Source organism: Hyalella azteca, unplaced genomic scaffold (genome assembly GCF_000764305.2).
Source record: "Hyalella azteca isolate HAZT.00-mixed unplaced genomic scaffold, Hazt_2.0.2 contig16679, whole genome shotgun sequence".
Taxonomy (NCBI): domain Eukaryota; kingdom Metazoa; phylum Arthropoda; class Malacostraca; order Amphipoda; family Hyalellidae; genus Hyalella; species Hyalella azteca.
Genome location: NW_025946489.1, coordinates 388,766 through 456,550, shown reverse-complemented (window position 1 = coordinate 456,550; position 67,785 = coordinate 388,766). Strand labels below are relative to the sequence as shown.

The 67,785-nt window shown below is 38.4% G+C and overlaps 2 protein-coding genes across 2 annotated transcripts; one reads left to right on the top strand and one right to left on the bottom strand.

Moving 5' to 3' along the window:
- Positions 1–9,080: 9,080 nt before the first annotated feature.
- LOC108667531 (protein dispatched homolog 1) lies at positions 9,081–25,348 on the bottom strand. Its single transcript, XM_018154566.2, has 10 exons — positions 25,313–25,348; positions 19,397–19,509; positions 18,964–19,087; positions 17,994–18,230; positions 16,523–17,494; positions 16,074–16,230; positions 14,857–15,090; positions 13,468–13,690; positions 11,980–13,219; positions 9,081–11,686 (listed from the first exon to the last, which is right to left on the bottom strand). Exons 2-10 carry the CDS (start codon positions 19,402–19,404, stop codon positions 10,151–10,153), a joined length of 4,731 nt encoding a protein of 1,576 aa, XP_018010055.1. The 5' UTR covers positions 19,405–19,509; positions 25,313–25,348; the 3' UTR covers positions 9,081–10,150.
- Positions 25,349–25,607: 259 nt separating this feature from the next.
- On the top strand, positions 25,608–32,503 carry LOC108667532 (ubiquitin carboxyl-terminal hydrolase isozyme L3). The gene is made up of 8 exons (XM_018154567.2): positions 25,608–25,794; positions 26,563–26,574; positions 29,070–29,198; positions 29,869–30,014; positions 30,565–30,706; positions 31,266–31,341; positions 31,501–31,559; positions 31,741–32,503. Exons 1-8 carry the CDS (start codon positions 25,750–25,752, stop codon positions 31,825–31,827), a joined length of 696 nt encoding a protein of 231 aa, XP_018010056.1. The 5' UTR covers positions 25,608–25,749; the 3' UTR covers positions 31,828–32,503.
- Positions 32,504–67,785: the final 35,282 nt, after the last annotated feature.

The window sequence follows — 67,785 nt, the reverse complement described above, 5'->3', positions numbered from 1 at the left end:
TCTTAGTTTAAGTATAGTGTTGTTTGGGAATTACCTGTTTCATTGTCCCAAATTTGTTCTCAGGGTTGGAGGTAGGCTTAGCTAGGTATTGTATCTTAGGGTGATTGAGCTAATCTTCACATAGCTTTTGTGAACCCCTGTTGACCGGACCGCAACACCGGTAATGTTGGCTTATCTTCAATGTTGAAAAACTCCACCACCCGGTCCACCTCCACCCCTAACCCTTTTGCAATCTGTCGTGATTTGTGAAAGCATAAATCAACGTACAGAGATGGTTTTGGTACCGATAGATGCGTCAAAATATAAGCTTTAAGATGAGCAGCCTATAAAAACTGAAAAAGTCAAAATTTTTATTTTGGGCAGAAACTCCCCTTAACAAATGACAATCAATATTTAGCCTAATATTATATTCTATAAATAATAACATTTAGTTTACAGTGAAAAATACAGGCATGTAAGTTGATGATGTAACACAGTAACAGACTAACAAACAGAGACTGAGAACAGCAGCAAGCATTACATACAAATTTTGCTGGCATACTATGAAGTCTAATGAAAATTGGGCAAAATTTGCAAACTCGCAGAGCGCCGGGGCCCGGCCACGGCCAGAGCCCCGGAGCCTGTCCATGACTAGGTATCTATGCCTTATGGGCAAGTGGATTGCAGAACACAGTAATCCAAGTCCTAACACCCATGGCCATGGTTTGGTTGAACTAGCAGATATACCTAGGCTTTAGTTCAACAATGGTAGTTGGTAGCTAACACCGACTAGAAATGCAAAATTTCAAAAACTTTTGGTGTTCCAAAAAAAAAGACATTGAATACAAAACCAACACAAAAGAACTGACGACTGGGTAAACTCGTTTCAATAATCAATGATAGAGATATTTACTCTGAAAAGAAGCATTGAATACCATAATATTAGTAGCTAGTAGGCAGGCTCATAAATAATCGTAGAATTCGTAGGCCTAATTCGTAGGGCGCTAAGAAATTACAGGCTAGCCTAACGATCCTTGCTGGCACCTGGCGTAGGCCGGAGAACAGCACAACTCAGTCATTAAAACTTTCGAAAGATAAAAGATTGTTTTTTTTTCAAGAAATTCAAATTTCTCATCAAAAATGTAAAGCATAAATATGTTAAGAACCGGGATGCCATGTTTGAAACTTTGAACTGAATAATTACCAGTTCAACCATGCGGGATTCCGTCGAACACCTTTCTCCTGGTTCCGGCATAAGCCACTTAATTAATTGTGTTAAATGTCTGTTTCCTACCCGTTACAAACCTTTTTGCAATTCTTAAGCCCGGTCCACACGCTCAGTTTTACACAACGATTTGTCTGCGCAGTTCTAATCGTTGCAGATAAAACGTTGCGTGTGGACGGGAAAACTGCGCAGTTTTGGAGCCGGCGGGAAAACTGCGCAGTTCCATCGAAATCTGAGCTCCAGAGCATAGATTTCGATCGTGTGGACGCTCTAAAAATTGCAACGATTTCATTCCGACTTAAAACTGCGCAGACAAATCGTTGTGAAAACTGAGCGTGTGGACCGGGCTTTATCATAGTGTTGTCGGTTGCTACTTGCAACTGTTAACCGGATAAACAGGTCGAACGTAGGTCACTGCTAATGAAAACGGAACGTCTAATAATACTCTAATTCGTCTGTGCCCAAATATTTTCATCAGTTGCCGTTTATGTAAGTTATCATAACCTAACATAGTAATGTCGGCGCCGAAGAGTAGGCGTGATGTGGCCTGTCGCCGACTCTTGAACTTTTCGTGACGTGTTCTAAGAAGATCTAAAATCGTGTCCTTTGACCGGATCTTTTCATGACTGACGGTAGTTTGAAATAGCTACTAGGCTTTCACCGGATTCGATATGGTGCTAGGCATTTCAAGTCTGAACATATATTTTTCCATAGCTTTATCTAGTCTGTTCATGAACGCGTTCATACTCGGAGCGCCACGATGTAATCGGGGAGGCTGCTCCACTTGTCGGTGATTCGAAGCGAGAATAAATGTTGTCACGTGGAAAAGTTGCAGCGCAGTTTTTTTTATAGCCGTGGCCTCCTGGTGTTGGTACTTGTTTCAAATTCTAGTAATCCAACTGGGACCTTTTATAAACCATGAGTATACTTGTATACTTCAATGAGGTCCCCACGCAGACGTCGATAACAGAGGCTTGGAAACTTCATAATCTTTCTTCATAAAACTTGCCCTTCAAGCCTGGAATTATCATTGTTGCACGTCTTTGAACATTCTCTGTTACATTTTTGTCTTTTTTTAATCTCGGTTTTGTCCTTTTCAAATCTTGTTAAGAGTATTGAATCTGTCAGTTAATATATCTTATGTTATCCGATATATCCGAGCTCCAAGTATGAACGCGTTCAAGAACAGACTAGATAAAGCTATGGAAAAATATATGTTCAGATTTGAAATGCCTAGCTCCTTATCGAACCCGGTGGAAGTCTAGTAGCTACTTCAAACTATCGCCAGTCATGAAAAGATCCGGTCAAATGACACGAGTTTAGATCTATGAACAAGGCACGAAATGGAAAAGAATCGGCGACAGGCCACATCAGGCCTACACTTCAGAGCCGACATCACTATGTTATGTTATGTATTCAACGCTCTACATATTTGAAGTATCAATCTATGGCTATCAGATTACAATACAATAGCTGTGTCAGCGTTCATTAGGCCGTTTAACCCGTCACTGATTCTTAACATCGCAGAACGTTCGCAGCTTGTTACGGTCTAGGGCAGTTGTTTCCAAAGTGGGCGATATCGCCCCCTTGGGGGCGGTGGAAAGATCTGGGGGTGGGCAGTGAGGCAGAAAGGGTCAGTAGGGGGCGGCAGTCCGCGAAGTTAAGTCAGAAGTTTGTACCATGGTTGATATTATTTCAACTATGATTTGTACGTTTGTTTGACGATTTGTACACAACACATGCAGAATATGACTCCGACTCGAATTTTTCACGAGCTAAAAATCACCGTTAGGCAGTTAGGAATTTATATTAAAATTTCGTTCGAATCTGTTCAGTATTCTGGAAGAAATTATTTGATCACTGTAAATTTCGGCCCGTGTCGCCATGTAACTCCCGAATGAAGGTGAAATTTAAAAATTTTTCACGAGCTAAACATCACCGTTAGATCCTTATGAATACGTGTTTCGAGTTTTACCGAGCTGCGTTCATCACTTTGGAAGATATTTCTTGGTAGCTGAATTTGGCCGTGAGACCGACTGCGGGACCGGCCACGAGTCCGGCCATAAATTTGTCCGAGCAGTCTTGAATTTCTAGTGCTGGAACAGTTAAAGCTGTAAAAAAATATATTGGTTTACTAAATGGGGTTCTATTTGTGAAATGCACATTTGTGTTTAATCTTTCTCTTCTAAAATTGCAGCATACTAAATATCAAGAAAGAGGCGTTTGTTTTTATATGTATCTGTCGGGGGGGGGGGCGCTAGAAATTCACTGGGGAGCCAAAGGGGACGCAATCCTGAATAAGTTTGGGAAACACTGGTCTAGAGCCCGCAACTCAATGCCCCAATTTTGCGTTGCCAAGCGCCTGGTCTCCTGACCGATTTGACAGGAACTGTCGCAAGAAGCTGGGGTCGCACCCGCACCTATCTGCTTCAATCTTGGTTCTATTTATTCATAGCTGCGCCTACCCGCCCCCCCTTACAAGTCATTATTTCTGTTCAAAACTTGCAAGTTAAATTTTAATCTTTCAATAATTCTGAAAACACAATATCCGGTGATGTTTGAGATCTTGCTAAGAATAAGCACCCTAGTATGACCTTGTTCAGAATAAGCACCCCAGTATCAACTTGTTAATTATAGTAGTAGTAGTAGTAGACTAGTAGTAGTATTAGAATGGTTTACCAGCCCTTCAGATGTTCGCATCGGAGGTAAAAAAAATAACATCCCAGCGAGGCGGAAGGGTCAAATATTCGAAGACTCAAATAATCATCACCCACAAATCCCATAGGACTTCTTTTAAGCACAGACACGCGTAAGAACTCCCCCCTTGAGTGGTGACTTTGTAGTGAAAACGCACCCTAGTATATCTTTGTTAATAAAACGCAATGTATTTCTAGCGCATTTTCTCATTTTGGGAAAAAAATGCACTATTGTGCTCGCCATGTACGTCCGTCTGTCCGTCCGTGACTTCACGTTTTCGTCGACGAGAAAATGCGCTCTCGGTCCCTCACTGCACTGAGTTATATTATTTACATCAAATTGAAATTCTTAATTTTTTTTAAATAGACCTACCTTGTTTGTTTTATTCATTCAATTAACCTTGTTAAGAATACGCACCCCATGACGTCTGGGATGCTTGTTCATAACAAGATCCAATGTCTGTAACGATTGTGTATAAAAGAAATAAATTCCGAGCATACTCGAGTAATATGATATAAACTTTCGAAACAAAGAGAGTAATAGGTAAGTTGTCCAATCTTAACTTCTTGCGAATTGGGTGTTCACCAGCCATTTAGCCTCATCAGTTGTGGACTGCTAAAGTCAAAAGGAAAATTTCAGATCTCCAGGAGACAAGTCTTAAGCTTCACAAGAACCAGCTACTATATACTACTAAAAGAGCCCAATGAACATCTCCATGTTAAAATAATCTAATATTGTGGGATCAGCTCTGGTTAGGTCATGCTGACCGGTCGCAGATTTTTTACCAGCTGACCATGACAATCTTCGCCGGTTTGGGGTAGAATTTTACAGCTAATAGCAGGTTTCGAAAACCCACCCCCCCCCCACTAATTGTTCTAATCTTAGTGGTTTCAGCCACAATGGGACCCACCGAGTTATGGTGTATTCATAAGGTAATGAAAACTTAAAAGTATTTTTGGATTTTTATTACAACACTTGGCACATACAGCGACAGCGAGCACACCGACAAATAATTGGGCGTATATATCCATCTAGCAGCTAAGCAAGTTAACTATGTTGCAACTATGCCACGCCCTAAGGAAGCATGCGCATTAGTAAATTGCACTATGCGAAAAATAACTCCAGAAATTTCTTAGTCAGAATCACTGCATCGAGATTTTTCCCAAGGCTAATTATTTTATTACCGAAGGTGATGACCGAAAAATACGATGCATCGTTTCAGACAAAGAAACTCGTTAATTTACGGAGACTTATCTACTGCGCACATCATGTTTACAGGGTAAAAACAGTGAAATTGATTTATAATAACATATCTCATTACCCTCGTCCAAAGAACACCCCAAAAATCCACCCGTCTTCACGATCAGCTCAGTTAGTATTCCTGTTTTAAGTTAGCACAGCAAACAACAATTAGCTTAGTGATTCCACAACACGAAAAATTGGCTACCATTTTTTTCCGGTCACAATTAAAAGACAACAGTTCACATCGAGGAAAATTAGTTATATGTAGCAGAAGTATGTTGAGCTCAATTGTTGTGCGCAGAACTTCAAACTTATTAACAATACTGTAGAAGACTCCAACAATTATTGATCAAATACTGAAAGATTACATTAAAAATCGATTAGGCGCTTGTCAAAGAATTTTTTACACAAGACTGAAAAATCATTCGCTGTCGAATAATATTACGATAAAAAAATTATACACTTGTAAACTAATGTTAAATTTCTCAAGCCGATCTCCGAATAAATATTGAATGTCACGAATGTCAGCGGAGGAGTAGGTAGTCAATCATGTATGCTTCAATGCCCATCATGATTGCAGAAATTAAATTTTGCGTCAAGAGCGACTTTGAAATTATATCGAAGACTCATTCAATGCGAAAATACGAAGGAATGTCAGTTTCAGACTAATGCTCAATACAAGCTTTTAGCGTTTCTCTAGCAGTGTTACATGTACACATAGTCACACATTCCACTATATGATGACTTAGATTACCATTCATAGTACGATGTTGTCAGCAGAGACGTGCACGTCTTAGAGGTCGAACAAGCGATAACGCCCAAGCAGGAGTACGTTCAGGAGATTCAGGGTTGCAGATAATTCGAGACTTAGGGTTTAATATTAGGGGTTTAGGGTACAGTTAAATATAAAAGACAAGTTTCAATACGAGGGTTAAAATTCAATAGAGGGGTCGATGAATAAATAGTACGAGGATCGAGGTTCAATGCGGCAGTCAATATTCAAAATCAATATTAATACAACAATCTAATGTATTTAGGGTTATATGACACAATAAATATATTAATTAATATTTTACTCTCCATCTTTATGGGCAACATTTAAATCCCGTTTTCATTTATCAACTCGATGAAATGTAACAGCAGGGAGACAGATTTGGATACATTGGGAGCAATTGAGTGCGTCAGTCATAAATATTCAACGCCTACGAGTTCCAGCCAAATGGATCCTATTGATCTCAATGGAGGCAATTATAGTATTGACCTCAAATTGCATTTGTCGCAAATTGAAAGAAAACGTTAGCCTCAAAAGTTGAATGCGCGCATCATGATACATTGAGTATCCTTGTTGAGTAAGTGGAGTCCGTGCAAGTTTTGTAGGCTTGAGATTATATTACGAGACAAGGTGCACCACTAATCCACCGTCTTACACACTAGTGTTCTGGCCAAGAAGCATCTAACGAAAAAAAAAAGAGATACACATACGGTACTTCTACTCTAGCACAACCCATCAAAATATAAATGAGAATAGGCACGGAAAAGTTCATTTTTTGAAAGTACACATGAGAATATTCTATGTCCTGCTCGTGAGTGTAAGCTGTATACAGCAAATTCAGAGCACTAACTTCAACTCTGATTGCGCTGCACTAGGTATCAACAATTCATTTCTATGCATCAAACTATGGTAGAAATCGACTTCACACGAAGTCTAAGTAATGATTGTTTGTTATGGTTGACAGAAGAGCGGCGTTTCCAGCATCCTACGTGGCCGTTGCTCTCATGTACGCATAAATCACAGCTTGGCTAACTAACTACGAGCAGCTGGTTGACTATACAAGTTCACAGTCGCCGAATACTTACATGGGTGTTGTTTGAAAAGCTATTGTAAGAGTCTATACTTATTTAAAGCTACTAATGATACAATACAATGTCTTACATAATTAAAAACACATTTACGTTCCAACAAATCAATGGGTCTGACAAGTTATGGTGGTAAAGCCAGTCTTCATTATACACAATGCTAACATACAACCATTTCACGCCTCCATAGACCATTAGAAACACTTCAGCTCATATTCGTTATCCAACTAATCGCTCACGTCGTTCATCAAATCGATTCTCTCAAAGTTCAATACTTCAATGCATTGTCTTTCTTAATAATTTTTCGATAAACATTATACATTTAAACACCACTGACATCAACATATTTCCATCAATGTAGCGACTACTACTCACAACAAATCGCGATATCACTCTTGGAGATAGAGGTACGTATATCATTTGTGATGGTAAAAGCAACGCACTTACGTTCCAAACTAAACTGTTTTTACCTCACTTAACTAGTTCTCATCACACAGAGTGAAAATAACTAAGTGGATTTCCACAACCGAGCATTTAAGTTCAAGTTCACAAAATAAGGTGCGTAATGACACATAAGACCAATAAACAAGTATCACAGGACGGAAGAGAATAAGAGCAGATGAGATGACAGAACCGTCTTGCAGTGGCCCAGTTCTCCCGCTTATCACATACGTAGGCATACAAGCAACAAGTACACACACTCGATGCTAAGTCTAAAAAAGCATTACCACGAATGATGGAGATGCCAAAAGACAATGATTTATGTCCAGAAATTATGAGCTTATCGAACAATAACTTTATAATAAACTTATAAATGCTTTGTAGAATTTACTAACACAAGACTAAACCAAGTCTCTTAACTAAATGGCACTGATAACCATTGGTCATACATCGGAAGCCGCATTCTCAAAAATATTTACGGGTTCGTTGCTCCGTCTGAAAATCACCGACAGCTCTTAATTTGAACTCGCCAATATCAATCGCGGAATCTTCCGCTACGTGTACTTTGACCGCTACGTGTAATTAAGCGAGTTTTGACAATACGACTTCAGATTACAACCGCGTCAACAGCCACATGGCGTGACAATTCGGAATAAAACATGACGACCTGCACAAATATTCGACAATGCAATCAATTGTAAAAGCTAACAGTACTATAATGCAACTTCAATAATGCATTCAATTATACAAGCTAACAGTACTACCTATCTTGCGCTTCAGTTAACAACATAGTGCTGTAAAAAATACTTAACAGTCAGCAAATTGAGATTCATGTAGTCGCCTAACAGCACACTGACAACACCATAGCTGAGCATGAATAAAAAATGCTTAAATAAAAACATCTGGAATCAAACACTTCGAAAAAAGTTAGTTTCATCACGCAGTTCACTTAAAAAGAGTACTTAGTAGATTGTAGGCATATACCTATTTAGTCATATATTATGATACCCTGGCAACAGAGGTCAAGATCAAACAAACACCAAATAACATAGAGCAACAAAATTAAAGCATTGTCTGGAAGGATTTAATAACGTAATACTTAAATTACAGCAATTGAGGCGTGTCATCACAAACCCCATTCACGTTAACACAATAAACTTGAACAACACAGAATGAGCTTACCTCGCACAAATAATGGGTTAACACACAAATTAAAGTAAATCACAATAAAATGAGTTCAACTTATGGCCATAGTCACCAAGCACTTGATTGCACAGGTTAGTTGAACTTACCATGCAATTTGCAGGCCATCGCACATAAAACGCAGGTTAAAATATCATGAAAATCTGTCTAACGGTTAACCAGTAATTTCACCATTAAATAGTGATGATCATTGGCATTCCGAACGCATAGAATAAGATTTCTGGGCCTTGAGATTAAAATTCATAGAATGTTTTAGCTATCCATTGTTGCAAAGCAAATGAGGAAGGAATCTGACATATACTGTGTCACGGATAGGACTGTGATAATTTATAAACCAGCAGGTACAGTTCACTTTGAAGGATTCGCACACTGCTCGCAAAATAAACTACTGTGCCAAAAAATATTATCTTATGGAAACTCTCAAAAATTCATTTTTACGGAATCATAAGATTTAGTATTTTTATAATTTTGATTTTCATTTTACATATGCGGTCGTTAGTTTCTCGGAGAAATGTTTGATCAAAAAACAACATTGAAATAAAAATCCGTCCTAAATAACTCAAAAAATAAAATTAATTTGAAGTCTTGAAGACTGCTTAAATCAGCTAAGTACTTCACTAACAAAAGTGCGAGCATTAGGTCCACAGCTGGGGACATTAATGCAAAGAAAGTCGTCGTAATTTAAGAAGAGCGAGCATCCAAAGACGCGAAAAATGATTTCAGCTTTAGGTAAAATTGAGCCAAGCAGCATGAGAAACGTGCCAACAACCGAAACATTTTGCTGTTACTTCGTTCCAAGACAGCTATGTAGGAATCTTTATATCTTAGAATGACGGTAACTGTTACAAGCTGACAACCAGAATTTCCCGAAATTGAACTTTTCTGACTACAAAAAATGGTCATGTTGCTATGCCGAAACATACCATACTCGTCGATTTCACGACCAGCCATCCTAAAAGTGTACATACTATTAAGTACCGTGGCACGTTTCATGTTGTCATGAGTTAAGTAGGGTTACCAATGCATCTTAATGATGGTCACTAGTGTCATAATAATATTCCAGAAGCTTCTTTCGCAGCGAGCAATGCGGCGGAGCTCTCGTTAATTTTATAAAGCAGATATAAAACGAACCGTTTTTTAACTAAGGCTTGTACTTTCATCACCTGCAAAATAATAACGTTTAAAATTAAATTTTGCTTCGGACAAATGCAGCCCTTGAATAACAACCCACGCTTGAATTTACGTACAAAGCTAGGGACAATAGGAATGACAGGAAAAATGGTAACTAAGTACCGATTGAAGGTGAATATTTATACACGTACATACGAATCACTGAACCCATACAGAAATGATAATCTGCAATAATTAGTCTACAGCAAATACACGATGGAAATCAAATTCAGATAATTTTCAAATCTCCTAAATATCGCGTTAAATAAAATATTCATTTGTTCCACTAGGCTTGGATCGATCAGTTAAAGAGTTAATATTTCGACCACTTACAAACTACACACAAGATCCGGCCGCATCTGAGCAGCAATGCGTAGAGTCGATCTGACGCTGCTGGTGATGTCTCACGAACTCCTGGTGACGTAGCTGCTGCTCGTAATTTGTAACAGGCTTGACTACCGCACTTGACAATTCGAAGACTTTGGAATGAGGATCACAGTCTTTATTTCTGTCAGTCGCAAATGCTGCTTCGTTTGTTCCATCAGTGGATTGAAAATTTTCCAGCTCGGGATTTTCAGGGTCAGGCTCTGAGCACACGAGGGTAGAGACTGAGTTGGATGGCGTGAGGTGTGGTGACGAATTCTGTTTCATAACTGCAGGCTTTTTAAGACAAGACCGTGATTGTTTCTGCTGGTGTTGATGTTTTTCTAGTGAACTACGAGGTTTTCTACCATTACTACCACTGCGTCGTGGCCGAGACCCAACACTTGCTGACCTGCAGACGCAGGAAGATTCACCGTTGCCACTCACTTGCGACTCCGTCGACTCCTTGCGCATGACAAGCTGCGCGCAGCTGCCGTTTTGCTGCTGACGTGACTGGCGGTTCTGCTGCAGGCTTACGATTAGGCCACGCGAGTGCTGCTGATGAGCTGGCTGTTTCAAATGCACGTTAGGGGAATGTTTCAAGTCTTGCGCCCTGCAGGGCTTATTTCCAGATTTACACTTAGGACTGCCTTTGCAATTGCTATCCGAGACGTAAGGCAGAGAAAAAGGACTGCCAAGGGTAGGGCTGGTGAGAGGCTCTAATTCGTGCGTGTTAATTTGGCAGCTCAAATAAGGAGCGTCGAAGTCGTGGGTGGTGTGACCTGAAGTGTAAGGAGCTGAAGGGCAGACACTCGATGTAGACAAAGTAGACTCGCTGACGCACGCTTGCTGGTAAATATTTTTGTCGTTTTGCTCATCTCTGCATGAGCAAAACTCACTGCAGTCACTCGGCGACATGATCTGGCCACAATTTCTCTCAGGACCAACGAGACTCATGAGAGGTAGGAAGAAGAAGGTAGCGTAAATATATGATGCAAGCGCTATAATGATCAAGAAGGTGGCAATGTGGATGTAAGCAAGCACGGTGGCTGAGAGCATTGCCACAGCAGCAGCGAGTGTAGTCAGCGTCGTCATGAGAACAGGACTGCCAAGTCTGGTCAGTGCCCACACGGCGGCGGCCTTACGCTTGCCTGGTGGAGCTTTGGTGTAAGCGACTGCGTAGTGAAGCGTCAGGTCCACAGCTAAGCCGATAGCCGCCGACACAACGATGCTCTCGAGTACATTGAGACGCCACCCCAGTATCACGAGAGCCGCTAACGTCACAAGCATCACAGAAGTGATGCTTAAAACTGCAACAAGGCTCACCATAACATTGCGTGTGGTGAGCAGTAGCACCACAAGGCTCACCGATACAGCCACCAGCACCGCCAGCTTGGTGCCCTCAAGGAGAGAACGCTGTACCTCGTAGAACTCCAGGTAAGAAGTGAACCACCCGCTTCTCAAACCAGGAGGGGCATATTGCAGCTGGCGAGAAGACCATTGCTCTACCTGCACAACCATCACCCATTAACATTTTGCACGTACAAGAATTATATTCATTATCATGAATTTTAACTAATTAATTCAATGAAAGAACCTGATTTCGATGGTGTAGTATTCATAAAAAATAAGTTATTCGTCAAAAGTTTTCAGTAGCATGCAAATAAATAATAGAAAGTTATTATCAGTTCATATAGCTGTGAAAACTAGTAGCAATTAAAATATATATACATTAACTCCCAACTGAGTTCTCCAACTACTCAAACACGCAAAACGAAGAATTTATTGAATAATCAACTTACACTCGTGAAAAATTGATGCATCTGGTCAAATGAGAGCGACCAGACCACATTACTGTCATACTCGATGACGAGAGCAGCCACTTTGTTGCTAGTCTTGTTGAACTTTGGTCCAGCAACACCCGGAACAAAGTACAGGCGAGGGGTTTGGTATAGCACTTCAACGGCTTCAATGATGCACTTATCAAACACCCAGCGTGGGTAAGGGAAAGGCATTACCTCGCAGCATGGGTACCTATTCTTTGAAGCATCAGCACAACGTCTCTCCTCCATCCATGACTTGAAGGTCTCAATAAAACAATTTGGAAGTAGAGGCCCCATGGTCGACATGTAGAAGCTCTGCTTCCTCAAGTCGCGGCAAAATTGCAACAGCCAACTCTGAGACTCAGGAGCTGACATATCAAATTTACTATCAAATTCTAGTGTGGACTCTGAAGCTGGGTTCAGATGGTCCCCATTATCTACAGGCTTCAGCCCCCACACAATCCTAATGGGGAGGCGGTTCACAACATCGCTGCGTAGATTTCTCTCAAACCAGAAGTTGTACTTGTGATCTAAGTCATATCGTTCAAAGTAGTGATCACGATTAAAGAGTTGGAAATCTGCTGAGTCCGGAAGTCGCAATCCTGGGTAATAGAGAACCAAAACACCAGCATAGATGGCGAAGCCAAACAGTAGGCTGGCCCATAGCACTCTTGGCTTCATGACAATCCATGGCATGAAGCTTTCGGAAAAGGAAACAGATAGGCTGTTGATTAGCTCAAACATCCGTGAGAAAGGTTTATGATGCCAGGTTTTCTTCACAACTTTGCAGGTGTCATCAGGCATCTTAATGATGTGAGGCGAACGAGGAGGAGATTGGGAAGTGGAATGCAAGGAGTTATGAGAAAAACTCGATGTTTTAGGAGAGGCATTGGATGACTGGATGTTGGGAGAACGAGGAGGAGATGTTGTTGGAGACCGATGTTGGCGGTAGGGATGATGAGGAGTGTCAAGTGATGCAGGATTAACTGAAGAACATGACCCGAGAAGAGGATGAGGAGATGGTTTACTGAAGGTTGGGTTAGGATGATGAGCAGTAGCAGCGGCAGCGGCCGAACTCAGGATTTCGGAAGAAGGCGCTGAAGAAGGCAGGAGGGAGCAGCAGAAGCAACAACGCCAGCGCTCGGAGATGATAAGGCAAGCTGGCACCCACGTCAGCATCAGCAGCAGGTTCGCCAACACCACCGTGCCAGCGAACAGGCTACACAAATCGAGAATACAGGCGTTGAATTTCAACAAATATCGTGTACGAAGTTGAAGAATAATTAAAACCTTAATACATATGCATTTGGTCCAAAAAAAGACATTTCACCGTTTTGATTTGCACATATTTGCATCAAAAACAGGTTCTAAGCATTAAAACTTCCATATTTTCTCCCAATAGAATCAAATAAATCAAAGAAGATCGCGAAGTTTAGAAAATAACTAGAATAAAAATAGCCCATGTACCTGAAACATTTTATTGCCGTTATGGCAGAAGTGGTGGAAGCAAAAAAAGCAGCAGCAGTAGTGAGCGAAGTGACCACTACAGAGGAGGCGGCGTGGTGCATCACCTCCTGCACGAACTTGACAGGAACCTTGTGGCCCTTGCGTCCACCTCCACCACCGCCGTTATCGCGAGCCACGCTGCGCCACACGCGGCAAAACACGAACGAATCGTCCGCTCCCAAAGCTGCGCAATAAGAGTTTCATGAAAACATACACTTGTAGAAAATTCACTAGATTTCCAGAAAAACATACTTTTCGCCGGAGGCTGGTTCTTCAGCCGTCACAAAATTAAATCTCTTTTGTGATCCCAGGTCTGCATTTAAGCACAGATGTTCGGTATCGGATTCTTAGTGCCCAGAATAGAAACAGGAAATCCTGAACAATAAAAAGCATGCCAATCCATTTGTCCACTATGAATACAGGAATGGATAGCATTGACGACTGTTATTACATAAAGAAAATAATATAAGTTTAAAAATTACTTTTTAAAGACAACACTTCTAAAGAATCCAGTGTTTCCAATGTTACAGATGTACAATGAATTTCTAATTTTATTTTTGAATATTAAAAAAATTAATTTTGCAATTTATTTTATTAACAAATTTTTTTTTCGAAATTATTTATTCTGTCAATTGATTCATGCATTGCCTCCAACTTTACACAAGTGTACACAATTTCAGGTCAATTGGACAGGTAAAAGTGTGTCAAATATCGGTTATAAGATTTGTAGCTGACAAAATTATTTTTTCAATTTTTTAATATTGAAAATTTTTTTAGTTTTCAAAATCATTTATTTTGTCATTTGATTCTTGCATAGTCTCCAACTTTACGCAAGTGTGCAAAATTTCAGATCGATAGGATAAGTAGAAGTGTGTTAAATTTTGATTATAAGATTTGAAGCAGGAAGACAGACAAACAGACAGACAGACAAACAAACAAGAAGTGAAGTTAAAGAGAAGTGTTGTAAAAAGAGTAACGTTGAAGGCACCACTCGGTTACCAGATGTTTATTGACGACTAACATAGACGACGATAAATGTATTAGTGGACAAACAGGTACGTACTAGACTTAGAGCTAGGAATAAAACACTTTAGAAAGAATTACAAGGTGCCCTCTTGGCACGGCACATGAACAAGCAGAGAAAATCCCTAATACAAACATGAGGAAACGGTAATTTTGATACAGACCTCAACGTTCGAAAATCATAAAAATAGGACATATCTCATAAAATAGGACATAAACTCATGGACATATCAAGAAAGGCATAAACCATCAAATGAAGCATGGCGTGCCAACAGAGGCATGTCATACCAATATAGGAATACCCGTATCAACAGAAGCATGACGTACCAACAGCAATGATGCACGACAGCACGTTCATGTAAGGGAAGAAAGAGATTCTGAAGACGAAGGTGTAGAGGAAGTACGCGATGATGAGGGACGATGATACGGTGCAAATGGTGACGATGGTGATGATGAGAGATGACGTGTAGAAGAGCACCAGCAGCAGCACCGCCCCAGCAGCGGCGATAACGAGTCCTGCGTCACGCAGCAGTAGCTTGTCAAAGAGCGCATTCTTCACACCTGCAAATTGAATGTTAAAAAGCATTTGGACTCGAGTGACATACTCATTTTCTGACACAATCATTAAAGTTCGCAATTATATTTGCATATTAGAAATAAGGAGAATTGAATTTAATATATTCAAGGTGATGCATTATGCCAAGGCGCACTGAATTCAAGGATAAGAATACATATATAATTAATATTGGATTGGACGCCTGCTATCTCATTCTTAACTACCTGATTTGCCTGAACTTTGAAATAATTTTCAGAGTGATTTTCTGATTCAAAATTTTACTGTAGTATCCTATTTACGTACATCATGTACTTATTTCTACCAAAATGTCAATATTTAATGCTCTTTGTAACTTGAAAATGAATGTTCGTTACATTCGAAACGTCGTTAATAAACTAAAACTACTTCCCGATATATGCCTTTCGATCTACCAATGTCATCTGAAGAATTGTCCGACTCTTTGATAATTTAAATCAACGAATTCTCTGGTCGTTAATCGCACGCGTATAAATAAACTAATTCTGCCATCTAAAACTAATATAATTAATAGAATACAAATCGGTTAGTTAGATGAACCAGTTATTCACACACTATAAATGTATAAATAAGGATGTGTTATACTTCATATTTCTATCATATTTCTATCATATTTCTCTGAGCCGGTGAAAATATTTTTATATTTTAATATTTTTTCTGATTCATAGTATCATATTTCTCTGAGCCAGTGAAAAATAGTAAGGAATTATCATGAAATAATTCTTAATATAGGAAAATAAAAACAAACACATCTCGTACATTGAATTTGTAAATATAACCATTATTCATATGATACTAAGCAGCGTGATAGGCGTGTGTTAGCAATAAGTTAAATGGCAAACTTTAAACACTTATTGGTCTAGTCTAGTTCATCACATACACCTGATAATTCAGGTAAAGACCAATTTTATCTTATCAAGGATAAGTGGAAAAAAAATAGTTTACAGCTTACCAAGTTCCATGGATATGACGGTAACATTTCCCTCAGAGAGCGACATGCCAGCAAGCTGTTCATAGAACAGCAGGCTCTCGGAGCTGCGTGCAACGGGCAGAAAGATGGCACTCGTGCGCAGGGAGGACCAGTCAGGGGGTGAAGCGTCAGCACCAAACTGTGGAAAAGCAGCCGTACAACCATCAGTGACAGATTCAGAAGGCGCTTTTCTTCATTTGCTTTGAAACAAAAATTTGCTTTGAAGTTCATGTGCTTATGAATTTCGAGACAAATTTAGTAAAAAGAGAGCTTACTAAATTACTACCTAGATAGAGCCAATTTCATACACAGAAAATTCTTCAACTCGCATCTCGAAGTTATTGACCGGCTTTAGATGTCTAGAAATTATGAAAAGTAAATCCAGTTAAAATTCAACGTCAAGAAACGATGTCAACAACGTTAGAACTCACATCATGCTGCTGCATCATGAAGTGAACATCCGCCAGGTAATGCAGGATTGTATAGACGGCATCATACTTCATACAGAGGCGCGGCAGGCGCGAACACTGTGAGCCACATCCTCCCTCGATGCTCTGATCAAAGTGACGTGCGCATGACAGAAGCAGTCCACGGACGTAAGTGACATCATCTTCAGTAATGTCATCACAATGCGTCTTGTTGGTGAGCAACGCTACGTAGTTAGGGATGGTCCAAGACAGACAGCATTGCTCAGGGGATGACCGCTCGCAGATGGTGTTGAATGCAGGAGCCTCACGTATTCTGTGGTCTAGTTTACATATGGACTGAAGGTGCGGGAGACTCAGAAGCGAGTACATGGAGAGATCAGGGGCTAAAGTTGACGAATTTTCAGCCTTGTTATCAGTTGTTGAGAAAACAGACGTAGCAAAAGAAAACGGTGATAAGATATCAGATGACGGTGTAGAGCAGACAGCGCTGGAGACACCTACAATGACATGTGCATATGTAGGAACAGGTGGATTACAGAAAAAGCCGTCAGGAGCAAGGTGGTGATGGTCATGATGAGAGTGTTCATTATCATACTCTGTCTCATACTCATAATCCTCAACCTCATAATAGTCATAGCTTGCAAGAGGTTCGTGAACTGTGAGATAGTCTTTCCTGTCTTGACCATGAAGCATGTCTTGTTTCAAGCCTATGAGCCGCAACTTCTCAATTGCAGACTTATATTTATCATCCCCATCTTCTGCAATGTTGCTTCTTGATCTATTACCTCCCTCATCTTGCAGATCTATGTCGGTCAAGTTCACAATACTGCCGTTGAGTTTAACACTGAATCTGTTAATGACATCACCAGTCTTGGCAGAACCTGCCTCCAGGTGTAGCTCATGTAAACGCTGCAGGTCTTCACTTGAGCAGTTAGGCTGAACCGAGACAACTCCTCCCACAGCTTCGACGCATGCCTGAAATTTATACATTATTAGCTGCGACAATGTAGACAATAACCCTAAAATACAGGAGCACTGAGATGATTGGGTAAGAAGAAGCTTATGTATCAGGTTATTGCTTACTGCAAATTTTTTTACAAACGCTAAGCAATAATAAAGACTTACAAGCAATACAAGTTTCTTTGTTTTATAACATCTCACAGCTCAGATATTTCAGTTCCTTCTATAACCCACAAAGAAATTTGTCAATCTGCATTGTTTCTTGATGACTTAGATATTTCAGTTGAGAGAACAGGATTATCTGCCCAAGACAATTAACAGTATACACTTTTAGTGACTGGCTTTTGAAATATTTGAACGTCTGAATATATATTTATATATTCAAATATTATACTTGAAATCTACTTCTATATTTCAAGCACCGCATGAACTTACCAGTTATGGTGCTTGATATCAAGAAGTTCAAGGAGAAATTAATCCATTTAAAGAAATTACCTATCAAAGAAAATCTTACCATGTGCGTGTGTGGTAGCTTGCGGAACTGCACGCCATGTTTGCCACCAGCTTTAGGCTTTGGTTTGTTTCCTTCACTGGGGTTCAGAGCACTGGGCTGATGAGGCGGCCACGTCTCCCGCGGAGGAGGTTTCTTTGTGGGGTTCACTGTCAATGGTCCTGAAGGACGGGTTGCCTCCAGCATGGCCCTCCAAGCCGCTGCTCTGTTGCTCACCGTCGTGCCACGGGCCTCAAACCCCTGTAGTACCAATAAAGTTAACTTTGCATCTACATTATGTAACTTCATCCCAGACGTTGTCCAAATTATAATGGAGATGATTTCTCTTATAGGTACCTATGGAACCTAATAGATTTTGGCAAATCTAATGGAGTCACAATTTCCCATCCACATTTGGAACTTAGTAGATGTAGGCAAACTCCCAATGTATTTTATTTCCATCTAGATTATAGAGCTTCATAGGTTTTGGCTAAATTCCAAGGAGTTTGTACAATGTATCATCAAGATATAGGTACTGAGGTTTGCTTTGGAGCAATAAAAGCTTCTGTGAACAAAAAAAATTAATATTGTTGCTAAAAGCTGAAACCCAGTGTCTTCTCCGCCTAAGTCAAACATTTGCAGGCAATGAGTTCACAGATTATGACAGGAAATAAAATTAAGCAAGTTAGACGGGAGTGCATAAGGGGTTGAAGTTTAAATTTAGTTACCTGTTTAAAACAAGAACACATGAGACAATACTGAGAAAGAACAGGTTAGTGAAAAACAGCCATTTTAAGACATTCTAAAAATACCTGAGACTTGTAAGAAAAATCATAAGGTGAAACTCTGACAAAAACTATTCAAAAATTAGATTCACAGTGGCTAGTTTAAAAAGTCATTTAATGAGTAAAGTCATTTCAAGCTCACACTTGCTTTTTATAGCAATTAATAAAGACTGCTTTACAAATGGTAAATATCACAGAAAATATTTCACCAGTGAGGGGTCATTGAAGGCAGGCAGCTGCTGTAGTGTAACAGAGATCACTAAGCAGGCTGCCACAACAGCCGTTGCAGAGCACACAACGGCATAAGGATGGTGGCAGAGCAGCTTGTCATACCTGCAGGTTACATAAAATAATGTCAAAACCTGGAATTTGTTTAGGGCTGGTTGTTCCAACATATTTATTTACTGATAATTTAAAATAGTGAAAACATATCACCAGCAATGAAAATAAATATGTTCCCTACAGGATTCCAAAGATTTTCTACAAAATCCACAGATTTTTGTTTAATTAACAAAATAATATTCACTTTTTATTCTTTAGGTTTACTTGAACAACTCTTGAATTATGAAGTAGATTGTCAAGAATCTATTGAACAAATCACTTAAAAGAATTACTTCTTATAAATACATAAAATACTCTCACCATAACATGATTCAGTTCATATGAATGAGGTTGTGAACCAGTCCCAAATAACTGCCATCTTCCTAAGATAGCAAGTATAGGTGAAGCTTCACTGATATAAAGCACTCCTAGTTCTGAAAAGATGAATAAAATGTTAATACCCAATACCCTATATTTGCAGTGATCCAGTTCCAGAAGATGTTCCAGTCATTGTTAAATTTTGAAATATATCAGGAACAAAAAAGAAATTATCATAATACAACAGTGTAAAAATTGAGGTGTGCTACCGTAAAATGGGGTAACTTAGACCACTTTTATTTTTATAAATGATGCCATTTTTTTACTAGCTAAATTAAACTTGAATTGAAACATGCAAAATACAGGTCTATACTCTAGCTTCACTCACCATAAATTGCTGGCTCCTGCCTCTCATAGTCTTTATGTAATTTCAAAAATTTGTTAAAAAAACGAAAAGTGGTCTAAGTTACCCCGCCGGTCTAAGTTACCCTGCCGGTCTAAGTTACCCCATTTTACGGTACCTGCTACCATCCCAAAGCCTTCAAATCAAACTCCAAAAAATAATAATAGGTAATGACTAAACTGACAACAACAAGCCCCAAATTCATGAATTATATAGTCAAGTTGAGTATAGAGATTGATTTCAAAGTAAACAATTTGTAGAATTTATATTTGAGGACAAGAATGTATAAAACATTGTGTCAAGCATAATTGAACTAATTATGAAACAAGCAAAGTATAACAGCAGATTTCAAGGTTGTTAGATTGTAGTACTAACACAGTGCAATTCAATAGGTAACATAAAAGAACATGGTCTTATGACATGTTGAACCGGTCAATGCTTCTTTACGGACCACTGCACAACACACTAGCACCTTCCCAAACAAAAGATAACTGTGCACCAACTGAACCTAAGGGGGGAGCCAGCATCAACTCAGCAGCAAGCTGGGCTAGCAGCTGTGGCAGCTAGCCTTGCTTGGTCAAGAACTTATTTTTTGAAAGCAAAAGGCTTGACAAAGTGCGGTTTCAAGTCTTTAGGAGCCTAAATTTCAGCCTAAAATATATTAAAAATTTACATTTCTGCATGGATTTCAATGCTATTAGCATTGAAAAACTTCAAAGTATCTCGAGCAAGAAATACTTGCCAAATAAATTATAATTTAGATATAAATGTCACTAGAAAATGGAGTGCTCCAACTTGGAACAATCAGTTTTGAAGTGATGTTTATAGATAGCCAAATTAAAATTTATTTAGCAAGTATTTATAACAAGAGAGTGACCTTGAAGTTTATCAGGGTTGGCGATTTTTTTGATTTTTTTAAAAAAATAAAAAAAAATCAAAAATCAATGATTTTTTTGATTTTTTCAACTTTTTTGTCTTTTTGAAGTGGTATTTTTTATGTTGCAATTAGCCTAACTAACAATAACAGTATATGGATCATAATGGATGGCTAAAAAGGGCACTTATTGCCTTCAATAATGGCCAACAGGCCAAGGTAGTGTTTACCACTTAGGGATTTTTGGGTAAACAATTATTGGTAAGTCTATTCATTAGCTTTGTAAAGTTTGTATGGAGAAAGGTAATGAGCTAAATATTGACCATTTAACTGACTTCAATATACAAAAACACTTCAGGAATGCAGATCTTCTAAACATTGAAAGTCACATAACAGATAGGTAGCTGATAGCACAGTGCACAGCACTGTCAATAGATCTACTAGTTTTATGTCCTATAAATCTACCAGACTCTCCTTTCTATACACACCTACTAGTAGTGACTGAGTGACTGACTGCACTGTTCCCATTTAATTCAGACCAATAAACCAATATTTAACATAATATGTGTGAACGTGCTGTAGGAAACTTCCGAGAACAACTCCAACAGTGTGATGCAGCTAACAAACCCCACCTTCCTGATATTGTTTTCAAAACATAAGTACCGGTATTTTAAATGGTATGTTATGCTAATCTTGAGGAAAATAAACTTTCTTCTTTATGTACCTCCATTACTCTTTTATTTTACCTCAAAACTGCTCAATCAGTTCTGCCCCACCCTGTATAAGCTAGCTAACACATTTAAATTGTATATTGTAATCAATATATAACAAATAGTCAAATAGTTAAAGACTACTTATAGCCTTATAAGAATTAGCTAAGCTGCTAGCTACATACAATGTATTGCACACTTGATACCTCTGTCCCAAAAACATTCAATTTATTGGAACCTAATACACACTAAAGGCAACAAGTTTATATACCAATTTGTCATTCATAGTACATTTATACTAAACCATGAATAACAATACCTCAGTATAAATTAAAGACTGCCACTCAATATATTTAAATATATGAAAAAATAAAAAAAAATCGAAAAAATCACGATTTTTTTATAAAAAAATCAAGTGATTTAATCACATGATTTAATCATTTTGATTTAATCATTGCCAACCCTGAAGTTTATTAATGTTAACAGCATTGAAATCTATGCAGAAACATAAATTTCTAATATTTTTTAGGCTGAATTAGGCTCCTAAGGACTTGAAACCATACTTCATTGTGGCCCTTTGCCTTCAAAATTCTCAATCAACCAAGCTGGCACAGCTGCTGGCTAATTATTCAATTTTATAAAATTTAATGAGAAGTGAAGCAGATTTCAAGTCTAGAAAGGCCCACTAACATATTGCAGCACCAGCAGCAGCAAACAAAGGAACTACTTTATTGTTTAGTAGGTTAGACTAAATAAGATAATATCACATTCTGTTTAGGCACAGTCAGTTAAAGTGTTCCATCAACATAATATAATATATATATATTTATATATAATATAGCAGCTTCAGCATTCATTAGGCCTTAGGCCTGTTGCCAATTCTTAGTACCATAAAATGGGGTTACTTTGACTGGCGGGGTAACTTTGACCACTTTACGTTTTTTTAACAAAAACCCCCAAAACTCAAAAACGATTTGACATAGAAAAATTTTGTCGATGGCCATCAAAGGCCTAATATTGAGGCTAAATAACACAATAGAAAGATTTAAAAAGTTTGCATATCTAATCAATTAAAAAATTAATAATGTGACCCATGAAAAAGAGCTACTATTTAAAGCCTGTCAGAGTACCCCCTCTAATTTTTTTATTTTTTGGTAAAATAACTCCAGTTTTTGATGCATTGTAGTAGAACTCTTCTAGTTACATATGCAAAAGACAAATTTTAGGAAAGTGTCATAGTTTCCAAATGGGGGGCGCTGCCCCCCAATGGGGGAACTTTGACCACCTAATGGCAGCTGTGACGGGGTAACATTGACCGGCTTGGTTAAGTATTAAGTTAAAATTACCATAGGTACCTAGGTATATAACATATTTTATGTTTGATACACCTACTAATGTTTTTTCTTTATGTTTCAGACTCTACAGTCTTATATATTGTAATTTTAACTTAATTTCCAAACCGGTCAATGTTACCCATCACGGCTGCCATTAGGTGGTCACATTTCGCCCATGGGGGGTGGTGCCCCCCATTTGCAAACTATGACACTTTCCTAAAATTTGTCTTTTGCATATGTAACTAGAAGAGTTCTACTACAATGCACCACAACCTGGAGTTATTTGGAGTTATTTTACCAAAAAATAAAATTGATTTTACCACCCGGTCAAAGAAACCCCAAGAGCTAGGGTAACAAAGACCATCACTTTTTTTGAAATTACATCAAAACTATGAGAGGCAGGAGCCTGCAATTTATGGTGAGTAAAGCCAGAGTATGGACCTGTATTTTGCATGTTTCAATTATAAGTTTAACTTATCTAGTAAAAAAATGGCATTTTGAAAAAAAAGTGGTCGAAGTTACCCCATTTTACGGTATCGCAGAAGATCCACAGGTTGTTGCGGGCCTGAACTTGCAACTCACTGCTCCAATTCTGCTGTGCTTAACTGCCCAGTCTCCTTGCCAATTCTGACCAGAAACTGGTGCACCGAGCTGGGATCAAACTTGCACCTATCTGCTCCAATCTTGGTACAGTGGACTTCAGTCACTTTAGCCACTGGGGCAATTCCCATTACTAATTATTTATTCATTTATTTGTGGTGCACAAAATAGTTTCATCGTGTGATGTCAAAGCCGATGGATAATGTGGGCACTATGCACATGTAACATCAGTGTTGATACAGTCTCACGTAGCCAACGACCATTTGCCAAGATCAGTTTTTGTGAATATTTTCGAATGTGATATGAATATTTTTGATTGCGATAATGTGAATATTTTTAATTGTCATATTGTAAATATTTTTTAAGCTACTGTCAGCTATATTTTTTAGCTATGTAAATGCCCAAGGACTTCTTCAAATTCCACACTGCCTCTGAGCTTTAACTAGAGCTTGCAAGTTTTGGAGTCATGAGAATCCTACTAGACAAGATATCTCCCTGAGTTCCTTCTAGTTTAGAACATAAGTAACTTTGTAAAAGCAGGAAAACTGGACCAAAGCCACATAAGATTTGTACAAAAACACCTGTGAATCTGGCCAATTGACCATTAGCCCCTAATGGCAGTCTAATGATTTCTAAACTGTATGGACTAATTCACAATTTTTATATACAGTTATTGACAATAAGGATATAAATAACGTAGAAATCCAAGATGCACAAGCAACATTTCTAGGGAGACAGTTTTTTGTCTTTACAATTACTGGGCGGACTATTTAAATATCCCTTGATCAAGAGTGCTACCATTAGCCTTCCAATTTGGTGCCACCTGGGATGCATCATCTGCGCATGCAACCTAATGGGGCGGCTATGCTGGGGCGAACAAGGCGGGTGATCAGGTGAATCGACAGAGTGTGTGATGATGTCAAAGTTGACAACGGAAAAGGATTTAGGAGTTAAAATCAACAATGAGTTGAAATTTTCTAAGCATATTGAAGGTCAAGTTAATAATGCCAAATGCCAATAAACAACTTGGACTAATCAAACGCTCTTTTGAGTTCCTAGATGCAGAATTTAGCAGAAACAATGAAGCATTTGTTTGTTGCTGTTGTGCACCCAAACGGCCAAACCTAGAGTTTGGAAATGTCATGTGGTCACCAAAATTTGAAAAGGACAAAAATTTAGTAGAGAGTGTTTCAAAGACGCGCAACAAGGATAGTTCCGGGCTTGAAAGGCAAGTCCTATGACGTATGAGGAACGATTAAAGATTATGAAGCTTCCAAGCCTCAGTTATCAACGTCTGCGTGGGGATCTCATTGAAGTATACAAGTATACTCATAGCTTATACAAGGTCCCAGAACGCCAGAAGGATTACTAAAATTTGAAACAAGAACCAACACCAGGGGCCATGGCTATAAACTAAAAAAAAAGTGTAGGATCACATTCATGCAACAACATTTCTTCTCGCTTCCGAGTCACCGACATGTGGAACAGCCTCCCTGATGGCATCGTCAACACTCCAAGTATGAACATCTTCAAAAACAGACTAGACGAAGCTATGCAGGAGCATATGTTCAGTCTTAAAATGCCTAGCAAATTACAGACCAGGGCCAGGCAATAACTTAATAAGTCCAGCAGCTATCTCAATCAATCGTCAGCTATGGAAAGATTGGGTTCCAAAGGCCGGATCCCTTATGAATCAAGTCACGAAAAGTTCAAGAATCGGCAACAGGCCATGGGCATGGGCCTATTTCATCAACGCCTACAGGCTACACTTCTATTCTAATAGACTTGAGTGCCTACTACACTGATTATATGACTGATACAATCAACTTGAATCGAGTAAACATAATTGGCTTTGATTGTAATTGAAATCTTACTTAGAAGGTAAGGGAAATAATCTTGAAAGCTATCATATATAATTTGCTTATTCACAGGCATTAAACTAATCAAAGCTTACTGAATAACAATATAGTTTTCTGAATTTTTTCTACCCTCGCTCACCCTGTCTGTAACAGTGTCGTTTGACTTGTGGGTTACATTACGTCTGAAACAACAATATAAAGTTTCCCCATTTGTTAGAGACTACCCTAAATATCGCGCCAACCGAGAGGCAATTTTAATATATTTGTGGAGTAAATAGGCATGAAAGTGTATCCACTTATGATTAAATAAAATTGAATATCAATCAGCCATTATTCTATCTTTATTGACTATCATAATGCTGAAAAAACTACTATTAAGACTATATATTGGCCCCAACGACGATTTAGGGTAGAAACGAGAGACTCGGCGACACAGAGCAGACAGTGACGCCTCCAGGGAACGTCAGATTGAAGAATTCAACGTATTCAAGAGTCTAGTCTAGAGTCAAGACAGTTGTTGATTGCATAGCAAGCTGTGAGGTTTACCTGTAGCCGGACGACCAGAAGCATTTCATCATGGCCTCTCAGAGCAGATGGGTTCCTTTGGAGTCTAATCCCGAGGTATTAAATGTTTATGGAATTGGATGTACTAGTCCAAATTGGTTTTATGAGAGTACTTCAGTTGCAATTGGCAGTAAATTGATTGACTGGTGTACAGTACGCACAGCACAAGTTCACAACCAAAACTTGCATTGCCCGAAGTCCGAACGATCAAGTTAGGTTCCCATGTTGCCTTTCTTCGTTCTTTTCGATTATGAAGTAATGAACGGTATTTTAAAATCAGGTGGCATGGAATGTAAGGCTTATAGATTACTACAATTAGTCACAATTTCGTATGGATGGTGTAAAATTTCATATCTTCCATTTTTTATTCTAATAGATTAATTCTTGATTGTGGAATATTATTTTACCTATCTTTATAATTCTTGATATCATATATCTACTATACCTATTAATAATAAGTTCATTCTACGATTCTAATAATGGACATAGTAATTTTATTAGCTGGTGATAAATCATGGCTTTAAACAGCATCTGATTTGTCATTTGTTACTGATTTCTCTGGTGTTGCCAGACGCCAGCTGTAATAAAAGTATGAGGCGCAGTGTGCACTGAAACGCCATTTTAGTCTAACGTGGTAATGATTTGTTGTATAGGTAGGATTAAATTGATAGACCTGTTGAGTGTTGTCAATGACTAAGAGAGCATTTCATGGAGTAAATTTTCCTTTTGTTGTTACATCTTAGTCTTACTTGCATGATGGAAGTTAAACACTGAGAACCACAAATAATAATTGATGGAAATAATTTGCTTGTCTTCATATTTCAGGTCCTGAACAAGGTGAGCGAGCAAGGATACCGCTGTTAATACTCACATTAAGGTAATCTTCTTAAAACTGTACCATAATTTGTTTAACATGTTTGTCATTTTCATTTTTCTAGCTCTAGTTAACGTTACTTATTAGTACTAACTACACTAACTTGCTGTAGTGTTATCAGCGGCCTTTGCGCAAGTGTCCAGGCAGTCTAAAATCAATACGGTTCAGGTGGCTTGGTTTGGTACACGTTGCATGATCTGAGTCATCGCCTCAAAGATCTGTCGATTGCTTGTATTGAACCAATATTCACACAATCCGTAGTCAAGAGAACCAGCTATTCCTTCCCTTCTCTCTGAAACTGCCGAGCGTTCTCGAGTTGTTGCCTTTCCTTCCGTTATAGGATTTGCGTGAAGCATTAACGTGATCGACAGTGGTTGCTACATTCAATTGTCAATTCCCAACCTTATTGAAACTCCAAATTCTACCGTCAAGGTCAAACAAATAAATACTGTGATTAGGCATATGATCGTATTTTTAGTACATAGTGATTAGTTGAGTTGGCAGAAAGCGCACTTTTCGATTGATGGATTACCACAACTCGTAAAGTAGATTTTGGTTTCCTTCTATAGGCTTCGGTAGTAAAGTTTGCGATGATCGAAGCCTAACAACTCGACGCAAATTAATGTAGTTTTTGAGCTATGGGTTACCCGCTTGATTTCATTTTCTCGGAAAGGAATGCGCAAACGCTGTAAGTTCTACGCCCATGGTCTCGAGTCTTGGCTATGTCGAAATTGAAACGGAGTGATGTTGACCACTAATTTGCCGATTTCCTACCGACTTAGTTACTTTCAAAGCGGCTAGAACTTGTGCGAAGTAAGCCCTTGATTGCATTACCGATTACGGCCTTAAGTAAATGTTAAAATACTAGCCTTCTATGAAAAGTTCGTCACTACAACGGAATGTTTATTTTTTGCCGCGACCGTCAAACTAATCTTGCATCATGCATTATTACTCAAGGCTTAGTCACTCTGACGGCCGGCTCAATACCCGGTGTGCCTCTCTGCTGTCATTTATTGATTTGCACCGCTCCCAACGCTAGTCTCTATTCAAGTTTTATTATAAGAAAATCTGATGGACATAAGATAAACTTTTGTAGCGCTCGTCCATGTCAATTTGGCTGAAAGAATAGAATCAGAAGAATTCCAAATATGAAATTTGTTAATCCTTTTTTTCACCGAGATATGCTTCATAATCTTATCAGTGTATCATTATCGGTCTTCTCTCAAATTTTGACCTTAAACCTCGGAGCACTTGTAAAACATGAAGCTAATTTTAGGATTAGTGTTAAGTTTTAATTCAAATGGATTCTGTAAATCGCAACCTATTAGTCCGGCGCCAGCAATGCGACTTCAGGCCATGCATCCAGCAGTACCAGCCGATAGTCGCTATTCTTGTTGTCTTGTACTGACGCCTAACCAGACTAAACCAGTCGGTACTCGGTACGTCCACTATCTGTTTTCCTGTCTGCTCGAGTAGAGGCTAGTGCAAAAATAGATTTTTTTCCGACTACTAACTGCATAGGATGTGCAAAATTTATCTTTTCAGAATACTTGTCTGCTTCGGCTGTGCATTTTTTTTTTAAATCGCTGTCGATGCCAAGCAAATAATGGAGTCGAATCGTCTCAATTTTTCTAATACGCTCGTCGAAAGGTTTTGGTGGAAGATAGGAAACCTCTTCACGCGATTATGAAGTAATTTTCGATTGACTCTCGAAGTACATGGATGAACAAATAACCGACGCACCTAGCAGTTGTATACCTAACTAACCTAACTTTTCTCGGGGAACCGTATCTGAGGGAATTTTGTAACTTCAGTGACTACAAAACCACACAGTTACTCAGCTTCAGCTCCGCAGCGAAGCCCTTCAACGTCTCCCTGCTTCCATTCTTTGATTCATAATCTCGTTCTCCTTCCTGCTTTCAGGATTACATTTTAATATGGTGTTGCCTGTGCAATAGCGACATTCTTCGGATCTCGTTGCTGGAAGTTATCGAAGCTAAATGTGAATGAATGTTTCTGAGGATTGATAATAAAATGTAATGTTGGTGCTTCCGAGGACAGGTGATTTTTAATTGACGCTTAATTTTCAGATATTCGTGTTTATCGTTCTGTTAAACATGGGAAGTTTCGTATAAGCCAACACACTCGTTCAGTTGCTATAGATTGAATTTTTCTAGTTTTACGGCTAATTAGGTTACAAACTTACAAGGCGCGGCCATGCCTCATTGTACTAAACAGTTAGTTGCAATGTTATGTTCATAGAATGTACAATGTGTATTCAGATTAATGTGACTGTTGGAAGTTCGCCTTCATTCCTATATAGGCCGTTAGATAAATTTTATAAGATAATCCAGGCTGAATGGTGATACCGTAGCGCTTGAGTAATTTAATAGTCTCTATAAATTATCAACTTGATGGGCATAATTTCCCTCACAAGTGTTAACCAAGGCATTTCCAGTTCCTGACAGGACTGGGTGTGCCTGAGAGCACCCGAGTGAGCGATGTGCTAGGACTGGACGAGGGCCTGTTGGCTATGGTGCCTAAGCCTGTCTATGCCCTGTTGCTGCTCTATCCCCTCACTGATAAGGTAAGGAGCTTGCTTGCGTGTCGACACTAACCCTGGCAGTGGCTGACTACAGTCTTGGTAAAGTCAATGCACTGCTTTATATTAATAAAACACGCCGATTTTTTGTCGATGATTTATTGCCTTTCAACGGCTTGGATGTTTGTCACTAAAAAATTCATTTTCGAATAAAGTTTTCCTATTGGATATCTGGTGGGTTTCATTTTGTGGAAGTTTTTTCGTGGTCATAGATTCTAAAGTCAAGAGTGGGTTTTCACGTTATCTTGATTCACGAATTTTTCACCGCATTTCTGTAATTCGATTATAGTCCGAATACTGAATTTTGAATTTCAAAATGTTCTTTTCAACGTGACCAACACAAAGGCTACTGTTGCCCTGAGGTCCCTTTTAGTCTACAAGAAGTGTAATCTCTTGTCACTCATTCTGAAGAAATCGCTTCTATTTATTCGCCTCAAGACCAGTTCAGTAAGCAAATTATCATTGCCTGCCGCAGTGCCTCTATTTGACTTCAAAGGCCGTATTATCAGAACTCGCTCTGAAGTACACATGATGACCGATATCTCGCCTGTGATTGGTGGTTTTAGCTTGGAAATCAGTCAGTGACTGGCTGACCCAGTAAGAGCTGGTGACCATTTTGATTGTACGGTACCTATTCATTATTGCTATGTTTCAGAGCGAACAATTCAAAGCTGAGCAAGAGTCAGCCATTGAGGACGGTGGCCAGGACATTTCCAGCGACCTGTTCTACATGAAGCAGTACGTCGGGAACGCTTGCGGAGCTGTGGCCCTCATACACGCTCTCGCCAACAACGCTCAGAGGCAAGCCTTGTTTTCCCTACATTAATAATATTGATATTAGTGCGATTATTAATGGTACTATATGTATGATTATATTTTCTAGCCGACAACACCCAACTTTATTTCGGATTCATGACTCGTCTAGACTATCTCGCACTAAAATCCTGTTTAGAACTTACTGCAAATTTTCATTTTGGTTTTATCAATAGTTGGTTAACACTATTTAGGAAAGCGTCGATTGCTCTGTCATATTCCGCTACCCTATGCGAGGGTTGCGTTCAAATTATAAAAAGGGCCTAGAGAACGTGCATGCTTGAAGTCGTATGTGAGTGAGCTGGTGTATAAATTAAGTTCATTTAGCACTTGACACTATAACTTAGCTTTTATTTATTATTAGTAACTAGATTCTTACGGCCTTAACATTCGATTGAAATGCAGTAATCAGTGCAGCAGGTAGAATATTGATGCAAGAATTTTACTTCCAAAACTGTGCAAAAATTCTCTCCAGTGAAACTGGATGTGCATTGAATTTTTACTCTATAATAGGGATTAAAGGTGTTGGTGTTCACAGAATTGCATGGAGCGATGGCCCCCTGAAGACATTCCTGGAGAAGACCGCCTCCATGAGCCCTGAAGAGCGCGGCCATGCCCTAGAGGAGGACGACACGCTCGCTGCCATGCACGAGAGCTGCGCTTCGGGGGGACAGACCGCCGTCAGTAGCCACAATCTTGGCTCATCTCTTGGCTAATCCCAATCTAATTTAATTAATCGGCCAAAATCATCGCGGACACTCATTTTGTGTCTGTATCGGTTTCGCTGAACACGATAAAATTTGTCAGTCTTTAAGGGCACAACTCGTCGGAATCACGAGTTGTGCCCCATAATTTGCCCCTTCAGATAATTTTTTTTTTTTGCATAAAATAAAATCATCGGTTGCGGTCATGGAATCGATAGCCGCTTTCCATGTTCGATGTGTCGGGAGACCTGCTACTGTAAGCAGAATTTCACGTTTAATTGCAGTTCTTTAGCATTGTAATCGGATGCTTTGTAACCGATGCTTCTAACATGAGCGTGACTATTAGTTGAATGCTAAAGGATTAATTACATTTTTGAGTAATTTATTACTGTTCAAACTTCGTAATTGGGAATGGAGATTGAGGCCCCAGCGACAAATTAATAGCGAAGTTTCGCACTTCAAGTAGGCGAATCGTCAATCACCATTACTAAGTATTACAAAATAACTAAAACCCCCCCAAAATTCTCATTTTCAGGCTCCTAATAGGGACGACAAACTGGATACCCACTTCATTGCCTTCGTCAACGTCGACAACACTCTATACGAGCTTGGTAACTATTTCTAAACAGGCTTGATTAATTTCTAAGTTTGTGAACTTGTGAAAGATGGTGACAATATGTTCTCCTTTGTGAGCTCTGGCTCTTGCGCAATTTAAGATTAGATTACATGCCAGAAGTATTCTGGAAACGGGAGCATTTTTTTTTTCTCAGATGGACGCAAGAAGTTCCCGATCAACCACGGTGGAACTTCGGACGAAACTTTCCTCATCGTAAGTTTTACTTCTTTAAAGTGTAATTCTGAATAAAGTATCGAGTGATCGCTAAAATGATAGAACTGTTGACTTGTAGAGGTAGGATAACTTTTTCATTTCAAATCGCGCCTAATTGGATGCGACTGGTCTATGTGATTATCAAAATGCGCTCACTACCTAACATTATCTTATTTTACAGGATGGTGCGAACATCCTCCGCAGTTTCATGGAGCGCGATACGAAGGAATCTCGTTTCGCTGTCTTGGCTTTGACGGCTGCCGAGTAAATAGTTATGAATGCTGTTCGTTTTAACTACTTCGGTCGTGAGCCTTGAAAACCAATTAAGTTAGATGTTCTTTGATGCTGTCTTAATATTATCATCGTTATCTTGCCATGCGATTCGTGATCTTCGATCGATCAACCAACAAGTATTTCTTGCCTTGTGTGACCGTAATGTGGCATCGCCTTGTGTTCACGTGCCTTTCACAAATTATCACTTGATCTTCTATTATTACCACCTCTTACATTCCATTCAGTGTCTTAAGTTATTAGGTCTTCGAAATTTGTACACGAATTTCAACGTTGTCGCTAGTCATCTCAAACAACGGAGCCTTGAATACCAGTGCCTAAATCCATGTAGGAATTGACTCATGAACGGATAAATATTTCCTACTTGACTATCACTCGTACGTGCATCTCTCTATGTCGACACTTTCACGAGGAGTTTTTACAATCATTATGAACACGAGCGAGCGGAGTGCCATGCACGCACGTGTTAGTGTGAAAACTCCCAACTTATGCTGTGGAAGGAAATATCTGAAGACACGTTTGATTTTTTTTTCTGATTATTAGTCTCCATATGAGATTAAATGGAATCTCTCGCCGTTGTGCTTGATGGCGAAGCTCATCGTTCTCGTTAGATTTTGTTTGCTGTAAACGCATTAAAACTCATTGGAACACTTTATTTGACTTTTTTCCCCCGATTCAAAAGTCTTCTACCAATAATAGCTACTATTTCCAAATGCCATGGTATGAATAACTTGCCCGATTGTTGGCTGAAGAAAATACTTCGGTCAAGGAACGGGACACGCTGAGGCTTCGAATTTTTAAATTCACTTCATGTGAACATCGTACCGTCATGTTCTACATCTATACTACTCGCATTGTTGAGTTAATCTATCTTCAGTGTGAGTGGTGATGGCAAAGACTATTTTAACGCGGATTACGACTGAATTTTTTTTACAACGACTAAATCATCGAGTTCGCTACTTCAGTCGCGGTGCTATCCGACAATCCTACACATTGTACGGAGTTCGTGGATTAAGTGCTCGGAGTCTAGTAACGCAAATGTATAGGAGTTATGGGGGTGAACATCCAGGATTCTCGTGTTGGAATATCACCAAAAGCTAAATTTTTATTGTTGGTGAGAGATGGGAAAAGTGGATCGAATTTTCAAAGGGTTTTAAAATTGGTTGGTGACAGATTTAATATTTAATCTATTCAAAGTAGTTTATTATAGGATTTAAATGAAACGAAGGTAACATGAAGTCTCGTTTCCAATATGAATGTTTGTTTTGACGGGGGTCCTTGTTTTTAATCGGAAAACGTAAGCCTTATATTAGCAAATAAATGAAATTCTATTTTTTCAACCTGACTTTATCAATTGAATATCTTTAATTATATTAATTCAGGGCAACGCTATTGGTTGACGTGCTATATATTGTGCTATAGTAGTCCGTAGACTATGTTGAACTGCAAAATCTGAAGAATCTCAAACTGGACCATTGGTCCGATACCAACAGCGTTTGGCACCATCAGAATAGTTATACCTCAAATACCGTTTCTGTCAAAAAAAAAAAAAACTTTGTAAGGTATTCCGTGATATTTTGATGCACACAGTGACAGTACTGAATAACAGTATAACACTGTCTGTGTGACTGTGTCTGTACCCTACCCGATACATTTGGCCCTTCCTTGAATGCAACATAAACAGAATTGTTGGTTGAAAATTGTAACACACCTAGTAAAAACAGCCTGTTTTTCACCCATTATCACTCTGAAGATGCGTTTTTTTTCACACCTAAGGATACAACGAAACTCGGGTAATGGAACTCGCTACTATGAAATCAGAAACATCACAAACGTGAGACCTGTTTCTATAGCACACCGTTAATTGTCAGTAGTGCGTGGTTTAATAACAAAGGATAACTTTTCAAATTATTTTGTTTGCGAGTAAAGAGATTATTCCTGAGCGCCCCACCGCCGAGTTCGCGGTTTCTGACAGCATGTCTCAATTGTGGGGTTATCATGCAGGTAAGATTCCTTGCATTTCCCGTCTCTGCCTCTCTCGTGCGGGAAGCCGACGTCCCGTGTAAGCGGCCTCTTGTTCGAGTGTCTTAGTTTCTGTTGCTTTTCACCAGGCTCTCCTTGTCACTTCGTCTCTTTGAGATGCTACCGCACCTTTTTTTGAAACTGGATAATTTAGACCTTCCGCCTTGTGGGTGATGATTAATTTAAGATTTTGAACAATTGAGACCTTCCGCCTTGCTGTCGATGTTATATTTTGACCTTCGGTGCGAAATACTTGATAGCTGAAGCCCTAGCAAACCATTATACTACTACTACTTGTAAGTAAAGCCTAGCGCTGCAATTATACAGGTGCTACTGGTACGAATAGCTGCATCAGAAATTTTATTTTGAATTGTGGAATCACGAAGAATGCGAAATGGGTTGTAATAAAAATGTGAACTTTTTATGCTATACTACAACCCCCGGCAAAAATTATGGATCACCGGCCTCGGAGGATGTTCATTCAGTTGTTTAACTTGGTAGAAAAAAACAGATCACAGACATGACACAAAACTAAAGTCATTTAAAATGGCAACTTTCTGGCTTTTAGAAACACTATAAGAAACCAATAAAAAAATTGTGCAGTCAGTAACTGCTATTTTTTAGACCAAGCAGAGGGAAAAAATATGGAATCACTCAATTCTGAGGAAAAAATTATGGAATCATTAAAAACAAAAGAACACCTCGACTAACACATCACTAGTATATTGTTGCATCACCTCTGGCTTTTATAACAGCTTGCAGTCTCTGAGGCATGGACTTAATGCGTGACAAACAGTACTCTTCGTCAACCTGCCTCCAACTTTCGCTGATTGTTGTTGCCAGATCAGCTTTGCAGGTTGGAGCCCTGTCACGGACCATTTTCTTCAACTTCCACCAAAGATTTTCAATTGGATTAAGATCCGGACTATTTGCAGGCCATGACATTGACCTTATGTGTCTTTTTTCAAGGAATGTTTTTACAGTTTTTGCTCTATGGCAAGATGCATTATCATCTTGGAAAAATGATTTCATCATCCCCAAACATCTTTTCAATTGATGGAATAAGAAAAGTGTCCAAAATATCAACGTAAACTAGTGCATTTATTGAAGATATTATGACAGCCATCTCCCCAATGCCTTTACCTGACATACAGCCAAATATCATCAATGGCTGTGGAAATTTGCATGTTCTCTTAAGGCAGTCATCTTTATAAACCTCATTGGAACAGCACCAACAAAAGTTCCAGCATCATCACCTTCCCCAATGCAGATTCGAGATTTATCACTGAATATGACTTTCATCCAGTCATCCACAGTCCAAGATTGATTTTCCTTAGCCCATTGTAACCTTTTTTTCTGTTTTGGTGTTAATGATGGCTTTCGTTTAGCTTTTCTGTATGTAAATCCCATTTCCTTTAGACGGTTTCTTACAGTTCGGTCACAGACGTTAACTCCAGTTTCCTCCCATTCGTTCCTCATTTGTTTTATTGTGCATTTTCGGTTTTTGAGACATATTGCTTTAAGTTTTCTGTCTTGACGCTCTGATGTCTTCCTTGGTCTACCAGTATGTTTGACTTTAACAACCTTCCCATATTGTTTTTATTTAGTCCAGATTTTAGACACAGCTGACTGTGAACAACCAACATCTTTTGCAACATTGCGTGATGATTTACCCTCTTTTAAGGGCAACATTGCGTGATGATTTACCCTCTTTTAAGAGTTTGATAATCCTCTCCTTTGTTTCAATTGACATCTCTCGTTTTGGAGCCATGATTCATGTCAGTCCACTTGGTGCAGCAGCTCTCCAAGGTGTGATCACTCCTTTGTAGATGCAGACTAACGAGCAGATCTAATTCGATGCAGGTGTTAGTTTTGGGGATGAAAATTTACAGGGTGATTCCATAAATTTTTCCTCAGAATTGAGTGATTCCATATTCTTTCCTTCTGCTTGGTCTAAAAAAATAACCGTTACTGACTGCACAATTTTTTTTCTTTATTTCTTATAGTGTTTCTTAAAGCCATAAAGTTGCCATTTGAAATGACTTTAGTTTTGTGTCATGTCTGTGATCTGCTTTTTTTCTACCAAGTTAAACAACTGAATGAAGAAAAAAAATCAATGAACATCCTCCGAGGCCGGTGATTCCATAATTTTTGCCAGGGGTTGTAGATACGTATATTAAATTTTTATTCAATATCATTTAGATTTCATTCAAACGTCAAACACAACCATGCAGGGTTTTCCATTATATATTATATCCATTATATATTCGTGAAGTTTGTTCCTGTGTTTGAAACCTAGTCCTGCGAATGCGATTATAGCACAATTTCATTATACCTGTCGTGCGAGGACCTTAGCCTGAATTTTTATCACAAATTGGGGAATCGTGGGACATTGGAATTATATTGTAGGAAGCTGTATATTGTAGGAAGCTAGTGTGTGTTTGTTGTTTGCGAAGCGTTGTATGGCAATATATAGGAGCTGTGTATAATATAGGGTGCACAATATCGACGGGAATATTAGAATATTATTGATTATTTGCTGATCTTCTAGTCGGGCGTAACTATTAGGCACTACAGAAACGCGAATTATAACAGAAGAGTTTGCCTGAAATAATAATGAAGTAATTGAACTATCTTCAAATTGAATGAGAACGCAAATCAAGATTTTTAAAAACTCAAGAACAGGAGTCTACATGGGTTTATTTTTTTTTTCTTTCTTTTTTTTTTTTTGTTGAAAATGAGGCTTCGAACAGGTCGTTTGAAAAAAACAGCTTCAGCGAGTTATTTGCAATTATTATTATTATTATTGCAGTAAGACGATTGAATACATAACAGTTCAGTGATTCGTTCGTATAAAACGTGCCGGGTTGGTCATCCAAAATCTCTTCATATTTCTTGAAGTTAAGATCCAGGCGAATCTCATGGATTTATCCAGCATAACAATGTTAGTTTTCACAGCAAGAAATTTGTTGTGTTATAGTTATACTAAAATTATCTAACTCTAACTTAACATTACTTATGACATACTGTATATTGTTGTCTATGCCGACGAATATTGCAAACAATTGTTACCGGATCAAGAGACACGAAAATAGCAGATGGCAAGCTGAAATTTTGAAAGTTAGAGGTTTTGAATTTTGAACAACTTATAGGTTCGCTATTTTTTGCTCGGAGTCGGCGAGAAAATGTAAAACTCTTCATTTTTATCATCAGAAATATTTGTAAAAATTTCTTGACAAAAGTTGCCTCAGTTGGAAATTATAATTTTTGAAAATATTAAATAAGATATATTAAGATAATGAAAAATACGAGTTTTAAAGTATTATTGGACGGCCTAAAGGCGAACGCGAAAGCAAATTATACAAGTAATCCAATTAGTATACATATGTTTGAAGACTGATCGAAATGGCGTAGAATATATCATTATAAGACCATTGTATCTGAAGTTACTTGCCTTATAGATTTTATTAATTTTTGCTACTACAGATACGAAAAAATATATAGAAGATAACGTAGATAAACGCTTACAGCTTATACAAATAAGTCGACAAAGTTTCTAGTGATGGATAAATAAAACAGTAGTTGTTTAATTTTTAACTGGCCAGCGTCAAAATTTAGTTCCATGTTATTTATAATTTAGTTCATACGTTCATCGTTATTTCTGCACTCCATCTTTAAAATCGCGGAGTTGGAAAAAAATCGTCTATTCAACATTTACATATTGGTCACATATTCATTGAAAAAACTGTCATTGAAAAACCAAAATGACGGATTGAGGAAAAATTGCGATTATTGTACCTTCACTACAGTCAAATTATGTTGTTCTATGAAACTTTATTGTCAAATGAGTTATAACAGCAGTAAAACACGCTTTAATGAAGATAATTTGTTAAAAATGATCAAAGCATACTACGAAAATACTAAACAATAATTTCTTTGTACGCTTTTAGTGGTATTGACCATAATGCCATATTTTTGCATGTTCCCAGACCATAACATGCAAGAAGAAGAAAATGGGTGCAAACTACATCGACCGGCGAGCACAAGCTACAGACCGCGCACCGGCAGAATCTCTAAGTGCGCGTACAGTAATAATTGGCCAAGAGGGCGCGCCGTTGCGTGCCGAAAGGTGTTAGCGACTCACAAGCGCCAATAAACTTACCGGGTGCTTTATTTACGGAGGCGACGAAGGGGCGGATCCCAGGCATCGTCGACTACCTCTAAACCCACACTCAGATTACATAATTATAAGGTTGGAAAATTAATGGTCAGTCCTGATAGCCTCATCAGTCTGTCGGGGCCAGGGGCGTCTAATGCTGCAACTGGAGTGGCGAGCCATGCGATGTATTGCTGTCATAATCGCTTGAACTTATCTTCACTAGAAAATTATTTACGTTTATCCTTTGCATGCGATAAATTGGCTTCTTTTATGCTCCATATACTTAGTAATAATCGTCTTTTAGTCCTCTTCTAAAGAGATTAAAGAATATCGCGCTAGCAACGGGGAGTCTTACATAAAGGTCTCGTGAAGACAAGACGAAGGTGCTGCTGGAATAAATGAAACTCCTCTTGATATTTTCCCAGAAAAAGTTTTTAGTGTGCAAGTTTTATTAACTAACTCATATGATCCGCATGTGGGTTGTAATTCCTTTCTTATAAATTAACAAGAACATGCAGGGAATAATTTTTACAACATTGTCAACAAGTGCCTTGGAATTTTTCACTTGAAACTCACTGATAATAAATCAACACAAATATTACTGTGTAGGTAGTGTTTATTAAGTGATATGGTCATATGAAAAATAGTGCCGTATTCAAAATTTAAACGCGATTCTTAGCTTAAACTTCGCATATTAAAAAATTCTACTTAATAATTCTTTATAAATAGCAATAAATTGCTCATGGATATTATTGTTTTACGAATTGCGCCATATATCATTGTAAATTGTTGTACATTCGAAGAAACGTGTGGTTATACAGATTTTTTTAATAGAAATAATAACTCTTCATTTCAATTTCCAATAATTTTCGACAACCAATATGGAAATCATTACTTGCAGATTGTTTGTACCAGCTGTTTATTATTATTTCATCATTATTTATCGCATTTTAAGGTCCATTACAACAAAAATCGCACCTTGTATTTTCAAACCGTTAACGCAAAAACTTCGATTATAAGCGTCTCTAAACTTTCAATCGTGAAACTTGTTACTGAGAATAAACCAGTGGTTTTCAAACTTATTTACCTTCTAACCCAATTTAATATACACATTACCTCTCCATTACTCTCGAATTCTTTTGCATCTATTGCATAATTATAGAAGTATTCTGTGTTAAATTTCTACCTAATATGGTAGATTTATAATGATTTAATCTATGTCAAGATACGTTAGAAAAACTCATATCCCACAATGCTCGGCTGTCGGCACCCTCCGTCAGCTGGACAGGCGGGTTCCCCCACAAGCTTCATATTAAAAAAAAATAGAACCTCCGCGGTCTCAAGGTTGAGGTGTTGATAGCATCATTTATCCTCACATTTATCACTTCACCGAGCAGCTGAAATTATATACTATTACTAGCTTTCGTAGTGAAAATATGGGATAAATTCATAGCTTGGAACTGTAATAAAATGACGAGAGATACGATGTAATGAATCTCTACAAGTAATGTCTCGACTGATATTTTTCGATTAAAAGCTTGAACTAGAATGTGGACAGTTAAAATTACAATAATAATACGTTTATTTACGATTAAGATTGTTTTTGAACAGGAAAGCAATTGCTCTTGTTAGATGTTTTGATATGAGACTATTTTTATAAGTGAACTCGTCTGGTACCATGTTGTTGTAAAATGTTGCAGTTTATTTCATCATATGTGCATTAAATTCAACATCGGCAGCGTCATTTTTTCAGAAAATTCTACGTGTGTGTGAAATTCCAGTTAAAATTTTCAAATTAAGAGTGTCAATTATTTTATTGGTCCAATACATCGCTCTCACGTTCATTCATTAAACAGCACCCATGCAGGTCCGTATATATGTACATATACCTCTCCTGAATTAGGTGTGTCTAATACAAAAACCTTTGAGGATCCTTGATAGCTATAGTTTCGTAGTATCATGAGAATCATGTGTAGGTGTGGGCGGTGATGTTTTAGATCACAAGCCCACACGATAATAATAGTATATCATGCCACAAGTCCGACGACCAAATAATGAACCATAAGATTGGATGTTTGTTCTCGACGGTGGGAGTTCACGGTTCTAACTAACTTACTACCTGTCATAAAGATCTTCTAACCTATAGAAGCCTTTAATGCTATACCGACTTACCATCCAGTGCTCCCATTAACTTTAGATGAGTCCATATGGGAGTTCTGATACGCCTTTGTTCAGTGCCATGTATCTGCTATCCTATTTCTACAGCGACGTGTAAACCAAGATTGGAAAATTGACAATTATCTGGAAGTGCATCCATTTTTCTTCAAAAAAGAACTATGTAGGTATTTGTTTTCATTAGTATTCTAATTTTTTTAACTCTGACCAGTTCCGGAAGATGATTATTCATGATTGTCTTAGACAGATAACGTACTTTTTTTTATTTAATTAGTAATCTTTTGTTTTGCGCATGATTGCTCATTGCAATTGTACTTCAAACACGGAAACAACCTATAATGATTACAGGTCTCTATAAGCCGTTTATCTTGTTATATATGGGCAACATTAAAGATATGGAAAAAATTCTAATATTTTAGAAAGGCGCATTTTTTACATTGAGAGCACAAGTAAAAATTATCGTTGGAGTTGCATTCTTGCTCTTCGGTCAATGTTAATATTATTGAGCTGACTATTTATTATTAATATTAAATAACTGATAATTAATATATAACTATATAAATATTAATATATATTAACTATATTAATATATATATTAATAAATAACTAATAATGATTAATAATTAACTAATATATTTTTAATATTAGTTAACATATAGCTGACTTTATGTTAACTATTAAATTAAATTCATACAAAATTTGGCTCAAACAAATATGGCGAATAGTTGTTTGAAGAACCTCTAATGTGCAATGAATTAAATACTAGTTTTATCTTTTATCTAGGCGAATTTTGTATGACATACTAAGGAAATCAGAAAAAAAGACTGACTCCCACATTTCAGCAAATATCTTCAATGTTCGTGAGCTTACATAATCGAGTTGGAGGGCCGAGGTGCTAATGTACCGCAGGAGGGGTCCTGTCTCCCCTCTGGCGCTAGGTGAGGGGAGACGAGGTGCTGTCAGCCCAACAAGGGGTTTACGAAGGGAAGTTGAGGGAAAACGTCCCCTTGTACACGTATAAACGTCATTGTGCGGCTCAGCTGTGGGGAAGAGACAAGGCTTGTTATTTTAGGTACGTTGGAAGTCAGAGACAAACACAGCAAGGAGGGCTGAGAAAACATACGTTAGCCTAGATAATGCATATACTGATTATATATATATACATTTTATTTTATGGTTGTCGAACGCTTACGAAGATGATGACTTTGGGTAGCTTACTGAATATCTTCAGATGCAATTACCCACTGCTAACATGATATTTTTCATGATATATATAGTATGACACTGACAACTCATATATTTCTAGTTTGGCAACTAGAATATAAGAAATAACAGTCAAAGCAATCGCCGTATGACGACGGCTCAAATTAACGTTCATCTAATGTAGCCATGAAGATTGCTTAGCAGTACAATAATGGGCACCGTTGAAGCAAAACAATATTTAATAAACTAAATTATTTTTAAAGGCACCACAGTATACAAATTAAGCAGACGACTGTTCAAAGAAACATCTGCACCGGTAGAACCTGGGTTGCAATTGAACTTAATTAGCACCTGTATAAGAACGGGTCACGTGCAAAATATTTGTTAATGTCCGTATATTTGTGCGTATTGAATAAACAGAGTTCAGCCGGTGAGCATCTAATGGACGATGAGACGTACAGTGTAAATTCCATTGACTGAGATTGCTATGAAATTATAACTCGTTGTCTGTTTTTGTCGTTTGATTTTATTTTATGATTTATGCATTTCATGATTATTTAAAAGAAATTACAAATAAATTTCCAGTCTTTTATGTGCTGTTACTATACCGATTTGAACGATTTTAATGACATCTCGATTTCATGAATAAAAAATTTTTCACTTTAACGTGAATAATGACAATCTCATATTCAATATACATCATTGCACCATATATGACTTCCAAATTTACTGCATGAACCGTAATAATAAAATTTTATTATGAGTTTTCAATAATTACATTTTTAAAGCAAAAACATCTATGAATATTGGCTTGCGGAATCCTGTGCTATATTAGCAAAGATGAAATGAAAGATAATTAACTGCATGTAAACTAACAACCAGAGCAAAATTATCTATGGCTTACAGAAAACGGTGAGAAGTAATTAATTACTATATCCAGCTAGCTTTAATAACAATGCATGTGTAACTCTTTCACAATCAGGTGGATTTTCGAATATCTTACGACTACGTATGATTTGTTAATATTTACGGGTAATCCCTATCGATTTGTTTATGTGTAAACTCGTGTTTTTCTCCTAGAGTCGAATTTTTTTCTGGGTCTGTGTTGGTATATATATACTCACCATCACGATGCTGACGACGCTGGACATTTTCATCCAGAGAAATTAATGAAAATTTGTCCAAATGACGATACATTTTTGCTCTTATGTCGGTCATGCAGACTCATGGTTTGATCCGGGACCAGGTTGTATCAGTGCTACGTCCGCCCTTTGCTCATGCTGTGTGAAAAAAGTGTGTGATCATTCTGACAAAATAACCTCTTAATTTTTCTGAGTGTTCGTACATGTGTGGCTCTCGAGTTTTTGTTGACACGGAAGTGAGTCGCGGCGACGCCTGCGGTGAAAACCTTATTTAGTTCAGCAATTGAATTACCAGCAATGGATCGAGGGCGGCATCAAGTCTGATAAAAACAAAAACACAAACTTAAGAATATTTTAGGGCTGTGAGAAATCTATTACAATGTGTAAGTAGAATTTTATTGGTAAATCATTAAAGCCGCGAGCTAAAATTATTGGAATGTAAGAAATCGGATATATTTCGTACTTTTTCTAGATATTCTTCCTATGTAATGTTCGTTTTCAAAGCAAGTCAATCACCTGTTAAATAGAAACCAACTCTCGTAAAATTTTCTTCACCTCCCTCATGTGCACAACAAGTTTAATAAGGTCATAATTCAACATGTGATGGAATAATGAAAAAAATTCGTTGCATAATGTCATTAATCCAACTCATGCATGACGCTGAAAACTTTAGGGGGCGTCACCGATCAATACAACGCAGTGATCGTAAATGCCACGACTGCTTAGCTCGTCAGAGTCTGCTTTTAGATAATATATATCATGTTATCATAAATACAGCTATTCTATCTTGATATAACTGTGTACTATTGTTACGACTGGAGAGGCACTCTGCAATAAAATTAATGTTTAAAGAACACTTAAAAATAATCGGAACTTGAGGCGTTGCGTTTGAGAAACGATTATGGCGCCATAAAAGCTAAATACTTCCTTGTTGAACACTTTGTGAACATCAACCATGTTTACACATTAATTTTACATGATTAAATTTAAAATTTAAAGAGCTAATGCCGGTGTTATAGATGTTATACTACCTTTTAGTCAAGGATTGCGCAAGAGAATTAAAACCATTATGACTTGCCCTGCCAACCATGATATGCAGAGATCTGCCTCGTTGAATTTCTTCAGAACATGTATCACATTAACCTGTAATTTTACTGATGTTTGAATATAGCAATAATTTGAGTGCATTGAACATGCCGGTATCGCTTAAATCACAGGATTTATTGCGTCGAATAAAGTAAGTTACAAAGAATACCGCGGTCTCGTTGAAATAGTATTACTACAGTTTAATGTTTTGGAGCTTGTATATTATTCTTGATTCATACATAACTCAATAAACGAGGGCTTCACACTGCAACGACGCTCTAGAAGGAAGCTTGCATTTTATTACAAGCACACGCTGTTTATTACAAACGAACATAAACTATATATTATCATGCATATGGCGTTATGAGACCCCGCCCCTCTACTCCACGTAGCATGCAGCATGACAAACTGATATACACTCTGTTCGTTGTCATGCACCCTGCCCCCTCCACCTAGCATGCAACATGACAAACGGATATACACTCTGTACGTTATCATGCAGACCACGTTATAACCCCCTAACACCTCCACCTAGCATGCAGCATGACAAACGGATATACACTCTGTGCGTTATCATGCAGACCGCGGTATAACACCTCTGCCCCCTCCACCTAGCACGCAGCATGACAAACGGATATACACTCTGTGCGTTATCATGCAGACCGCGTTGCAGCATGACAAACGGATATACACTCTGTACGTTATCATGCAGACCGCGTTATAACCCCTCTGCCCCCTCCACCTAGCATGCAGCATGACAAACAGCCCCCCATTTATGTAGTCTGACAGCCGCACGTTTCGGTTGTGAAGCAAATGGCGCTGGGTAGCTCCTGGACGTCGAGGATTTATGGTTCGCAGTTCTGCTTAGATGTGCGCAGGAGATCGATATGCCGCCCTGCAACTGCCGTGTCCGATTGTTCAGCAACGCCGCATGAATGTTTCGAGCACTGAAGCTTTCAAGCTTCATGTAGCCAAACGAATTTTGTAGCAATTAAATTAGCTTTAATAATAAAGAACTTTTACCCATTGGTTACATATACACAAAAATTTCTACATGCATAAACGCCGCTTGAATGTTTCGAGCACTGAAGCTTTCAAGCTTCATGTAGCCAAACGAATCTTACAGCAATTAAATTAGCTTTAATAATAAAGAACTTTTACCCATTGGTTACACATACACAAAAATTTCTACATGCATAAACGCCGCTTGAATGTTTCGAGCACTGAAGCTTTCAAGCTTTATGTAGTCAAACGAATCTTATAGCAATTAAATTAGTTTTAAAAATATTAAACAAAGTTTACTCAGTGGTTACATATACACAAAAATGTTTTTCATAAATGCTACTCGTGTCTAATATCTACAGGTCTAGTTATATATAATTACTGTCTGCATTTAGACAAACGTTTAAATGCGGTTTGAGATTTCCCTGGAATATTATACTGACATGTTTCTGAGCTTTCCTGATGGTCAGATGATGCATGCAAAACGTTTCATAGAAGTTTACGTGCGATACGTGGCGACAAATGGCAAATAAAAATGTGGAAGTTTTAAATCATAAAATCATTCATATAAGTAATTCTCAGGAGGTTGAAAGTATAACAATAACAAAATGGCTAAACTGAGTACATTTTCAAATTTGACTAGCAATTCAAGTAGCCTCGACTAATTCAGATACACTTCAGTTAACACTGTTACTAACTACTAGAGTTAATAATTACAGTTACTTTAATAAATCATAACTATATAGCTAGGAGGAGCTGTTTTCAGGGTAAGTTATTATAGTGGACATATGAAGCTAGGGGTTATGTACCTTTCAGGGTAAGTTATTATAGCCGGCATATGAAGCTAGGAGTGATATACCTTTCAGGGTAAGTTATTATAGCCGGCATAAGAAGCTAGGAGTGATATACCTCTCAGGGTAAGTTATTATAATAGCCGGCATATGAAGCTGCAGGGGGTGATATACCTTTCACGGTAAGTTATCATAGTCGGCATATAATGCTAAAAAGGATTTAAAGTTCTTAATCTCACTAACGCTGTAATGCACCGACAGAATCGGTATTAAAAATTGATACAATCAACTTTAATTAGTATTGTTAAATCGCAATGTAATCTTGATTTTAACTCATCCATGCTATCAGTATTACAATAAAGCGCAGTAAGTAAATATGCAGTAAGGGGATCTGTTAATAAATAATTTTTGGTTTTCGTTTTGGGGATTATCACTTAACCTTTATATCAATCAAAGTGTTTCGGAATAAAATTAATCCCATTTAATAAAGTTCTAAGCAAGTTATTGATAATTGAAAGCTATAGGAAAATCTCGTGTAAAAATATTGTTTACTATCAAACTGAACAGTCGTTGCTCGGAATGTCGTGTGCAGTACCAGATTGATTAACCCAACGGTATAACCTATCAATTCAACCCGACATAACAGGTTGAGACGAGAAGCTGGTCAACCGAGGTGCCAGGTTAATGTTGGTAGCACGATAAACAGATTAACTGTTTTAATCGTCAATATATATATGCTTCAGCTGGCACGAAACATTTTTTAAGTACTATGCCTCAATATATCTAAATTGGAGATATATTGTAATAGGCGGGCTCTAAAATACCAATTTAGAGCCCGCCTATACCGAAATTGGCGGCTTTTAGCTTAAAAGGAGAATGGGTTTATAATATATTCTATTAAATAATGCATATGAATGTATCTGTATTAGTTCAACCATGAGTGAAATGGGATGGTATCCGTGATGCAAGCAAGACTCCAAACGCATAAAAACTTCTACTAAATATTCTGCATTATAAACCGCTGGATAGATAATGCTCGAGATATGCTAATCCTAGCTGTTCTTATTTCCGTTATCAAATCGAATTTCATTGTACATCATAGAATTATTGAAATTTACGTTTTATGAAATAAAGCAAGATCCAATCAAAATTTTGCGGCACAATTCAAAATCTGATCTGAATTCCGCTTAGAAATTTGAAACAATTTTATGAAGCCTGCCCCATGTTTTTGGTGATGTTTAATTAACTTTTCTAGCGAAATTTGAAAACAGGATTTCATGAAACGAAACGAATAATTATTTATGAGAAATATAATCTATTAGAATCTGTTTTAAAATATATTTACAAAACGGGAAATGAATAGGAGGTTTTTAAAATTATGTTTATATTGTGAATGAGGTTTCAAACTAGTAATTGACGTTATTTTTTTAGGAAATATACTGCTGATTGGAAAGTTTACTTGATAAAGAGACTGTTGAATGTCACTGTTTTTATCTATTCTAAGCAACCAACTCCGAAATATCTGAAGCTTATTGAGGTTGGTCGGACGTGTGCAGGCGGTGATCATGTACAGCCGTCGTTAGATATTTGACTTCGGCGCTGAAATTTCATGAGTGCTTCAAAGCCGTTAGCGTCAATATAAACAAAATAATGTGCTGGCTGTAAGGCAGGCACCTTCTTCAATTGAATTACTCCGCAGGAAAAACATATTTAAGCAAGCAATTGCCGATTGGTTGAGTCATAATGGCATTTTGTGATGTGTAATGAGCATTTAGAGAATAGCTGCGCGGCCTCCGACAGATCGGCATGTCGAGAGCATAACAGGCATAGCTTACTAATTGGACCGTGTCCACTGCCAGACCTCCGATGTCCGTGGCGAGACCTCCGATGTCCACTGCCAGGCCTCCGATGTCCGTGGCCAGACCTCCGATGTCCACTGCCAGGCCTCCGATGTCCACGGCCAGACCTCCGATGTCCACAGTTGGAATTCCAATGTTCACGGACAGACGTCCGATGTCCACCGCCAGGTCTCCGACGTCCACGGCCAGTCCTCCGATGTCCACAGTTGGACTTCTACAGTCCATGGACAGACCTCCGATGTCCGCCTCAGCTACGCCACTTTTGGTTAAGGCGCCGTTGTCGGCAGAACCTTACAGGACATCAAACTTACGGAAGATAATTACGATCGTTTATGTACGATTCCCTATTGAAGAACGGATGCAGTTATGGGACCGAGTGAACTATTTATGGAAGTCAAGAATGAACTTTCAGTGTCGCGCGCTGATGTTGATATGTCCGCTCGGACAGTGTTGCCATGCGGCGGTACGATATCGGTGCCGATGTAAGACTTTTAGTTCAGTGTTAACGATGGCATCAGTATCCGTATCTTATATTTCGGCAAGGTTTGGTTTAGTACCGGTGTCTCATAGTTCGGCGTTGTCCGGTTCGGTAACGGTGCGCGTGGTATCTTATAGTTCGGTATAGTCCAGTTCAGTATCGGTGTTTAATAGTTAAGTTCGGTATCGATATACTATATTTTTGGTATTGATCGGTTAGGTAACGGTATCTCATAGTTCGGTATAGCTCGGTTCGGTATCGGTATCTTATAGTTCGGTTCGGTAACGGTCTCTTATAGTTCGGTATAGTTCGGTTTGGTAACGATATCTTATAGTTCGGTATAGTTCGGTTTGGTAACAGTATCTTATAGTTCGGTATAGTTAGGTTCAGTAACGGTATCTTATAGTTCAGCATAGTTCGGTAACGGTATCATATAGTTCGGTATAGTTTGGTTCGTTATCGGTGTATTACTTTAAGTACATTGTTAACGAATGTCGCACGCTTCATCATCCCCGCAAGCCTTCATGGAGAGTTTCTTGATAAAATAATGTTTCTATTGACATTTGTTATAGTACGACAAAATTTAATCGTTTTATTAGCCTTGCATTTGTTTCAATAATTTACTGCCTATTGATGGTTAGAGGAAGCTGTGCTCTCAGTTTATATTCAAGGTTACAGTAATGTTTTCCCCTAAAATTTTCCCTTTGATCAATGCTTTATATAAGATCAGCATAATTGATCAGATTTAACACTTGCTGCACACTGTGTTGACACGTTTTACATTGAATTAACAAAGTGCTTGCAAATAATTTTGTTCATCGATTGCCAGTAATAATAATTATCATTATTTTTTGATGGAGGCAATGAGACAATTATTCCGCAGAAACTAAACTCATATGATAAAATATTATTTCGAATTATATCGTTTACGCGAGTTACGTGGTACGATAAATATATTAAAATGTATTCAAAATATGTTAATGACACCGTTGAAAGGCAACAATTTATTTGGTTGCAAAAAAATCTTTAACGCTGGATTGGTTGAGGATTTAAGTACACACCGGGCAGCTTTTTAACATGAACAGTGCAATTTTAACCTAAATCTATGCATCAATCAAATGGGTAATACGACGAAAAATCCGTTATCAGCTTAGAAAACCACTTTTGCCGAAACTGCTTAGAATTTCAATCTGATTTCACCTTAGCGCTAGCCAAAGACGTTTGATGTAGCTCTTCCTCAATGAAATTGCACATGCGTGTTTTCAGGAGATCCCATTCTTTCTTCCGAAAAGCATAATTTTACAGCACTTGCAACGATTTAGTCTTTAATTAGTCCCAACAGAGGACGTGATGGTATCACAACCTCTTAGTATCTCACCAAAGATGCATCCTAGTTTCGCCTTGAAAGTTACCGAGTCAGTAGCACGACACCAAGATACACACTATATATTTTTACCTTTCATGAGCCGTGTTAGTGGCACAATAATAATGGTTTTGCTTGACAAGAGTCGTGTCTTTGCACAACACCAAGAGGCACTCTGGTATCTCCTTGACAAGAGTCGTGTCTTTGCACAACACCAAGAGGCACTCTAGTATCTCCTTGACAAGAGTCGTGTCTTTGCACAACAACAAGATACACTCTAGTATCGTCTTGACAAGTGACGTGTTAGTAGAAGAACAATAATAGTTTCACCTTAACACTAGTCATGTCAGTATCACGACACCAGGATGCACACTAGTTTCGTCTTGACAAGTGTCGTGTTAGTAGAAGAACAATAATAGTTTCACCTTAACACTAGTCATGTCAGTATCACGACACCAGGATACACACTAGTCCTACTAGGATAGCTGCGACCTCGGAGGACTCAAGCGCCGTCGCTGCATGCAAGGACCGCGCACAGATGGCAGGTGGAGAGGCTCCGCGGGGGAGCATCCTGCGCAGGAAGCCTGGGAGAGGGGACGGGGGAGTAACAGCGGCCAACCCTTTCAAAGGACAATGAGAATAATTAGTGAAGGTTATTTAGTAGACACTGGGACACGTTTTGAATTAAACTGATCTTGACATTAAGATTTAAGGTCCAAAATAATGTATGCAAAATTGAGCGAAATCGAAATGGCGTGTATACAGAGCGTTTAGAATAGGGTATATTTTCGAACGTGGAGATTCTCATGAGAAATTAAATATAGATTATGTTTCAATCCGCATCGATTTGAGGTAATGAGCACCATACTAGGAAATGGGTGCCATTTTTGAGCTTGTGCAAATAAGAGGTTCTTTAGTTTCATTTTTAGATTCTGCGTATGCTACAATAGCATTGTATGGCGCTTACCTGTTCAAGTTACTATATATACGTTGAATGACATAGCGGCTGTTCAGCACTCGCATATGAATTAAAAGGTCTATCGCACCTATTACAGGACACTTATACACGGCTGACGACTGTGATATTAGTGAATTTTAGTCAATCATTTTCTTGCAGGATTTTCAAAGAAATCTTCACCGGTCTCCTGTAAATAGTCTTATTCATGTAAAATTTGACGTTCTATCTGACCAAATTGAATGCCACAAATGACATTATGTCAGTTCCAAACACGGTATTTCATCACACACGACTGGTCTGTCAAGCGTAATATGTTTAATTGAACAGCTAAACAAACTTATTGCTACATATGATTTGATGTCCAGTACCAAACTCGGTCTGTCATCACACACATGATCTATTTAACAAAATTTTGTCCTATTTTACAGCCGGAGACAGTTATTGTAGCAACTAATACTGCACTCTGATAGCAAACGATCTATCACCAAGCACTAACTCAATCAATACTTGCGTTTTCAATTTATTGGATAACCCACGCACTTATATGGTTCGATTAATAAAACACTCTGATAGCAAACTTTCAATCAACACATTCACATATATACTAGTGCGTACAATGTCTTATATTTTATTTTAAAAGGGCGCAACACACACATTGGCACATACAAAGCAGTATTCTGATCGCAAAATATCAATCAATACATTCACACACAAGGTCTATACAACGACTTGAATTTTATTTTCCAACTATTCAAGTATATATACACACACATTTGCACAAATAACAGTTCTCTGACAGTAAACGTTCTATATTTGCACTCACTCTCATTAGGACTGTGTTACGTATTAAATTTTATTTCACAACAGAACGCACTAACTGTACGAATAATACAGCACTCTGAAAGCAAACGTTCTACCAGCACACTCACTCTCGCAGCAGAGCTGTCAAGCGAGGCGCTATCATGTCAACATCCGCGACTAATTGACGGAGCGTCATATAGCGTCCACCAAACTTAGCTCATTTACCACCGGATTATCGCCCGTTACTGAACGCAGCTCCGCCTGTATCATCGATCGGAAACTCCAAGCTGTTCCTACTGGAAAATGACGTACAACCAACGTTGATAATGAGTTGATTTCGTTAAAAAATTTTTGATCAACACATTTTTTAACGTTAAATTCCTGGCATTCGATCGTTATAATATCGGTAATATGCGACATACTTTTGTGAAGTAAAATTTAGTAGCAACTTCTTTTTATGACAGCTTACTGAGTTCGAAATTTATATCAAATTCACGTTTTTTTGGTCATAGAATTAAAAAAAAAACGATAATGTAACGCCAGTTTTGGAAACCTATTTTGATGAGGAATATTTGTGTTAGAGTTTAAGGTTTTAAAAACTGGAATTCATCTTCACATTAACGCTGAACGGTATCTTCGCATCTCTGGAAGGGTGAATCAGAGTATATTTATTTGAAAAAAAAACGTCTCAGTGATTAAATTTCAATATCTAATGTTAATAACTATTGGAAGTGTGAGTTTTTAAATAACTATTGGGAATTTAAATTCTGGACAATTATTTGGAGTGGAAATTTTCCAATATTTATTCCGAATGTAAATTTGGGACAAAGTTTAATTGCACTTCGTCACTGGGCGAAAAAAACACTTATGCTACGAATAATATACTGTAAAAATTATGAGGCTTTGTCTAAATAGCGATGCACTTTTACTCCTATGTCGGTCATCTTGACCATGTTTGGCCGGAAAAAGGACGTATCAGTGCTACACGCAGCAAGTGTGTTGCTATGTGAACAATATAACCCGTACTTTTTCTGAGTGTAATATGAAATCAAACAATATTCATTTACAACGAGCCTCTTCTCACTGGCATTCGTTCTCACAATAGATTTCTTCCAGGAAACCATGCATAGAATTTATCAGGCTGGGGCCATATATACCTTTGTTTGTCTACCAATAAATAGTCTACAGTATTCTAATCTCTTACAAAATGATTCAATGCAGGAATTTCTAACGACTGTAATATCTTTAAATTTCGGATTTCCAGATGGAATTTTTTACGAGCTGAAGTCATGAAAATAGTGTCCAATAAGTTGTGCTTCATCTTGTCCAGCGCTGGGGTTTTATATAAGGCATGTATTTTTTGTCTGAAAGATTTAAGTAAAATTCTAAATTTATTCGCTAACCACTGAAAATTTCTCCGCTAATTTTCGGGATTTGGTGTTATGCAACGTATCACTATCAATATAATTATGGATTTTGCAGGCTATAAGTCTTTCATGGCTAACTGAGATCGGCGCTCCTGAAGACTGTTGTGGATCACTATCTGCTGCCAGTTGAAGTCACCACACAATCTGCATTGCTTAGCTTTATGTATGGAGTTTGTAATTTACATTTTAGAACTCTTGTGTCCTGAAGTTTTTTCCAGTATTAGCTCCTCCATCAGTCTGCTATAATTCCTTGACCTAATTCCAGTTTCGTCTTAATTATTACTGATTTTAAGCAGAATTTTCGTTGCTTTTAAATAGAGGTCAAATATTCTTTAACCAGACCATCTATGTAAGGAATTATTGTAAATAGTATTTTTTGTTTCCATTATTATATTATTATTAAGATTATTACATATATTATTGTCATTATTATTATTATTTTTATGATTATAATTATTGATAATAATAATATTATTATTATAATATTTATTATTATTCAAATTACCATTATCATTGTTATTCATATATATTACAATTTTTTCAATATCATTGTCATTCATGGAAAATTTGAATAAATGTGAAATTAAGTAGATGTGATGATAATTTACCTCAATTATGTTCGATTCACCTTCCTACAAATTAGAGATCAGACCCATTTCTAAATTTCACAAGCAAAACAAGTGTCCCGGTAATGAAATTTCGCCTATCTTACATGGGTTTTCCAGTTAACAATTTCTCTTGGCGCTTACCACGTTTCACTTTTCACCAATCCTTTATGTGATATGCTCTGAATAGACCTTCAAACTCTACACATGACAAAAATTAAAATCCTTAACTTACTTGCTTTTAACTTGTTTTGAAATAATTTTTTATTTGATTTTGCAACACATTGTTGAACATAAGGCTTCATTTCATCAATAATAAAATGCTGCAACGATTTACATAAATTAAGAGATAACGAATGAACCCAAATAACATGATGGATGTGTCGGCCACATAAATACATATAATTCCTTCATCCTCATCCTAAAAAGCAGCGCAAGAACTTCCTCTTCCTTTCCATATAGTTAAAAATGTTTTCTCTCATCATTATCTTGATTATCAAGGATCTTGATGACTCGACATCAATCTTGGAAAACTGACTGTAATTTCCTCGAAAAATTAGATTGTTTGCTCGTCTGAATTGTGTAAGACAGGAGCGATTGAAAGATAAAGTCATAACAGCGTTGGGCTTGTTTTTTTCTTCATTTTTTTCTTTTCATTGACCATAAACTGGGCTTTCTTCCCCTTTAAGGCCAGGATTTATGAATACATTGACAAGTGTCTATTTCATTAACTTTTTATGTGAATTTCTAAAGTGTAGTGGTCAACATCGTGCTAAAATAGACATTTTTGAAATTAGATTTATGACGAGGAAAACTTGATATCCTGATTGAAATTAAATTAAATTAACAGAAATTTAATAAATTTTAATTCGATGATAAATTGGAATCAGGGACTTAAAGCTGAAGATAACTTGTTCATTAATTATTACAACATTTCTCTTTAACTTTACTTCTTGTTGTTTGTTTGTTTGTTTGTCTGTCTGCTACAATTCACATAATAAATATTTAACACACTGCTACCTTTCCAATAGATCTGAAATTTTGCACACTTGCGTAAAGTTGGAGACAATGCATGAATAAATTGACAGCATACATAATTTTGAAAATATATTTTTTTTAATATAAAAAATGTAAAAAATAATTTTGTCTTCTACAAATCTTATAATAGATGTGCAACGCACTTTGATGTGTCTAATCAATCTGAAAGTTTGCACACTTGCGTAAAGTCGGAGGCAATGTATAAATGAATTTACAGAATATATAATTTTAAAAGTTCATAAAAAAATTTTTTTTTTTAATTTAAAAAAATTGAAGAAATAATTTTGTCTTCTACAAATCTTATAACCAATATTCAACACACTTTGACCTGTCCAATCGATCTGAAAATTTTCACACTTGCTTAAAGTTGGAGGCAATGCATGAGTCAATCGACAGAATGACCAATTTTTAAAAATTCGATTTTTTTTATTTTAAAAATAAAATTTAAAATTGATTTTTGTAATATTAGATAATATAATTAAAAATTCATCGTACATGTGTAACATCGAAGAAACTGGATTCTTTAGAAATGTTGTCTTTCTTTAGAAGTGTTGAAGACAACACTTATTTTTAAACGCATATTATTTTGACAATATATTTTTAAATTTTAATTTTCAGAAATTCTTATACTGCGTCTCAGGCAACTTTCACTAGTTCATAAAATAAGTACAACTCAGTTAGTAGCGATTCCGTTGAGCCGAAGCGGCGGCCAGAGTGCGGCGCCTTGGGCGTCGATGCTCAGCGATGAATGCTCAGCTTCGATGACCGTAGATCAGGGCCACCTGCTGCGCATTTCTTTGCGCTTAGAACTCACGTCGATCGCTGCCGAAACGGGCGGCTCACTGCGCTGATCTTTGCGCGTGGAACCCACGTACGCAAATCGCCGACGGTCGAGGCCGCTAATTACTGCACTGATCTCCGCGCGTGGAACCAACGTCGATCGCCGCCGATCACAGCCACCCGCCGCTGTGTCGATCTTTGCTCATGGGACCTACGTCGATCGAAGCCGATGACGGCTGCTCACTGCGTCAGTCTTTGCTCGTGGAAGCCACGTAGATCGCCGTTGACTACGATCGCCCTCTGCACAGCTCTTCGTGCGTTTAACCCAGGTCGATCGCAGCTGATCAGGGCCGCCCGCTGCTCGAGTCCCACAACCTAAGCGTCGCCGTATCTCCAGCATGCAGTCGTCGTACGTCAGTGATCTGGGTTGGCGACGAAGCATATGGTTTAGAAGCTCGCACAAAACTCAACTGAAGATATTGATTGTTTATAGATAAATGAACACCAATTAATTACTCCACATCCCAAATGTCCCAAATTAAATATCTTCATTCGTAACGAAATCAGATAAAATGACGAGCGATCGCCTAATATGATTGCGTCTCTACACTGAGATGGCTACAATGGCCTTTGTCAACTTTAAAATTTTCCCAGTCGTATCCCTAATAGTATTTAATTACAGGGTCCAAAATATATTAGAGAAAATACGAATCAAAATAAATTATTCAGTAGTGTATTATAAGATGCAGCGCGTCTCGTGAATATGTTTAGCGAGAACATTTTTTGTTAGGGCAGCAATCTTCAAAATGATGATAAATCAAAGGTAAAATCAGAAAGTCAAATACATGGGAGCGTTAATGCAACTGAAATTACAGACCATGACTAACTTAATTACATCGTAATGCTTCTAAATGATAGCATGTCTTCTTTAAGGACGAAATTAACAAAAAATTATTGTATAGTGTTTTGACGAAGATTCCTCCAGTTACGGCCATTTTCATGCGTGCATCATGATCGATGAAAACAATTAATGATTGTAATAATAACTCTATGGTAGTTATTGAAAAGCAGGAATTGATTCAAAAAAAGCTCAACGCAATACTTATCTCAAAACTCTCTCCTTAAATTTATAATAATTTCGAATTTTATTGTGCACTGAAATCACTCATTAATACATGGAATATTGTGGCAACTTTTAAATAAGCCATCTAAATGATGCTTCAATCTGATCCTGTGCGTGTGTTAATTGAAGCGTGTGACGACTGCCATTCGCAATATTCATAGCGATTGCTCCACTAAATATCTACAACACCAGAAAATTCTACATCACATAATTAGCATAATCAATATACGGATTAAATATAATCAGTATTTATCAGACATCCGAAACCTTACAACTTCATGAATTAGATAGAAACGGCTCAAAAAAAGGACTCAAAGTGAAACTTCAATTTTTTTCTCACTGAGTGTCGTGCATTTGATATTGAATGGAATGCGGAGGCAACATATAGTTCTTGCCTATTCAGTGCAGCGTCATGTTCATCGCCACGGATATTATATATTCATGCCTCAGATGTTAGGTACATGTTAACTTATGTTATCCGTGATAAATGTAACACATTTATTATATATAGCATATATAGGCCGCATTAGCTATGTTATATCTTCAAGTGATTCTATATACCCACATGTTAATGACCTTCAGTCGGCGCATACACGACATTAGCATTGGGCGAAGGCAATATATGTATATACTGCGGATTGACCCAATCTCAGTTCCAGGGCCCTTGTACGTTGACCTAGAGAGATTTATGAGAATGTCCATACTGTCTTATTTGTAAAACCTTCGCTTAAAACATCTTGATATTCTTGATATAGACGCATTATCGATTTCTTATTCAATCTCACCTGGGTAAAGTTAACCGAAAATCAGTAGTTTGCACACCAGAGCAGAGCAGCGTGAGCCTCTCCAGTGGCTGGGCGGGTGCCCCGCTGACTCGTTCATCTTCTCGTCCACACGATCACTGCTGCCAGGGGCTGTTCATGCGATACCAGAGTCTCTATCACATTACTGCCTTTATTTCCAGCATCCGTACAGGTTCATCGTCTCGAAGAGATGTTTTTTAGAGAGGTACTCTTGATGGTGGCAGCGCTGGCGGCGGTGGCGGCGAGCTTGAGGAAGGTATAGGTTTTAAGCCCTGAAGCAGAAGGAAGGCTCCCGCAGAGCGACGAACCATAAACTCACGACCAAGAAACTTACTCGCTCTTTAACGTGAAGTCGTAATTGGAAAATAGCCTCGTAGTGAATCTTCAGCAAGCATTTACCCGACGACAGCTCGACAACCTCTTGCCTCCCACAAGATTAATAAGAGATTGTGGGAATAGAAACAACTCCTTGAATGGATGGTCAGATCACGCGCCGCTTGATAGATCGGCTCAGGATGGATCGCAGGCCCGGGGCAGCTTTTACTGCCGCTCGCATGATCGAACACACCCCAAATCTTGACTGGAAGGACTTACCTACTCGCATTTAATTCCGATGACTGGCTGGCATATTAATACCAAGGCTGGCACAGTTTATGCCAGGGCAAGGCTGTGGTGGTTGCTGTACCTGATATCAGGGCCAATATAACTTATTGAATACCAAGCTGAACCCCAAAAATTGACTCTAAGGACTTACCTTTTCGCATTCTATACCAGTGACTGGCTGGCTTATTAACACTGAGGCTGGCCTAGTTGATACCAGGGCCAGGCTGCAATATATATACTTAATACCAGGTACAATCTAGCTTTTTTCATATCAGACTGTCTTAGTTGATACTAGTGCCTGGATGAGGTTTAGCTTTCAAATGACTCGGCGTGGAGGCGTCGAGTTCGTTAACATATATTGCTTTTGTCGATTAAATCGGCCTATGCAAATGCCTGTGGTATACATAATCACCCACTGCATGTACACATGCAGTAATGAAGTTATGGTATAGTTATAATTGAGGGAATTTTTCTGCATGGGTTATTTTAATACATGGCCAAACAATATTTAACCTCGCGGGTTTGAAGGAACGTAAAAAATTAAATCAGTCGATTTGCTCACTAAATATCTAAATGTTCAGTAAAAGAAAGATTTAATTAAACAAATCTATTTGCTGAACGAACAGACAAATCTATTTTTATTTTGCAGAAATATGCAGATTACGTATCATGACAATAGACAAATATTACACACCACTCACTCCCATAAATGAAATGTGATCACTGATCATGAAGCTCTGATGCGTCGGTTATACGCGTACGTGGCGTCAAAAAATATTTCATGCATCTGCGTTTTACTGCGCGCATAAAGCTGGACATTTTTTTACTCAGGCGCTCATTCAGCACGTCATTCATTTACTCAGGTGCGGTTTCAGTTCGCTATTTTTTTATTCAGGCGCGCGTTCTGCTCGCCGTTTCTTTACTTATAGGCGTGCGTTTAGGCGCCTCGAATACATACATGCGTTTAGCAGCAATCGCGTAGCTTTATGTAGGTAGGCTAAGTGCAGAGGCGAGGCTTGTAGCAGTCGCTGCTTCTCAAGACAAATGACTGGAACCTAATGGAGGGAAATTACTCCAAGACGCATTCAAGCGAGTGATAAATCAGCTGCTATTCACCAGAGGGCGAAGTAGCTTCGCTGCTTCAAGAGATATTGCGTCAGTCGCTGTGTTTACATCATGAAAAACGGCCGAAAATAAAAAGAAAACGATCGATGCTCCAAGATAAGTTCATAAAATATACCAAAAAATTATGCAATTTTGAAATTATTTGAAATGTTTTTTAAATATTATTGCGTGGGTTACGATTTTAAACGTTGTTGTTTAACCTGTAAAAATTTATCCTTGGTTATAGAGCGATTAATTACGTATTGGTTGCATCCGCTGCAGGAGTTTCTTGCATAATTAATCAGTGGCTGAATTAATCGTTTCCTTCAGCAGAGAAGCATTTTCGTAGCCAAATTTACGATTGGAACTGTAATTTAAAATTTACTCGGTGCTGTCTGGCATAAATTGCCTCTGAATTTTTAGAAAAAATCGCATTCAGATTTTTTTCTAACTTTCCTTCAACTTTTAGGTTCCTTTTTTAGGTTCCTACACGACAATATCACGACACGATAAATACGGAACGATACGGAACGTGGGAACGAGAACGATCAACTCCTATACGCCGGGCAATGCATTTTTAGTTCTATTTTTTCCTACAATAAAACATAAACCTTAGTTACAACCATTAGCAAGCTTTACATTAAATGTATTTTATTTAATGTACATTAATGTAATTATTTGAATTTTTTGTGTGATTCCACAGCTCAATTATAATCAAAGTAATGATATTCGAGGGTGCTTCTCGAATTGCTAGTGATCCATATGATAAGGCCATCAGGCGAGCCCGATAATGTTGTACGTAAGAAGTGGAAAAAAGATGCGACCAAATTCCCCATTCAAGTGCTTAATCGAATTAGTCGCTTCTAACTTCGCTTGTTACATCGATTAAATTCATTACAGGTCGTAAAACATGAGCAATTAAGTAGGAAATACCAAGGAGCGTCTTTTTTCTCAGCTTGTTCACATCAAAGTAAAGGATATGATCGGCATGGGAGGATCTCGCCAAGGACTCCTCCTCTGGAAACTTCACCTGCGTTTTTCACCTGAAGAAAGCCACGCCCAATGGATTTTGTGTGACCACGCCCCCTAAACTTGCGATCCTCGGCGCGCTAAAATGGTCAAATAATTGGCGCGCTGGGACGAGCGTTTCAAGCGCTGTTCGCGCACGCTGTTATATATAGGCTCGTATGACAGGATACTAGCAACAGATGTAAGGAGCTGTACGGCTGCTGCAGCTGTGAGACTCAGTTTGGCTGCTACCGCAGATGTAAGGCCAAGTTCCTGTAGCGCCAAGGCTCTGTTCGGCTGTTGCATCTGTAAAGACCTAGCTGTTCGATTGCTCCAGCTGTATGATGACGTTTGGTCATGCCGGGTATTACTGTACATCAGATGATCGGGATCAGCGACACGATCATCTGACACTATACATCCGACATCTGATCATCTGATGATCGTGTTGGGATGTGATATGTATACTATTCCGGTTCATGAACCGCCTGCTTCATCTATGTATTTATCGTCAGACTACCATATTTACAGCTGTAAACTGAAATTCGTGACGATCATGGAGCTGGATGCTATATCGTCATGTTATTTGTTTTATTTCTAGTATTATTATTATATTGTTGTTAATAATTTTGCAGCTTTCTATTAATTCTTTCAACGTAGTAATTAAATTATAATGAAGTCAAATCATTTTGACGTCAATTGTGTTCTCATTTTTGCTTCAGCTTTATTCTCAATAATTTTGCCTTACGCAGCCAAGCAGGTGTTTAATCATATTTTATATGCTTCTGCATACTGAATAGGCATACAAATTCAATGTTATTGTGCGTATATTTTGTACGCTTGCCGACCGTTGCAGTTCACTGCATCAGCATGACTCTTTCAGCTGTAAAAAACACTCTTATACCTGTTGCAGCTGCAAGAAACTACTCTCACGCCTGTTGCATTTGTAACAACACACTAGATCTTATGCCTGTTGCAGCTGCGACACAACACTCATGCATGGGCTTGTTGTTGCTGCAGTGCTGCAAAAAGCTATATACCCTCGTGCATGCCTGTTGCAGTTGTAACAATTAAAAAGCGCACTCTTGTCAGCGCTGCACAATCTAACAGAAGGTGCCATGCTGCATTCCGACATATAGTTTTAGCTAGGTTAGGTGCCGCCATTTATGCGTAACCTTATATGCCATGCTGCATAGGTTATAGGCTTGCTTTCGTTGTTATGTATAGATTATTGTACCTGAATCTATACGTCACATATTATGTTATAGCGAATATAATTAAATCATATGATACCGCGTCATTATATATACTCGTATCCAGAGTCAATAATATTTTTAAGAATGAATAATAACTATGAAGATTACGAATCATTAGAACATTTTCCTTTTTTTGTGAGCTACTTTATATATGTTCAACATGTATTTTTACTTACAATTGTGACTGTGGCATATATATTCCTTCGTTTTAAAGATCTCTTAAAATTATTGTAGTATTATATAGCTCGTAGATTTTCTTACTGTTAAAATTTAACAAAAAACATTCATATTTTCAGACTCAATTCAGTTGCGTCATCCTTAGAGAAACACAAACAATGACCATGTACATGTTAGGGTGAGAAATGTCCGTAGAGTGTCCGTCCAAATAAGCACGCGAATCCAACAGTTGGCCTCAGCGTCAGAATATGTTAAATACACTGATATAGTTTCCTAACATTTATTTTTATTATTGGTTTAATATGCGATTGGAATAAGACTGCTGAAAACACTAAAGTGAATAATTTCAATTTTGTAATATGAAAACAAAGCTTTGCTAGTGCACATTAAAGGGACTAAATTCTTGAAAATTTTATAAATTTAGGCGTCTCATTTTTGCTTGCCAGTGAACAATCAAACTGAAACCATTGACCTTGAAAGTTTGGTAGCAGCCTGGCATTATCAAAAAATATATATTTTTTGTCTTTTGTCATATCTTAATTGATTTTTTTTAAATTTATTTATGAATAGTACAATAAACAATGATGAGTCTTTTATGACAAGTTTTTTGTGAGTTTTTATTTTTTTCAGTTGCTGAAGAATAATTTCTGAAGTTTTGTAGGGACAAAACACCCGTGCAAGTGTTAACTTGCTTACCAGGGAATATAATCACAGATGTCACACGTCTTTCACATTTGCTTTCACTAATATATAGAAGAAATATCATAATAGAACCTTCTTCAGTGAGTAAATCCATGGTGCAAGATTAATCTTATAAACCCTCCCCTTTATCTACGTATGGACAATGAAACAATAGATTAAAAGTGCACAAGTTATTTTCGTATAAATGTGTATTAAGAGTAACATATTACCGAAATGCAAGCTCGATCGAATATTCGGTGAATATATTATTCGAATATTCGGTACGCACTCTTTAGAAATTGAATGACTGGTCACCTATAATTCGCCTGTGACGCATCCAACTCGCGGTGCGGCGGCCGGTGTCAGGAGTTTGCACTTGAGCTCGATCATATCAGGGCGTGTTTGCGGAACTTCTTATCGCGGAGCATCATCCGCTCTCTGACAGACACGAGACACGTGCATGATAGGTATGATACACGCGCATGGCAGGTATGATACACGTGCACGGCAGGTATGATACACGTGCACGGCAGGTATGATACGCGCGCACGGCAGGTATGATACGCGCGCATGGCAGGTATGATACACGTGCACGGCAGGTATGATACACGTGCACGGCAGGTATGATACGCGTGCATGGCAGGTATGATACACGTGCACGGCAGGTATGATACACGTGCATGATAGGTATGATACACGCGCACGGCAGGTATGATACACGTGCATGGCAGGTATGATACACGTGCATGGCAGGTATGATACACGTGCACGGCAGGTACGAGACACGTGTAGTCCAATGGTGTACCTGGAACAGATAAAGAATCACTGATCTTCATCATGTGCAAGGATTGCTAGTCCAAATGTAGTCATAATCTAAAAACCAAGAAATTCGTCTCATGTGCAATGATCGCTAGTCCAAATGTATGTATAGAGTGATAATCTAAGAACTAAGAAATTAGTCATTCATTAAGCGGGCAGTTAATTAGCTTATAAGAAACATATATTCTAAATGACGTTATATATAGTATACCACCATTGAAAAGGGGGAAAGATAATATTCATATTATCCTGTATTAATTAATTAACTCGGTTAAATGTGGATAGAATTAATGAAGACAAATTAATACGGAAATCTGGTTCAAAAAAATATCTTAATGCTCATAATTTTACTTTTTACCCGTCACGAGCGTTATATTTTTCATAATCTTCGTTTCTCAAGAGAGATCGATCAAAGTCTGCTTCGGAGCATCGATTTCTCCTCACTTCGTCCAGACCAAAATACGGGTGCCCAATAAAAGAAATTCCGCCCTCAGATCATAAGAGACTTCCCTCGTAAACTTATTCCAAATATACACGCTAGGGATTGCCGGCATCTTTCTAATGAAGTTCATTGTGCCGGCCAACAGCTCGACACGTGCCATAGATGGGCCCTGGCTTGTTGCGCCTCGGACTACAGACGCTGGCTTTTCTACGTCGATTTACGTCACTACTTTTACGTCGGTCGCTGTCACTACTTTTACGTCGGTCGCTGTCACTACTTTTACGTCGGTCGCTGTCACTGCTTTTACGTTGGCCACCGTAACTACTTTTGCTGTCAAGCATCTTAGGTTGGTCTCCGTCGCTACTTTAAAAAAACGCCCATGTCATTCGAAGTTAGCTTCGGGTGATAAAAATTTTTAAATGGACTATCGGTAAAGTGAAATATTTAGTCTTGGTAGCAAAAACATTCTTTTAGAAAAGTAAAATCTTTGATCTAAATTTGTAATAATTTTGCTGTACAAAAGATAGTCTTGCACATAATTTTGGAGCAAACTTAGCGAAGAATTTTTCGTTACAAATACATAAAATGAAAATAATGCGAGCTCATTCATTTTCGATTACAGACTCGACATTGCTCAATTTAAAAAATTACAGATATATCTTGGCGGCAATGCAAAACTATTTTTCAATTTAAGAAATTCGTTTCCAGATTTTTGATCTACATTTGAAACTCCATATTATTTACATAGTGAATTTTTTATATCATTCTATTGTTTTTATGTTCATGTACTGTACTTCGAATTTTGAAAGTGCAGGAACAAAATTACATAGACTCCACGGTGTGATTGTGCGCGCATTTATGTTAACTTTTTAAGAAATTTTTGGATAAAATGATTCACCTTCGTATATAGGCTTTAACAATAAACAGAATTATATTTATAGTTATTTCTTATGATACCGTCAATCAAACCGCCTGCACTCCAGGTTTACAACACAACAACTTAACTCCATGATATTCAGTGATAGATACACTTTATTTATTTATTATTCCTTGTACCTAATATTTCCCCTACGTCTTTATTCGTTGTTTTTAAATACGTCATTTTTTATCGTCACTTTATGGGCTATAGAGCACGTGATCAGATTGCACTTTGCATGGGTAACTCACATTGATTTTTCAATCAGAAATCCCTTGAGCCATTAAAGTGTTGTTTGAGCTTCCCAGTGCGTATAGCAGAGTTAGTCTTAAATTCATTACGCAGGTCATCCGTCAACGGCGCGTGCTGCGGTGACATCGCCGGTCCTAGGACGCGCGACCATGTATTGTCGGGCCAACCGGGACCAGTGCTTGCCATGCTTGGTCCCGGAGCTTGGAGCACTGCTTGGTCCCGGTACTTGGAGCACTGGTTAGTGGTTGGTCCTGGTACTTGGAGCACTGGTTGGTCCCGGTACTTGCAGCTCTGCTTGGTCCCGGTACTTGGAGCACTGCTTGGTCCCGGTACTTGGAGCACTGGTTGGTCCCGGTACTTTGAGCACTGGTTGGTCCCGGTACTTGGAGCACTGCTTGGTACCGGCACTTGGAGCACTGCTTGGTCCCGGTACTTGGAGCACTGGTTGGTCCCTGTACTTGGAGCACTGCTTGGTCCCGGTACTTGAAGCACTGGTTGGTCCCTATACTTGGAGCACTGGTTAGTCCCGGTACTTTGAGCACTGGTTGGTCCCGGTACTTTGAGCACTGGTTGGTCCCGGTACTTGGAGCACTGCTTGGTACCGGCACTTGGAGCACTGCTTGGTCACGGTGCTCACAGCATTGTTAGGTACCAGTACTTGGAGCATTGTTAGGTACCGGTGCTTGCCATGCTTGGCCCCGGTACTTGGAGCATGTCTTGGTACCGGTACTTGGAGCACTGTTTGGTCCCGGTACTTGGAGCACTGTTTGGCCCCGGTACTTGGAGCATTGCTTGCATAGCGCCACTTGCCTTGGATGGACAGCATATTGGTAGGTTGCCTCTCTATTGCACCGCAGTTTCATCTGATGTTTGGACAAAGAATAAGTTAAATTTTATAAAAAGTTAATGAACTTAAAACATCATGATTAAATTATCCCACAATCGTATTGTATACGTTTTTAATACTTCTTTATAATCTTAATTATATAATTAAGATTATAAATAATTATATAATATAATATAATTATATTATATAGTATAAATAGTATTTATAATTATAATTATAAATACTTCTTTATAATCTTAAGAAAAGTAGATGATGTATAAACTAAATTACGTAACTTAAATGCTAAAATCATAACAATTAAATAGCATCACTATTAGCACACATCAAGTAATGTAGTCACTATTTTTGCCCTCACAACCTCCCTCGTCTCTCCATAAATTCCGTCCCTTATACTCGCACTCGAAAGCGGTGATTCCCAGCCCTCGGTAATCCCAGTAATCTGTGAGTAAACATTCCCAGCCGCGGTGTAATCTTGAGTAGCGCCACACGCTTGCCTGGATTAAAGGCGGCCGGCGGTAGGCCGCTCACAGGCCGGCGGTAGGCCGCTCACTGGTCGGCAGTATAGGACACTCATAGGCCGGCGGTAGGCGGCTCACTGGCCGGCGGTAGGCCGCTCACAGGCCGGCGGTAGGTCGCTCACTGGTCGGCGGTAGGCCGCTCACAGGCCGGCGATAGGTCGCTCACTGGTCGGCGGGAGGCCGCTCACAGGCCGGCGATAGGTCGCTCACTGGTCGGCGGGAGGCCGCTCACAGGCCGGCGATAGGTCGCTCACTGGTCGGCGGTATTCCGCTCACAGGCCGGCGATAGGTTGCTCACTGGTCGGCGGGAGGCCGCTCACAGGCCGGCGATAGGTCGCTCACTGGTCGGCGGGAGGCCGCTCACAGGCCGGCGATAGGTCGCTCACTGGTCGGCGGTATTCCGCTCACAGGCCGGCGATAGGTCGCTCACTGGTCGGCGGGAGGCCGCTCACAGGCCGGCGATAGGTTGCTCACTGGTCGGCGGGAGGCCGCTCACAGGCCGGCGATAGGTTGCTCACTGGTCGGCGGTTGGCCGCTCACAGGCCGGCGGTAGGCCCGGTAGGCCGCTCACAGGCCGGCGGGAGGCCGCTCACAGGCCGGCGGTAGGCGGCTCACTGGTCGGCGCTAGGCTGCTCACTGACCTTTAGTAGACCGTTCAATGACCACTATAACGTAGATTTTAATGCATGTCGTTCTGTCAAGAAAGCAAAATTTGATTCGTCAATAACGCCCAGAACTGAAAAGAACATCATAGCCTAGAACTGAGAGAAAAGAATATGCGTTAAAATGACGACTCATTTTTAATCTCTTAAGTATTAATCGTAATATCATATTCATCATGAAAAATTGTACGCCAGAAATCATCCGTTATATTTAAAAATTTCCCTTTAAACCCGTGCCTTTCAACGGCCTCGGCTGCCGTATGAACGTCACCCCGTATGACGGTCGCTCGTGTGAAGCTGTTATGTCTCACGCAAGGCCCTCTAATAAATAATACCGGAATATTATCCTGGCCTCGATCGATCCGTTAAGCGCACAGGTTATACTCTCAGTAGCGACTCTCGGGATGAGGGCGGCTGGATGAGGCTTCTGTTAGCTGCCTCAGATGTGCCTTTTTCAGGGTAACTTTTATGTATAGCAACAGATAAAAGAAAAAACATAAAAATGGGATAAAGGAGGTAAATGTCGCACTAATTTGATAAGATATTCGTTCATTATATCTTGATTGACATATTTCCTTGATAAAAAAAATTGAAATTGAGACTCATTTGTCTGAAAATTTTTATGTAATCTCACACTAGCTAACCATTGACGGGTCACCGTATTTTTAAATATTGTACAACAAAAATCTATCTGAACCTCCTCACTCACGAACTTAAAAAAGTTACCCCACATCGTGTTGTAAAGTTACCCTAAAATCCATCGAATTTTACTATTCCAAAAAGCGTACGAGGTTCGCGACATCTGCCGTAAGTGCGAATAAAGGATTTCGATTAGTACAACATCCAAATAATCTGCTCTACTGCAAATGCTCGTTTCATGGAAAGCTTCCTTAAGAAAACGCCAGCACCATCATTGCAAAGTGTTCCGCTCCTAACCATACTCGATGCAAAGAATCGTATCAAGTGCTTATATTGAAAGAAATTCAGGTTCCTTTTAACTCCACGCACTCGAAAAACTTGTACAAGGTAACAAGAAAACATAATTGTCTTTGCAATACAGTTTCCTTTAGTGATGAGCCCTTTTAGATAGTAATGGTTATGTAGCAAGTAAGCTCGCTGAGAGGAAGTTCTCTCTATACCCTAAAGGGCCTAAAAGATTCTATAAGGCTATGCGTCAATGATATATTTTTGATAATTAACATTTTTTGAGTAAGATTAAATAATTTTTGTTCATTATTAACTCGAATTTTATCTCGCTAGCTTCTTATCATATTATACTCATATCACTATACAAGAAAGTGAATTCGAGCATTCACTCATTTTCTTCATAAACTTATTTTTCTTGGAGTTTAAATAAATCTCTAAGCACCCGTTCAAATCAAATGTTCAAAGTATCACAAAACAGCTTTTGGCCTGGTAAAATATATTTTTTCTCAATTTTGTATGAGTAATCAGAAAGTTGTTATGTTAGTCTTAGCGTTACACAAAGAAGCTCAGTACAAAACATAGGACCAGGTTCAGTGCATTCGGTCGTCACGCCTAATTTGCCGTGCATTGTGCCAGTATTTCCATTGACTCTGACACGCGTGAGTGAGGGAAGCCTGTGCGGCACTGCGAATAAACGAGGGTGAAATTCTCCGGACGATCCGTCATCTAACATGAAAAATTAAACGAAATATTCACATTACATGTAATGCAATAAAGATGCGGGGCATTTAAATTTAGTAAGATTCTCGTTGAACTAAAATTAGCAATGAATGTAAATTTTTTCAGCTAATTTAAATGGGTGCATAAGCCGTGACTCGGCAAGTTGTCATTTACAGAAGATATAAACA

What these genes read in the sequence shown, in the direction of transcription:
- LOC108667531 (XM_018154566.2), bottom strand. An exon ending in AGCTACCACACACGCACATG is followed by an intron (nt 17,495 to 17,993) that starts GTAAGATTTTCT and finishes TATAAATTTCAG; the next exon opens with GCATGCGTCGAAGCTGTGGG. An exon ending in CGTCATATCCATGGAACTTG is followed by an intron (nt 15,091 to 16,073) that starts GTAAGCTGTAAA and finishes TTCAATTTGCAG; the next exon opens with GTGTGAAGAATGCGCTCTTT.
- LOC108667532 (XM_018154567.2), top strand. Translation starts at nt 25,750, where the DNA reads ATGGCCTCTCAGAGCAGATGGGTTCCTTTGGAGTCTAATCCCGAG. An exon ending in TCTATCCCCTCACTGATAAG is followed by an intron (nt 29,199 to 29,868) that starts GTAAGGAGCTTG and finishes GCTATGTTTCAG; the next exon opens with AGCGAACAATTCAAAGCTGA. An exon ending in CTCGCCAACAACGCTCAGAG is followed by an intron (nt 30,015 to 30,564) that starts GCAAGCCTTGTT and finishes TGGTGTTCACAG; the next exon opens with AATTGCATGGAGCGATGGCC.